The 72,089-nt window shown below is 54.5% G+C and overlaps 2 protein-coding genes across 5 annotated transcripts; both read right to left on the bottom strand.

Moving 5' to 3' along the window:
- Window positions 1-5,195: 5,195 nt before the first annotated feature.
- Window positions 5,196-33,664, bottom strand: nap1l4 (nucleosome assembly protein 1like 4). Of its 4 annotated transcripts, NM_001079439.1 has the most exon segments (16): window positions 5,196-5,762; window positions 5,844-6,744; window positions 10,797-10,839; window positions 11,878-11,934; window positions 12,044-12,073; window positions 12,439-12,558; window positions 14,394-14,416; window positions 14,528-14,673; window positions 15,838-15,977; window positions 17,250-17,321; window positions 17,767-17,892; window positions 20,849-20,935; window positions 21,334-21,475; window positions 25,050-25,149; window positions 26,672-26,733; window positions 33,560-33,583. In NM_001079439.1, coding segments are annotated over 13 exon segments (1,083 nt in total). In that variant the 5' UTR covers window positions 26,706-26,733; window positions 33,560-33,583; the 3' UTR covers window positions 5,196-5,762; window positions 5,844-6,744; window positions 10,797-10,833.
- Window positions 33,665-41,953: 8,289 nt separating this feature from the next.
- cars1 (cysteinyl-tRNA synthetase 1) lies at window positions 41,954-68,715 on the bottom strand (the record flags this gene model as incomplete). Its single annotated transcript, NM_001011365.1, is given in 22 exon segments — window positions 41,954-42,305; window positions 43,182-43,265; window positions 44,052-44,111; window positions 46,885-46,952; window positions 52,710-52,790; window positions 52,892-52,973; window positions 53,624-53,692; window positions 54,026-54,215; window positions 54,758-54,855; window positions 55,282-55,385; window positions 57,824-57,953; window positions 58,258-58,386; window positions 58,513-58,625; window positions 59,372-59,493; window positions 60,364-60,452; window positions 60,537-60,677; window positions 61,260-61,409; window positions 62,001-62,099; window positions 62,852-62,948; window positions 63,577-63,665; window positions 64,229-64,320; window positions 68,676-68,715. Coding segments are annotated over 22 exon segments (2,244 nt in total). The 3' UTR covers window positions 41,954-42,170.
- Window positions 68,716-72,089: the final 3,374 nt, after the last annotated feature.

Below are 72,089 nucleotides of genomic sequence, written 5' to 3' on the forward strand. Positions count from 1 at the left end.
ATGGCGCGGTAACTACTGGCGCTAACGTGAGGATGGTGTTCGCGCCCAAAATGGACTTTTTGCCCCAAATATTTTTGTTATGGTGGAGACATTTTTGCGTAAATCTCGTGGGTGTGTCCAATTCTCAGGAAGGTTCTACATGTGACACAAAATAGCCACGCCCAATTGTAAATTTCATTTTTTTGAAAAATGAAGGAAAACTGGTCTGTGAATAAATTGGTGCAAATACGTCATTTTGTGAATTCCCGTGTGTGTGTGACATCATCTGTGACTTGGGGGGAGGGGCTAAAGAGATAAGTGTGCGCGGCCGGGGGTAATGGCCACACCTCCCAGTGCAGCCTCCATGGCAACTGCAACTGGGCTTTATGTTCTTATTAGAGATCCCATATAACTGTGCCCTATTACCTACAGCACCCAGCACTGTCAGGGCACCCAGTACCCAGCACTGTCAGGGCACCCAGCACTGTCAGGGCACCCAGCACCCAGCACTGTCAGGGCACCCAGTACTATCAGGGCACCCAGCACTGTCAGGGCACCCAGCACTGTCAGGGCACCCAGCACTGTCAGGGCACCCAGCACTGTCAGGGCACCCAGCACTATCAGGGCACCCAGTACTATCAGGGCACCCAGTACCCAGCACTATCAGGGCACCCAGCACTGTCAGGGCACCCAGTACCCAGCACTATCAGGGCACCCAGCACTGTCAGGGCACCCAGTACCCAGCACTGTCAGGGCACCCAGTACCCAGCACTATCAGGGCACCCAGCACTGTCAGGGCACCCAGCACTGTCAGGGCACCCAGTACCCAGCACTGTCAGGGCACCCAGTACCCAGCACTGTCAGGGCACCCAGCACCCAGCACTGTCAGGGCACCCAGCACTGTCAGGGCACCCAGCACTATCAGGGCTGGCACCCAGCACTGTCAGGGCACCCAGCACTATCAGGGCACCCAGCACTATCAGGGCACCCAGCACTGTCAGGGAGCCCAGCACCCAGCACTGTCAGGGCACCCAGCACTATCAGGGCACCCGGCACTGTCAGGGCACCCGGCACTATCAGGGCATCCAGGACCCAGCGCTGTCAGGGAGCCCAGCACCATCAGGGAGCCCAGCACCCAGCACCGTCAGGGAGCCCAGCACCCAGCACTGTCAGGGAGCCCAGCACCATCAGGGAGCCCAGCACCCAGCACCGTCAGGGAGCCCAGCACCCAGCACTGTCAGGGAGCCCAGCACCATCAGGGAGCCCAGCACCCAGCACCATCAGGGAGCCCAGCACCCAGCACCCAGCACTGTCAGGGAGCCCGGCACCTCCCCCGGCCGGTTCTAGAGCAGGGAGACAGGAGAATGTTCTGGAAAGGAATGAGGAAGGGAAGGTTGGAATGTGTAACCCATTCACTCCCACAGCCATGGGTGAGGGCTGCGAGAGTGCTGGGTGAGGGCTGCGAGAGTGCTGGGTGAGGGCTGGGAGAGTGCTGGGTGAGGGCTGGGAGAGTGCTGTGAGAGTGCTGGGTGAGGGCTGCGAGAGTGCTGGGTGAGGGCTGGGAGAGTGCTGGGTGAGGGCTGGGAGAGTGCTGGGTGAGGGCTGTGAGAGTGCTGGGTGAAGGCTGGGAGAGTGCTGGGAGAGTGCTGGGTGAGGGCTGGGAGAGTGCTGGGTGAGGGCTGGGTGAGGGCTGGGAGAGTGTTGGGTGAGGGCTGGGAGAGTGCTGTGAGAGTGCCGGGTGAGGGCTGGGAGAGTGCTGTGAGAGTGCTGGGTGAGGGCTGGGAGAGTGCTGGGTGAGTGCTGTGAGAGTGCTGGGTGAGGGCTGGGAGAGTGCTGGGAGAGTGCTGGGAGAGTGCTGGGTGAGGGCTGGGAGAGTGCTGGGTGAGTGCTGTGAGAGTGCTGGGTGAGTGCTGGGAGAGGGCCGGGAGAGTGCCGGGTGAGGGCCGGGAGAGTGCCGGGTGAGGGCCGCGAGAGTGCCGGGTGAGGGCCGCGAGAGTGCCGGGTGAGGGCCGCGAGAGTGCCGGGAGAGTGCCGGGTGAGGGCTGCGAGAGTGCCGGGTGAGGGCTGGGAGAGTGCCGGGTGAGGGCTGCCGAGAGTGCCGGGTGAGGGCTGCGAGAGTGCCGGGTGAGGGCTGGGAGAGTGCCGGGTGAGGGCTGGGAGAGTGCCGGGTGAGGGCTGGGAGAGTGCCGGGTGAGGGCTGGGAGAGTGCCGGGTGAGGGCTGGGAGAGTTGCCGGGTGAGGGCTGGGAGAGTGCCGGGTGAGGGCTGCGAGAGTGCCGGGTGAGGGCTGGGAGAGTGCCGGGTGAGGGCTGGGAGAGTGCCGGGTGAGGGCTGGGAGAGTGCCGGGTGAGGGCTGCGAGAGTGCCACAATCAGTGTGCGCTCACTTTTCCCTTTAGACGGTTGTGCATTGGGGTACAGTCCCGCATTGCTTCATAGGGGAGCGAAGCCTATAAGGGCCGGTTTGCCTCTCAGTAGCTGTCAGTTACAGACTGGCCAATTCTGAGCAACATTTCACTTGGTCTTTATTATTTGTTCCCTACAGTTTGTGAGTAATTTACCTTCTTCTTCTTCTGACTCTTTTATATAACTTTCTAATGGGGGTCACTGACCCCGGCAGCCAAACCCTATTGCTCTGTGAGGCTCCAGTTTTATTGTTATTTTTATAACTTTTGTTTCTATTCAGGTCATACAGCTCATTAATACCAGTCCCTGGGAAACACTATGGCACCTCCTACCCATATGTATAAATACAAATATACAGAGAGGGAATGTTCTGGGCACACAATAAGCTGTACCCCCATACTGTACTGTCTAAGGGAAACACTATGGCACCCCCTACCCATATGTATAAATACAAATATACAGAGAGGGAATGTTCTGGGCACACAATAAGCTGTACCCCCATACTGTACTGTCTAAGGGAAACACTATGGCACCCCCTACCCATATGTATAAATACAAATATACAGAGAGGGAATGTTTCTGGGCACACAATAAGCTGTACCCCATACTGTACTGTCTAAGGGAAACACTATGGCACCCCCTACCCATATGTATAAATACAAATATACAGAGAAGGAATGTTCTGGGCACACAATAAGCTGTACCCCCATACTGTACTGTCTAAGGGAAACACTATGGCACCCCCTACCCATATGTATAAATACAAATATACAGAGAAGGAATGTTCTGGGCACACAATAAGCTGTACCCCCATACTGTACTGTCTAAGGGAAACACTATGGCACCCCCTACCCATATGTATAAATACAAATATACAGAGAGGGAATGTTCTGGGCACACAATAAGCTGTACCCCCATACTGTACTGTCTAAGGGAAACACTATGGCACCCCCTACCATATGTATAAATACAAATATTACAGAGAGGGAATGTTCTGGGCACACAATAAGCTGTACCCCCATACTGTACTGTCTAAGGGAAACACTATGGCACCCCCTACCCATATGTATAAATACAAATATACAGAGAGGGAATGTTCTGGGGCACACAATAAGCTGTACCCCCATACTGTACTGTCTAAGGGAAACACTATGGCACCCCCTACCCATATGTATAAATACAAATATACAGAGAAGGAATGTTCTGGGCACACAATAAGCTGTACCCCCATACTGTACTGTCTAAGGGAAACACTATGGCACCTCCTACCCATATGTATAAATACAAATATACAGAGGAGGGAATGTCTGGGCACACAATAAGCTGTACCCCCATACTGTACTGTCTAAGGGAAACACTATGGCACCCCCTACCCATATGTATAAATACAAATATACAGAGAGGGAATGTTCTGGGCACAACAATAAGCTGTACCCCCATACTGTACTGTCTAAGGGAAACACTATGGCCACCCCCTACCCATATGTATAAATACAAATATACAGAGAAGGAATGTTCTGGGCACACAATAAGCTGTACCCCCATACTGTACTGTCTAAGGGAAACACTATGGCACCCCCTACCCATATGTATAAATACAAATATACAGAGAGGGAATGTTCTGGGCACACAATAAGCTGTACCCCCATACTGTACTGTCTAAGGGAAACACTATGGCACCCCCTACCCATATGTATAAATACAAATATACAGAGAGGGAATGTTCTGGGCACACAATAAGCTGTACCCCCATACTCAGTGTAGGGGACATATGGCAGGCTCAGTATTGCCGGCACAGGGACAGCTTGGGGCGCTCACACAGAGGAATGAGGAGTTTCCAGTTCATTGAAGTCTTTGCATCATTTTCATTCCACATCAGAGATAAAAGGCAGAATTTTTCCTGCTATTTCCCACAAACAAAAGGACTTAAAAGGACCCCGCCCTGATATTTATGGGGCTGTTTATCTCTAAATGACACTGTTACACAGCAAATAATTCCCTCTGCCATTTAACCTTTTATTCTTCAACCAACAAATGTATTTGTAGCTGTAATATTGGTGTGTAGGCGCCATCTCAGTGCCTTGTGCCTGAGTCTGAGCTTTCAGCCAGCGCTACCCATTAGAACTGCTTTCAGCTAACCTATTGTTTCTCCTACTCCCATGTAACTGGAGGAGTCCCAAGCCGGACTTGGATTTCTTACTATTGAGTGCTATTCTGATACCTACTGGGAGCTGCTATCTTGCTCCCTTCCCATTGTTCTGCTGATCGGCTGCTGGGGGGAGGGGGGGGGGGGATATCACTCCAACTTGCAGCGCAGCAGTAAAGTGTGCCTGAGTCTGAGCTTTCAGCCAGCGATACCCATTAGAACTGCTTTCAGCGAACCTATTGTTTCTCCTACTCCCATGTAACTGGAGGAGTCCCAAGCCGGACTTGGATTTCTTACTATTGAGTGCTATTCTGATACCTACTGGGAGCTGCTATCTTGCTCCCTTCCCATTGTTCTGCTGATCGGCTGCTGGGGGGGAGGGGGGGCGGGGATATCACTCCAACTTGCAGCGCAGCAGTAAAGTGTGCCTGAGTCTGAGCTTTCAGCCAGCGCTACACATTAGAACTGCTTTCAGCTAACCTATTGTTTCTCCTACTCCCATGTAACTGGAGGAGTCCCAAGCCGGACTTGGATTTCTTACTATTGATGCTATTCTGATACCTACTGGGAGCTGCTATCTTGCTCCCTTCCCATTGTTCTGCTGATCGGCTGCTGGGGGGAGGGGGGGGTTTGTAACAAACATAATGGAAATGAAGTAGACAACAGAGCAGATGTACCATTTATTAATACCCTAAGTGCGAGGGGGGGTGGGGGACAATAAATAGCCCTGAATTTCAGCACTTGTACAAATAAATAAGAGTTATAAAGAACCAGTAGGGATATTACACACTCTAACGTAGGGATTCTGCCCACATACGGGTCAGATTCAGAAACATGTTCTGTTATTTTATTTGTGTCACACAACAAATATTGAGGATTTAGGGGTTCCATACCAGCGGCCCGGGGAGCCCTATCCGCACAGCCGGCCCGGGGAGCCCTATCCGCACAGCCGGCCCGGGGAGCCCTATCCGCACAGCCGGCCCGGGGAGCCCTATCCGCACAGCCGGCCCGGGGAGCCCTATCCGCACAGCCGGCCCGGGGAGCCCTATCCGCACAGCCGGCCCGGGGAGCCCTATCCGCACAGCCGGCCCGGGGAGCCCTATCCGCACAGCCGGCCCGGGGAGCCCTATCCGCACAGCCGGCCCGGGGAGCCCTATCCGCACAGCCGGCCCGGGGAGCCCTATCCGCACAGCCGGCCCGGGGAGCCCTATCCGCACAGCCGGCCCGGGGAGCCCTATCCGCACAGCCGGCCCGGGGAGCCCTATCCGCACAGCCGGCGCGGGGAGCCCTATCCGCACAGCCGGCCCGGGGAGCCCTATCTGCACCATGAGCACAATGAGTGGGGCCGGCCCTGCACTAACTGTTCCTTCTATTGTTCTGATTAGGAAATATCTATCTTTGTGTTACTTTGTGCAGTTTGTGTCACTACTGCTCATCCCCATATAACTCCTCTCCGTATTATGTGCGGCTCCTTAGCACAAAGCCTTACACAGAATGCAGGTTAGGTGGGGGTTGTTTATACAGAGCTCATTATCCTTCCTTCCAATTCAGAGTACAGGGAGAGAAGAGGCGGTAGTTCAGGGACAGTACAATAGATTGGTTTACATTAGAATCTAGGAAAATAAATATCCATTGTGCTAGAATACAGGCGCTTACTTGCCCTTTAATGGCCGCTGTTCCCACTCGTGTGTATCACCCCTCCTGGCATACTGAGAGGAAATTGTAGGGTAGAAAGAATGGCATATGTTAAATGAATGCAGGAGTGGGGCCCCCCTGTGCTTACATTTAACTTGCCCTTTAAACAGCTCTTCATTTACATTTTTTGAAATGAAGCTAAAAGTGAAGCAAAAACAAAACATGTTAAGCCTTACCCACCCAAAGCTGCCATAGCAACACCATGCAAGGGGGTCCTGCCTGCCCGGCTCCTGTATGGGGCACCAGGGAGAGGGGACCCTAGGCAGGCAAGATCATGCAAAACTACAACTCTCAGCAAATCCATTTGGCGGCAGTCAGAAATGGGCGCAGGAAGCCGAGACTGCCCAATCCTAATGCAGAGCTTGGCGTCCCGCTTGGCACTAAGGCGGAGTGTCGGGGTGGGAGGGCACAGTATGTACCACAGCAGCACTGTAGGCAAAGGAAAGATACCCCTTGTTTCCATGGCACCCACACATCCCGCGTCACTGCTGCTTGCACTCAGCCGGCTGGGGGGCTTCCTTCTGTGGGAGACAGAGCGCAGGGTCAGGAGTCGGCTCATTGGCACACACTGTGTGCATATATATATATATAGCAGATATACACGTACCTATAGCATACACACACACACACACATATATCTATATACCCCACACACACATATATATCTATATACCACAGATACACACACACACATATATATATATATCTATATACCACAGATACACACACACATATATCTATATACCACACGCACACATATATATCTATATACCACAGATACACACACACACATATATCTATATACCACAAGCACACATATATATCTATATACCACAGATACACACACACATATATATATATCTATATACCACAGACACACACACATACAGTGGTGTGAAAAACTATTTGCCCCCTTCCTGATTTCTTATTCTTTTGCATGTTTGTCACACAAAATGTTTCTGATCATCAAACACATTTAACTATTAGTCAAAGATAACACAAGTAAACACAAAATGCAGTTTTTAAATGAGGGTTTTTATTATTTAGGGAGAAAAAAAATCCAAACCTACATGGCCCTGTGTGAAAAAGTAATTGCCCCCTGAACCTAATAACTGGTTGGGCCACCCTTAGCAGCAATAACTGCAATCAAGCGTTTGCGATAACTTGCAACGAGTCTTTTACAGCGCTCTGGAGGAATTTTGGCCCACTCATCTTTGCAGAATTGTTGTAATTCAGCTTTATTTGAGGGTTTTCTAGCAGGAACCGCCTTTTTAAGGTCATGCCACAACATCTCAATAGGATTCAGGTCAGGACTTTGACTAGGCCACTCCAAAGTCTTCATTTTGTTTTTCTTCAGCCATTCAGAGGTGGATTTGCTGGTGGGTTTTGGGTCATTGTCCTGCTGCAGCACCCAAGATCGCTTCAGCTTGAGTTGACGAACAGATGGCCGGACATTCTCCTTCAGGATTTTTTGGTAGACAGTAGAATTCATGGTTCCATCTATCACAGCAAGCCTTCCAGGTCCTGAAGCAGCAAAACAACCCCAGACCATCACACTACCGCCACCATATTTTACTGTTGGTATGATGTTCTTTTTCTGAAATGCTGTGTTACTTTTACGCCAGATGTAACGGGACACGCACCTTCCAAAAAGTTCAACTTTTGTCTCGTCGGTCCACAAGGTATTTTCCCAAAAGTCTTGGCAATCATTGAGATGTTTTTTAGCAAAATTGAGACGAGCCTTAATGTTTTTTTTGCTTAAAGTGGTTTGCGCCTTGGAAATCTGCCATGCAGGCCGTTTTTGCCCAGTCTCTTTCTTATGGTGGAGTCGTGAACACTGACCTTAATTGAGGCAAGTGAGGCCTGCAGTTCTTTAGATGTTGTCCTGGGGTCTTTTGTGGCCTCTCGGATGAGTTGTCTCTGCGCTCTTGGGGTAATTTTGGTCGGCCGGCCACTCCTGGGAAGGTTCACCACTGTTCCATGTTTTTGCCATTTGTGGATAATGGCTCTCACTGTGGTTCGCTGGAGTCCCAAAGCTTTAGAAATGGCTTTATAACCTTTACCAGACTGATAGATCTCAATTACTTTTGTTCTCATTTGTTCCTGAATTTCTTTGGATCTTGGCATGATGTGTAGCTTTTGAGGTGCTTTTGGGCTACTTCTCTGTGTCAGGTAGCTCCTATTTAAGAGATTTCTTGATTGAAACAGGTGTGGCAGTAATCAGGCCTGGGGGTAACTACACAAATTGATATTGAAATCGAAAATTGAAATTGATAAACCACAGTAAAGTTATTTTTTAACAAGGGGGGCAATCACTTTTTCACACAGGGCCATGTAGATTTGGAGTTTTTTTTCTCCCTTAATAAGGTAAACCTTCATTTAAAAACTGCATTTTGTGTTCAATTATGTTATCTTTGACTAATAGTTAACGGTTTTTGATGAGCAGAAACATTTTGTGTGACAAACATGCAAAAGAATAAGAAATCAGGAAGGGGGCAAATAGTTTTTCACACCACTGTATATATATATCTATATACCACAGATACACACACATATCTATATACCACACGCACACATATATATCTGTATACCACAGATACACACACACATATATATCTATATACCACAGATACACACATATATATATATATATCTATATACCACACACATATATATCTATATACCACACACACACACACATATATATATATATATATATATATACCACAGACACACACACACATATATATATATATATCTATATACCACACACACACATATATATCTATATACCACAGACACACACACATATATATATCTATATACCACACACATATATATCTATATACCACAGACACACACACATATATATATCTATATACCACACACATATATATCTATATACCACAGACACACACACATATATATATATCTATATACCACACACACACACCCATATATATATATATATATATATCTATATACCACAGATACACACACACACATATATATATATCTATATACCACACACACACACACATATATATACCACAGACACACATATATATCTATATACCACACACATATCTATATACCACAGACACACACACATATATATCTATATACCACACACACATACATATATATCTATATACCACACACACACACATATATATCTATATACCACACACACACACACACACATATATATCTATATACCACACATACTGTGTATCTATCTAACACACACACATACATCAGTCTTAACAATTTAGGGAAAAACACAGGTTATGACTGTTTTTGCAAACTCCCCTCCACAAAGAATTAAAGGATAAGTGAAATATTAGAGAAATAAAATTGTTTAAGCCCCCCCCGACTTCAGTCACTGACCCTACATCCCCGGCAGCAGTGTTGTCCCTGGGCCCCCCAGCTCATCCTGACAGAGTTCTGCTGCCTTTGGGTCTGGCCCACTAGTATATAGAGAGGGTCTGCGCTGCCATCATAACCCTAACATAATGGCACCCCGCCTGACTTGCCCTTTAAAGTGTAACATGAGATTGTAATGTACCCGATGCATAATCACTATGGGCTGGGGGGAAATGATACGGATCTGCCCCCGGCACTGCAATGATGGAGGGGATCATGGGAGCAAATGGACTTATGGGTTTGTGTGATTGGAGGAAAAGTGGGGACACAAACTGAGGGAACATGTGGAACTGGGGTGCAGGTTGTCCCCCCATAACACAGGGTGGATTCCGCTACACAAAAGCCAATCCCTTAGGGGCAGATTGATCACAATGAGAGACTAATACATAAAAACGCACCCACGTCTTATTCATTCCTATAGGATTCTTACAGGTGTATTTATCAAATGCTGAACTATAACTTTCCCCCATAAATGCGCAATTGTGCTTAGTACGGGGGAAAGCATTATATAGGGGAGACTTGCCCACGGGGCCTGCTCATTAGGGGGAGGCAAGATGGGGCCGCATTGGGCTCAGTAAGCTTGTCTGCCGTATTCCTGTCTTTATAACAAGAGCTTTATACTTTCTGCTGCTCCAAGCTGACAGAAATCATAAAGGGAGGAAAGTCCTATGAGTGGGGGCCCCTATGGATAATAAATAATAGTAAGTGCCTGGGTCAGACTTGCAGGACAAGGTTACAATGAGGGCTCAATACAAAGGGTTTAGTTTGCAGTATTGCAGAGGGAGACAGTGCCCCCCAGTGGTAGTGTAGGGAAGTGACACATGGGCTTTGGGGGTGAGGGAATCCAACAGTTACTGGGTCAGCCATAAGCTGGCAAGGGGAACAGTCTTTCCATACAAATGCCCCCTTACTGGGTAACAGAAAAGGATTATACCCCTACTCCCAGATCCCAGCACTAAACACTCAGCTGCCAATAACGGACTGGACAAAAAGGGCAAAACCCAGCACTGACTGGCAAAACTGACACCCAGTAACAGAAATACCCTGAGGATGAGGGGCAGAAAGCAGCGTGGGTCTCTAGGTGCAGGAATGGGGGGAACCCAACAGGAACAGAAAGGCATGAAATGAGGAGTGGAATCCGCCTTACCTACACTGCTAGGCATGGCAAGCACTAGAATTATACATTACACCTAAATGGGAAGAAATGGAAAGGATCAATAGGGTGTGAATGGGGGGGCAACATGGGGAGAGGGGTCAGAACAAATGGTTTCAGCTCAGATTCTACTGACACAAACAGGGTTTATCCAGAGCCAAATCCATCAGCTCTTTACATACAGTCACAATCAAGCCAGTGTTGGTGGGAGGTTTTCATTCAGATAAGAATAGTATCGGGTCAGAGTAGAGGAACAGTATAACAGTATTGGGTCAGAGTAGAGGAACAGTGTAACAGTATCGGGTCAGAGTAGAGGAACAGTGTAACAGTATTGGGTCAGAGTAGAGGAACAGTATAACAGTATTGGGTCAGAGTAGAGGAACAGTGTAACAGTATCGGGTCAGAGTAGAGGAACAGTGTAACAGTATTGGGTCAGAGTAGAGGAACAGTATAACAGTATTGGGTCAGAGTAGAGGAACAGTATAATAATATTGGGTCAGAGTAGAGGAACAGTATAACAGTATTGGGTCAGAGTAGAGGAACAGTATAACAGTATTGGGTCAGAGTAGAGGAACAGTATAATAATATTGGGTCAGAGTAGAGGAACAGTATAACAGTATCAGGTCAGAGTAGAGGAACAGTATAACAGTATTGGGTCAGAGTAGAGGAACAGTATAACAGAATATATATATATGTGTTTATATGTTGGGGCTTGGATACAGCCAGAGAGATGGCTTCAGTAGCCCCCGGCCCTATGTACATGCTAGGTGCCCTGCGGAACATACAGCCTTTCCCCCTGTGTGTATGTAGCACTGTCAGGATCCCAGCCTCCGTCTTTGTTCTGCTAATTACTCCCAGTTATTTATTAGTATTAGTTATTTGCCGCTTTTCCTATTGCCCCTCACGTCCCATTTTCATTTGCTTCTCTTTATCTCTCGCCCCCGTTACACCCCCCACACACGTCACTTTCTGATTATTCCCCACTTGTACTTCTGGGGAAACCGATGGAACAGGGTTGCTACGCACAATGGATGGAGGCCCAGTACATGGAATGTGAGCAGGAAAGCAGAGTTACCTTATTACTGCCAGACTCCTCATCTTCCTCTTCTCCCTCTTCTTCACCTTCCATCTCCTACATTTTCCAACACACAGAAACAGAGTCAGTTCATGTTCCTGACAATGTCACTGTCAGAACTGCAGCACTGAGTGTGTTAATGTCAAACGGACCAATCACTTCTTACCTCTTCTTCTCCTTCCTCGCCCTCTTCAAACTACAGGAAACAAAAAGGTGCAGAGGATTCAGCCTGCGACTTGCCTGTAATGTGCATTCCGCCCCCTCAAGTTGAAATAATCCCTAAAGCAGGGGACAAAGTGGCCCTATGTGGCTCCTATGAGCTGGGGGCCTGCTGCTGGCACTGGGGGAAGGGTACTGGCACTTCCCTACATGCCAAGACAGCAGTTCCCACAATGCCTTTGGAGCTCTGAGACTAACAGACCTGTGTAGGAGGAGAAGGCCAGAAGTGGCCCTGATGGTACAGGGGAAGTTTCCCTGTGTGCATTGGGCCTTTATGAAGTAGGAGTTGTGCGGCCATGTGTATCTGAGGGTCAGTAAGGATCGACAGAGCCTTCTACGTACACTATCTTCATCTTCAATAGCTTCTCCTGTAAAGTACAGGACGGCTCGGGGGACCACCCTTTCCCGGAAGAAGTGTCCGAGTTCAAAATCGGCAGCTAGAGAGCTTTCTGTATCTTCATCCTGAGGGTGAGAAGACAAACAGGCTGGCCATATGTACGCAGAGATGGTGAGCATGCATCGTGCCTAGAGTTTTAAAGGGGACCTGTCACCCAGCTGTATAATTAAAGCCCTTTTTCAAATTAAAGGAGAAGGAAAGTCATTTTGGCATTTTACTGCCAATAGATTTGCCACATTAGTGCAAGCTGGAACACTATATTTATTCTGCAGAAAGCATTACCATACCCGAGTAAAGAGCCTTAGAAGCTCCCTCTGATAGCAGCTGCCATTTTAGCTTAGTCTTGGTAGCTTCAGATCACACATTCCTAAAGGTGGGGGAAGTGAGCTCTTATGCATTCTTATGGGAGGGGGGTGCAGGAGAAGGGAGGGGGAGAGAGAGAGAGGAGAGAACTGAGCAGACTCAAGCCCCAAACCTGAAGGAGCCCTAAAAGAGAGGAAGTCTGATACCGAAGAACATGTTCCCAAAAAAGGGGACAAGAAATCCTGTTTCTTTTGATAGAGGACTTAGTGCAGCGTTTCTGTGAGTGCTTATGGCTGTATTTACACAGACCTGTCTGATAAACATGAAACCCAGATTCCTTTTTTCCTAACATATCCAACCCCATTATAAAGGCATTTAAAAATCCCAGCTGTCAATCATAAATTGCCTGCCCCACCTCCATGCCTTAGGCATAGGGGCGGGGCAGACAATAACTTTAGCTTTCCATTCAGCACTTCCTGTTACTGCTCTCCTCACTTTCCCCTCTCTCCTCAGCATCAGTGTAGCCATGGGCCTGGGCATCTGCTCCTCCATTTTATCACAAAATGGTGGCATGGTGTAAAGCTTGACTTACTAACAGTATCCACAAAATGGTGCCTGCCTGCTTGCTGTGATTGTGTAATTCCCAGACTGTAGGAAACAAGATTTATTTTATTTATATAGTGTAAGTGAAGTTTATTTTGCTCAACTAACATAATGGAAATAAATGTAGAATTTTTTTTAAGGGTGACAGATCCCCTTTAAAGTTATTATTTTAACATTTCAATCAAAACAAACACAGACACATATGAATGTATCAGCTACTGGCAGTGCATATTTACATGCTAATACTTTTAAGGGGTTATGTAAAAAAAAAAAAAAGTCACTAAATTTGCCCAGGAGCAGTAACCCATAGCAACCAATCAGCAGGTAGCATGTATCTTATTATATCTAATACTAATATCTTATTGGTTGCTATGGGTTACTGCTCCTGGGCAAACTTAGTGCCTTTAATTACATATGGGGGATAGTTTGAATCCCCTCTGGTGGGATCAGTGCAAGTACTTGTGGGTTTTATCATCGTAGGGTGTGCACAAGGGATAAACCTGCTAGAAAATGGGCACTCCCAGTTAGGCCGTATGCTGAACCCCCCGAGCCAGCACAGGGATAGGGGTTCCTATAAGGCATATATGTCAAACACAAGGCCCGGGGGCCAAATCCGGCCCACCTGGCTGTTTTATGTGGCCCTTGGTGAGTGTGTCTGACCATCCAGCCTGATCAATTTCCATTTTCCTCACATAGTAACTAAGACTAATTACCAGTAATGTTGCCCAAGGCAACCAATCAGTAATCAGATTTCAACAGTAGCAAAGCATCTATTGGCTGCTATGAGCAACATCACCGGTAATGTCTTACTCCACTTTTTACACATTGTGATAAATATACCCCTTAGTATCTTACTAAGTATATTAATAAAAAATTTGGCCCAAGACTTAGCCTGTGTTTTAGATTTCGGCCCCCTGATGTGATTGAGTTTGACACCCGTGCTATAAGGCACCAATCAGCTGTAGGAGCCGTTACAGAATCCGGTGCCACTCACCAGTTCCTCGCTGTCCCCGGACACTGCAGGGAAGAGAGAGAACACAGTGTAAGCAGGAAACACAGAGAGCCTTACAGGCAGGTACATGCCAACGCAAGGAATAAGGCACAGACAGGAGCCATGTTGCCGCTTACTTTTAACTGGGCTGAAGAAGTTGAAGAAAGAATCGTTTGGCACGTGTTTGGTTATAGTCCGAACAGTCCCGCGGCCCTTGTGCTTCTGCTTCTTCTTGATGGTTTTTACTGTCACATTCTTTCCCTTCTTCCAGTCAATGGTGCAGCTGGTTATACACAGGGCACATTAATACATAGGCAATGGCAGGCAGGGGGGCACACAGGGCACATTAATACACAGGCAATGGCAGGCAGGGGGGCACACAGGGCACATTAATACACAGGCAATGGCAGGCAGGGGGGCACACATGGCACATTAATACACAGGCAATGGCAGGCAGGGGGGCACACAGGGCACATTAATACACAGGCAATGGCAGGCAGAGGGGCACACAGGGCACATTAATACACAGGCAATGGCAGGCAGGGGGCTCACAGGGCACATTAATACACAGGCAATGGCAGGCAGAGGGGCACACAGGGCACATTAATACACAGGCAATGGCAGGCAGGGGGGCACACAGGGCACATTAATACACAGGCAATGGCAGGCAGAGGGGCACACAGGGCACATTAATAGATTGGCAATGGCAGGCAGGGGGGCTCACAGGGCACATTAATACACAGGCAATGGCAGGCAGGGGGGCACACAGGGCACATTAATACACAGGCAATGGCAGGCAGAGGGGCACACAGGGCACATTAATACACAGGCAATGGCAGGCAGGAGGGCACACAGGGCACATTAATACACAGGCAATGGCAGGCAGAGGGGCACACAGGGCACATTAATACACAGGCAATGGCAGGCAGGAGGGCACACAGGGCACATTAATACACAGGCAATGGCAGGCAGAGGGGCACACAGGGCACATTAATACACAGGCAATGGCAGGCAGAGGGGCACACAGGGCACATTAATACACAGGCAATGGCAGGCAGAGGGGCACACAGGGCACATTAATACACAGGCAATGGCAGGCAGGGGGGCACACAGGGCACATTAATACACAGGCAATGGCAGGCAGAGGGGCACACAGGGCACATTAATACACAGGCAATGGCAGGCAGAGGGGCACACAGGGCACATTAATACACAGGCAATGGCAGGCAGAGGGGCACACAGGGCACATTAATACACAGGCAATGGCAGGCAGAGGGGCACACAGGGCACATTAATACACAGGCAATGGCAGGCAGAGGGGCACACAGGGCACATTAATACACAGGCAATGGCAGGCAGAGGGGCACACAGGGCACATTAATACACAGGCAATGGCAGGCAGAGGGGGCACAGTTATCTGCACCCCACAGGCACACACAGCTCTTACCCATCACAATCCACAATCTCAGGGCCCTCAAAGGAGAATGGGTCTGCCGAGTCCGGCTCTGACTTCATCTTGTAGGTCTTCGTCAGCACAGAGTTAGTAAAGTATTCATTGGGCCCAAAGTGAAACTCTAATGTAAACGACTGAAAGAAAAGATTTTGGACATAAAGCGGTAAACGGCCAAAGTTACTGACACAAACTCTATACAGCACACTAGGAAATACTGCATCCTCTTCTGTTCTAACTAAACCGGTAAAAAAATGTAAAAAAGTGGGTAAAAAAGCTGTGATTGCTGCACTAATTGGAATAAGATTACTGATTGTAAGTAGGGTGCAGTGCTACTTACTGAGATACCTGTATATATCACTGATAGGGAGTTATACAGTATCACTCATGTATTATAAGGGATAATGTACCCCCTACTGTAAATGATAAGGATATTAGCAGTCACTGAGGGGTTCTGTGCCCCCCATATAAAGGCACAAGGCTGCAGGCTGAGTTATACAGGGAACTCTGAGTATCACTCATGTATTATAAGGGATAATGTACCCCCTACTGTAAATGATAAGGATATTAGCAGTCACTGAGGGGTTCTGTGCCCCCCATATAAAGGCACAAGGCTGCAGGCTGAGTTATACAGGGAACTCTGAGTATCACTCATGTATTATAAGGGATAATGTACCCCCTACTGTAAATGATAAGGATATTAGCAGTCACTGGGGGGTTCTGTGCCCATATAAAGGCACAAGGCTGCAGGCTGAGTTATACAGGGAACTCTGAGTATCACTCATGTATTATAAGGGGTAATGTACCCCCTACTGTAAATGATAAGGATATTAGCAGTCACTGAGGGGTTCTGTGCCCCCCATATAAAGGCACAAGGCTGCAGGCTGAGTTATACAGGGAACTCTGAGTATCACTCATGTATTATAAGGGATAATGTACCCCCTACTGTAAATGATAAGGATATTAGCTGTCACTGAGGGGTTCTGTGCCCCCCATATAAAGGCACAAGGCTGCAGGCTGAGTTATACAGGGAACTCTGAGTATCACTCATGTATTATAAGGGATAATGTACCCCCTACTGTAAATGATAAGGATATTAGCTGTCACTGAGGGGTTCTGTGCCCCCCATATAAAGGCACAAGGCTGCAGGCTGAGTTATACAGGGAACTCTGAGTATCACTCATGTATTATAAGGGATAATGTACCCCCTACTGTAAATGATAAGGATATTAGCAGTCACTGAGGGGTTCTGTGCCCCCCATATAAAGGCACAAGGCTGCAGGCTGAGTTATACAGGGAACTCTGAGTATCACTCATGTATTATAAGAGGCAATGAAAGGCCAGCAATGCCCAGTGTATGTGTCTGACCACACAAAGCTTTTACCATAAAATTGCAAAAAAACACTTACCATGTGTTGACTGGGGCCAGAGAATTTTACTTTAACATCTTGCAAGTGCTTTAATATTGGTTCATCGTATTCCTTAAGGAAAATAAGAAGGTTGTTATGTATTACAAGTCTCGGCACATATATCGCACATTAGCTGGAACAAATCAGCAGGGAAATGCCACAGAATATCAGTAGATAGTGCAGCACTGAACACTGGGCAGCGGTTCCATGGGCCAATATTAGTTCTTATTTGTAACCATGTCTGGAGGGTATAGATTGAGTTTGCCTGAGCACTAAGGTAGGCTTAATCCTAAACCGAACGTTGGATCCAGTAGATCCTTATTTCCTTAGACAACAAACTGAGACAAGAGCTAATTCTCTGGGCCTCGTCAGGTCATGTGACCTGCCCCATCGCTGAGCTCTTCTGCCTCAGGTGCTTCAGGCCCAGGGAAAGTGATGCGCAGCAAGAAATACCACTCTTTCATATATCTAAATCTAGTTATAAGGTAACGGGCAGCCCTCATACACACGGACTCACCTGTAACAAAATACTTATCATATCTACATTCCTAAAGATGGTCAGCCAGAAGTCAGGGATGCCCTTGCATTTATCCACATCGGATGCTTCTTTTTCTGATAAGGTCACTTTTTTTTTCAAATCTGCCTGCAGAGTAAATGAGAATTAATGCAATATCAGGCAGCCCTAATACCAACTGGGTAACAACCAGAGCAGAGTGGAAAAAATGTGTAATAAACCATTTCTTCATATCTGATTCAGCTTAACCCCAGCATTAAACCATTAGCTCACGTCAGGAATTATCCCCTCATTACTACTGTGCTGTATGGCTACAGTCTGCTCAATAAGCACTGTCACTGGAAACTATGTTTTTTTTTTTTTTAAATGCATCAGAAGCGCTGCTTCTGCCGAATTCTGCTGCTGATCCCCCATCCTACACACTGTCCTGCTGCTCATGGTGCTGCTGATCCCCCATCCTACACACTGTCCTGCTGCTCATGGTACTGCTGATCCCCCATCCTACACACTGTCCTGCTGCTCATGGTACTGCTGATCCCCCATCCTACACACTGTCCTGCTGCTCATGGTACTGCTGATCCCCCATCCTACACACTGTCCTGCTGCTCATGGTACTGCTGATCCCCCATCCTACACACTGTCCTGCTGCTCTTAGTACTGCTGATCCCCCATCCTACACACTGTCCTAATGCTCTTAGTACTGCTGATCCCCCATCCTACACACTGTCCTGCTGCTCATGGTACTGCTGATCCCCCATCCTACACACTGTCCTGCTGCTCATGGTACTGCTGATCCCCCATCCTACACACTGTCCTGCTGCTCATGGTACTGCTGATCCCCCATCCTACACACTGTCCTGCTGCTCATGGTACTGCTGATCCCCCATCCTACACACTGTCCTGCTGCTCTTAGTACTGCTGATCCCCCATCCTACACACTGTCCTAATGCTCTTAGTACTGCTGATCCCCCATCCTACACACTGTCCTGCTGCTCATGGTACTGCTGATCCCCAATCCTACACACTGTCCTGCTGCTCATGGTACTGCTGATCCCCCATCCTACACACTGTCCTGCTGCTCATGGTACTGCTGATCCCCCATCCTACACACTGTCCTGCTGCTCATGGTACTGCTGATCCCCCATCCTACACAGTTCTGCTGCTCATGGTACTGCTGATCCCCCATCCTACACACTGTCCTGCTGCTCTTAGTACTGCTGATCTCCCATCCTACACACTGTCCTGCTGCTCTTAGTACTGCTGATCCCCCATCCTACACACGGTCCTGCTGCTCTTAGTACTGCTGATCCCCCATCCTACACACGGTCCTGCTGCTCATGGTACTATTGAACCCCCATCCTACACACTGTCCTGCTGCTCATGGTACTGTTGAACCCCCATCCTACACACTGTCCTGCTGCTCTTAGTACTGCTGATCCCCCATCCTACACACGGTCCTGCTGCTCATGGTACTATTGAACCCCCATCCTACACACGGTCCTGCTGCTCATGGTACTATTGAACCCCCATCCTACACACTGTCCTGCTGCTCATGGTACTATTGAACCCCCATCCTACACACTGTCCTGCTGCTCACGGTACTGCTGATCCCCCATCCTACACACGGTCCTGCTGCTCATGGTACTGTTGAACCCCCATCCTACACACTGTCCTGCTGCTCATGGTACTGCTGATCCCCCATCCTACACACTGTCCTGCTGCTCATGGTACTGTTGAACCCCCATCCTACACACTGTCCTGCTGCTCATGGTACTGCTGATCCCCCATCCTACACACGGTCCTGCTGCTCATGGTACTATTGAACCCCCATCCTACACACTGTCCTGCTGCTCATGGTACTGCTGATCCCCCATCCTACACACTGTCCTGCTGCTCATGGTACTGTTGAACCCCATCATTAACAGTGTTCTGGTGCTCTTCATACTGCTGATCCCCCATCCTACACACTGTCCTGCTGCTCATGGTACTGCTGATCCCCCATCCTACACACGGTCCTGCTGCTCATGGTACTGTTGAACCCCCATCCTACACACTGTCCTGCTGCTCATGGTACTGCTGATCCCCCATCCTACACACGGTCCTGCTGCTCATGGTACTGTTGAACCCCCATCCTACACACTGTCCTGCTGCTCATGGTACTGCTGATCCCCCATCCTACACACGGTCCTGCTGCTCATGGTACTGCTGATCCCCCATCCTACACACTGTCCTGCTGCTCATGGTACTGTTGAACCCCATCATTAACAGTGTTCTGGTGCTCTTCATACTGCTGATCCCCCATCCTACACACTGTCCTGCTGCTCATGGTACTGCTGATCCCCCATCCTACACACGGTCCTGCTGCTCATGGTACTGTTGAACCCCCATCCTACACACTGTCCTGCTGCTCATGGTACTGCTGATCCCCCATCCTACACACGGTCCTGCTGCTCATGGTACTGTTGAACCCCCATCCTACACACTGTCCTGCTGCTCATGGTACTGCTGATCCCCCATCCTACACACTGTCCTGCTGCTCTTAGTACTGCTGATCCCCCATCCTACACACTGTCCTGCTGCTCATGGTACTGTTGAACCACATCATTAACAGTGTTCTGGTGCTCTTCATACTGCTGATCCCCCATCCTACACTCTGTCCTGCTGCTCATGGTACTGCTGATCCCCCATCCTACACACGGTCCTGCTGCTCATGGTACTGTTGAACCCCCATCCTACACACTGTCCTGCTGCTCATGGTACTGCTGATCCCCCATCCTACACACGGTCCTGCTGCTCATGGTACTGCTGATCCCCCATCCTACACACTGTCCTGCTGCTCATGGTACTGCTGATCCCCCATCCTACACACGGTCCTGCTGCTCATGGTACTGCTGATCCCCCATCCTACACACGGTCCTGCTGCTCATGGTACTGTTGAACCCCATCATTAACAGTGTTCTGGTGCTCTTCATACTGCTGATCCCCCATTCATATAGTGAAAAAGAACAGCAGGTCTGAGCCCTGGGGGCGGGTTTAACATTGCTACAGAATTCCAAATCATGTCCTTTTTTGGGTAGTTTCTTACTGATAGTTTTTCTTCTTCTTCAGCATCACTGTGCCACTCACATTCTGTGTCTGAAGGCTCCACTTCCCCAGTAACAATGCGCGTTCTCTGCAGGATAAAGACATTTATGTATTTAATATAACACTGACCCAGCCCTGCCAGAAAAGCAAAGTGCATCATGTTTAAGGTTCAGTTGTTTGATTGGTTATTGCATGCAGCCAACCCACTGGCCATTGGTGACAGCTGGGGTGTAATATAAATAAAAGGGTGTAATACTTCCAGCAAAACAGAACATGGGAGAATCCTGGGAGAATCACTGTACCCCCCACCCCAATATGTGTGCGGTCGGTGATTGGCTGGAGAACTACGGAACCCTTGGTAACGGTACATATTAATGGAAACTATATCATGTATCCCTCAGTCAGCATTTGTACAATGAGCACCCCCCCGCAGCAAGCAGTAAGCCCCCCAATATATACCCCCCATCTGGTTCCCTATGCGCCTACCTTGTCAAACAGAGGCTGATACAGGGCGGCGTATTTCCTCTCCAGTTCATGCACCTCCTCGTAGAACTTGGCTTCTATATGAGCGCACTTTGCCTGCAGCTGCTTCAGGGCATTAATTCTCCTTTTCACTGCTTTGGGCAACCTACACATCCAAGTAATAGGGCTCAGTATGAATGGGGCAGAACATGGGGGGGGGGGGGCATTCAGCTGGTGTCTACCAACCTTATTGTTTATACTGATCAGGGGCAGACTGGCTGGGAGAGGGAACACCAGGAAGTACCCAGGGAATGGGCTGATCAGGGGACAGACTGGCAGGGAGAGGGAACACCAGGAAGTACCCAGGGAATGGGCTGATCAGGGACAGACTGGCTGGGAGAGGGAACACCAGGAAGTACCCAGGGAATGGGCTGATCAGGGGACAGACTGGCTGGGAGAGGGAACACCAGGAAGTACCCAGGGAATGGGCTGATCAGGGGACAGACTGGCTGGGAGAGGGAACACCAGGAAGTACCCAGGGAATGGGCTGATCAGGGGACAGACTGGCTGGGAGAGGAACACCAGGAAGTACCCAGGGAATGGGCTGATCAGGGACAGACTGGCTGGGAGAGGGAACACCAGGAAGTACCCAGGGAATGGGCTGATCAGGGACAGACTGGCTGGGAGAGGGAACACCAGGAAGTACCCAGGGAATGGGCTGATCAGGGGCAGACTGGCTGGGAGAGGGAACACCAGGAAGTACCCAGGGAATGGGCTGATCAGGGACAGACTGGCTGGGAGAGGGAACACAGGAAGTACCCAGGGAATGGGCTGATCAGGGGCAGACTGGCTGGGAGAGGGAACACCAGGAAGTACCCAGGGAATGGGCTGATCAGGGGCAGACTGGCTGGGAGAGGGAACACCAGGAAGTACCCAGGGAATGGGCTGATCAGGGGAAGACTGGCTGGGAGAGGGAACACCAGGAAGTACCCAGGGGAATGGGCTGATCAGGGGCAGACTGGCTGGGAGAGGGAACACCAGGAAGTACCCCAGGGAATGGGCTGATCAGGGGACAGACTGGCTGGGAGAGGGAATACCAGGAAGTACCCAGGGAATGGGCTGATCAGGGGCAGACTGGCTGGGAGAGGGAACACCAGGAAGTACCCAGGGAATGGGCTGATCAGGGGACAGACTGGCTGGGAGAGGGAACACCAGGAAGTACCCAGGGAATGGGCTGATCAGGGGACAGACTGGCTGGGAGAGGGAACACCAGGAAGTACCCAGGGAATGGGCTGATCAGGGGCAGACTGGCTGGGAGAGGGAACACCAGGAAGTACCCAGGGAATGGGCTGATCAGGGGACAGACTGGCTGGGAGAGGGAACACCAGGAAGTACCCAGGGAATGGGCTGATCAGGGGACAGACTGGCTGGGAGAGGGAACACCAGGAAGTACCCAGGGAATGGGCTGATCAGGGAGAGACTGGCTGGGAGAGGGAACACCAGGAAGTACCAGGGAATGGGCTGATCAGGGAGAGACTGGCTGGGAGAGGGAACACCAGGAAGTACCCAGGGAATGGGCTGATCAGGGGACAGACTGGCTGGGAGAGGGAACACCAGGAAGTACCCAGGGAATGGGCTGATCAGGGGACAGACTGGCTGGGAGAGGGAACACCAGGAAGTACCCAGGGAATGGGCTGATCAGGGGCAGACTGGCTGGGAGAGGGAACACCAGGAAGTACCCAGGGAATGGGCTGATCAGGGGACAGACTGGCTGGGAGAGGGAACACCAGGAAGTACCCAGGAAATGGCTGATCAGGGGACAGACTGGCTGGGAGAGGGAACACCAGGAAGTACCCAGGGAATGGGGCTGATCAGGGGCAGACTGGCTGGGAGAGGGAACACCAGGAAGTACCCAGGGAATGGGCTGATCAGGGCAGACTGGCTGGGAGAGGGAACACCAGGAAGTACCCAGGGAATGGGCTGATCAGGGACAGACTGGCTGGGAGAGGGAACACCAGGAAGTACCCAGGGAATGGGCTGATCAGGGGACAGACTGGCTGGGAGAGGGACACCAGGAAGTACCCAGGGAATGGGCTGATCAGGGAGAGACTGGCTGGGAGAGGGAACACCAGGAAGTACCCAGGGAATGGGCTGATCAGGGGACAGACTGGCTGGGAGAGGGAACACCAGGAAGTACCCAGGGAATGGGCTGATCAGGGGACAGACTGGCTGGGAGAGGGAACACCAGGAAGTACCCAGGGAATGGGCTGATCAGGGGCAGACTGCTGGGAGAGGGAACACCAGGAAGTACCCAGGGAATGGGCTGATCAGGGGACAGACTGGCTGGGAGAGGGAACACCAGGAAGTACCCAGGGAATGGGCTGATCAGGGGCAGACTGGCTGGGAGAGGGAACACCAGGAAGTACCCAGGGAATGGGCTGATCAGGGGCAGACTGGCTGGGAGAGGGAACACCAGGAAGAACCCAGGGAATGGGCTGATCAGGGGCAGACTGGCTGGGAGAGGGAACACCAGGAAGTACCCAGGGAATGGGCTGATCAGGGGCAGACTGGCTGGGAGAGGGAACACCAGGAAGTACCCAGGGAATGGGCTGATCAGGGGACAGACTGGCTGGGAGAGGGAACACCAGGAAGTACCCAGGGAATGGGCTGATCAGGGACAGACTGGCTGGGAGAGTGAACACCAGGAAGTACCCAGGGAATGGGCTGATCAGGGGACAGACTGGCTGGGAGAGGGAACACCAGGAAGTACCCAGGGAATGGGCTGATCAGGGACAGACTGGCTGGGAGAGTGAACACCAGGAAGTACCCAGGGAATGGGCTGATCAGGGGACAGACTGGCTGGGAGAGGGAACACCAGGAAGTACCCAGGGAATGGGCTGATCAGGGACAGACTGGCTGGGAGAGGGAACACCAGGAAGTACCCAGGGAATGGGCTGATCAGGGGACAGACTGGCTGGGAGAGGGAACACCAGGAAGTACCCAGGGAATGGGCTGATCAGGGGACAGACTGGCTGGGAGAGTGAACACCAGGAAGTACCCAGGGAATGGGTTGATCAGGGACAGACTGGCTGGGAGAGGGAACACCAGGAAGTACCCAGGGAATGGGCTGATCAGGGGACAGACTGGCTGGGAGAGGGAACACCAGGAAGTACCCAGGGAATGGGCTGATCAGGGACAGACTGGCTGGGAGAGGGAACACCAGGAAGTACCCAGGGAATGGGCTGATCAGGGGCAGACTGGCTGGGAGAGGGAACACCAGGAAGTACCCAGGGAATGGGCTGATCAGGGGACAGACTGGCTGGGAGAGGGAACACCAGGAAGTACCCAGGGAATGGGCTGATCAGGGGACAGACTGGCTGGGAGAGGGAACACCAGGAAGTACCCAGGGAATGGGCTGATCAGGGGCAGACTGGCTGGGAGAGGGAACACCAGGAAGTACCCAGGGAATGGGCTGATCAGGGGACAGACTGGCTGGGAGAGGGAACACCAGGAAGTACCCAGGGAATGGGCTGATCAGGGGACAGACTGGCTGGGAGAGGGAACACCAGGAAGTACCCAGGGAATGGGCTGATCAGGGGCAGACTGGCTGGGAGAGGGAACACCAGGAAGTACCCAGGGAATGGGCTGATCAGGGGCAGACTGGCTGGGAGAGGGAACACCAGGAAGTACCCAGGGAATGGGCTGATCTGGGAGAGAGGGGAGAGTTACCAGTTACTCACGTTTCTATGTAACTAGATGGAGTCTGAGAGACACTGTCGAGCCGTTCCTGCAGGGCAGCTAAGACCTGGGGGTTCTGCATGATCTGATCTGACAGTTTTTCTGTACAAACAAATATAAATGGCACCCAAGCAATAGAACAAGTCGTATATACTGTACATGGGGAAACATAACCTGTACATTCTGCTTTTGTTTCTTTAGTGTTTAAAGGGAAAGTTCATATCTTTAGCATAAAGGAGATAAAACAAAGTTAAACAACTAGATATATGGAGCTCTTTAATAACCCCAAACCTTCAACCTTTGTTGTGACCATTTTGTCTTATGTAGAACCTTAAATCCATTATATTGGGGGGGGGGGGCACAGAACAAGCTGCTGATCACTGTCTCTGAGAAACAATGTGCCCATAAAAGCAAAGAAAAAAGAACCCACCTGAGCACCTGTAACCCCCCCTGTGCACCTGTAACCCCCCCTGTGCACCTGTAACCCCCCCTGTGCACCTGTAACCCCCCCTGTGCCCAGTAACACCCCTGTAACCCCCGTGCACCTGTAACCCCCTTGTGCCCAGTAATGCCCCTGTAACCCCCCTTGTGCCCAGTAACACCCCTGTAACCCCCTTGTGCCCAGTAATGCCCCTGTAACCCCCCTTGTGCCCAGAAACGCCTCTGTAACCCCCCTGTGCACCTGTAACCCCCCTTGTGCCCAGTAACACCCCTGTAACCCCCTTGTGCCCAGTAATGCCCCTGTAACCCCCCTTGTGCCCAGTAACGCCCCTGTAACCCCCCTTGTGCCCAGTAACGCCCCTGTAAACCCCACTGTGCACCTGTAACCCCCCTTGTGCCCAGTAACGCCTCTGTAACCCCCCTGTGCACCTGTAACCCCCTTGTGCCCAGTAATGCCCCTGTAACCCCCTTGTGCCCAGTAATGCCCCTGTAACCCCCCTTGTGCCCAGTAACGCCCCTGTAAACCCCACTGTGCACCTGTAACCCCCCTTGTGCCCAGTAACGCCTCTGTAACCCCCCTGTGCACCTGTAACCCCCCTTGTGCCCAGTAACGCCCCTGTAACCCCCCTGTGCACCTGTAACCCCCCTTGTGCCCAGTAACGCCCCTGTAACCCCCCTGTGCACCTGTAACCCCCCTGTGCCCTATAACCCCCCTGTGCCCCTGTAACCCCCCTTGTCCCCAGTAACGCCTCTGTAACCCCACTGTGCACCTGTAACCCCCCTTGTGCCCAGTAACGCCCCTGTGCCCCTGTAACCCCCCTGTGCACCTGTAACCCCCCTTGTGCCCAGTAACGCCCCTGTAACCCCCCTGTGCACCTGTAACCCCCCTTGTCCCCAGTAACGCCTCTGTAACCCCACTGTGCACCTTTAACCCCCCTGTGCACCTGTAACCCCCCTGAGCACCTGTAACCCCCCTTGTGCCCAGTAACGCCCCTGTAACCCCCCTGTGCCTTGTAACCCCCCTGTGCACCTGTAACCCCCCTGAGCACCTGTAACCCCCCTGAGCACCTGTAACCCCCCTGAGCACCTGTAACCCCCCCTGTGCACCTGTAACCCCCCCTGTGCACCTGTAACCCCCCTGAGCACCTGTATAGGAATAAATCTCAGTTCGGGCCAAACTTACCTTTCTTATCACTCGCATTCTTGTTTCCTTCCATGGCTTCTCCCAGGGAGCCGCACTAGGGACTAAAGCACAATAGGGGGTCACTGTATTTCCCTCGGTGCAGAACAGAGGGGGGGCAGTTGGTGGGGGTGGGGGGCAAAGCAGAAAATGGAAGAATAAGCACCATCCAATGTCTGAGGAACAGAACGGGGGGGGAATGTGTAGAGCAACAGGCTAAAGGCACCAAACTCTCCCACCCCTGCCAACTCCCCCACTGGAGCTTAATTACCCCAAATGCCCAACGGACTGCCATTGGCTGAACCTGAATGCACCGCTGGCAGAACTGGCGCAGGGGAGAAGTACAGAATTATGGGGTGTTAGGGATAAACTGTGGCTCTGGCAGCACATAATAAATAAATAGTAAAGAAACTGACTGTACCCCACATATATCCCCAGGCAGGGGGCTGTACCCACATATATCCCCAGGCAGGGGGGCTGTACCCACATATATCCCCAGGCAGGGGGCTGTACCCACATATATTCCCAGGCAGGGGGGCTGTACCCCACATATATCCCCAGGCAGGGGGCTGTACCCACATATATCCCCAGGCAGGGGGCTGTACCCACATATATCCCCAGGCAGGGGGGCTGTACCCCACATATATCCCCAGGCAGGGGGGCTGTACCCACATATATCCCCAGGCAGGGGGCTGGGCTGTACCCACATATATCCCCCAGGCAGGGGGCTGTACCCCACATATATCCCAGGCAGGGGGGCTGTACCCACATATATCCCCAGGCAGGGGGGCTGTACCACATATATCCCCAGGCAGGGGGGCTGTACCCACATATATCCCAGGCAGGGGGGCTGTACCCCACATATATCCCCAGGCAGGGGGCTGTACCCACATATATCCCCCCAGGCAGGGGGGCTGTACCCACATATATCCCCAGGCAGGGGGCTGTACCCCACATACTCTCCCCAGGCAGGGGGGGCTGTACCCCACATATATCCCCAGGCAGGGGGGCTGTACCCACATATATCCCAGGCAGGGGGGCTGTACCCACAATATCCCCAGGCAGGGGCTGTACCACATATATCCCCCAGGCAGGGGGGCTGTACCCCCACATATATCCCAGGCAGGGGGCTGTAACCCACATATATCCCCAGGCAGGGGCTTATATCCCCAGGCAGGGGGGCTGTACCCACATATATCCCCAGGCAGGGGGGCTGTACCCACATATATCCCCAGGCAGGGGGCTGTTACCCACATATATCCCCAGGCAGGGGGGCTGTACCCACATATATCCCCAGGCAGGCGGGGCTGTACCCACATATATCCCAGGCAGGGGGCTGTACCCACATATATCCCCAGGCAGGGGGGCTGTACCCACATATATCCCAGGCAGGGAGGCTGTACCCCACATATATCCCCAGGCAGGGGACTGTACCCACATATATCCCCAGGCAGGGGCCTGTCTGTATCCCCAGGGGGCCCATATATCCCCAGGCAGGGGCTGTACCCACATATATCCCCAGGCAGGGGGCCTGTACCCCACATATATCCCAGGCAGAGGGCTGTACCCACATTCCCAGGCAGGGGGCTGTACCACATATATCCCCAGGCAGGGGGCTGTACCCCACTGTACCCACAATATATCCCCAGGCAGGGGGCTGTACCCCACATATATCCCCAGGCAGGGGGGCTGTACCCACATATATCCCCAGCAGGGGGCTGTACCCAATATCCCCGGCAGGGGGGCTGTACCCACATATATCCCCAGGCAGGGGGCTGTACCCCACATATATCCCCAGGCAGGGGGGGCTGTACCCCACATATATCCCCAGGCAGGGGGGGCTGTACCCCACATATATCCCCAGGCAGGGGGGCTGTACCCCACATATATCCCCAGGCAGGGGGCTGTACCCACATATATCCCCAGGCAGGGGGGCTGTACCCACATATATCCCCCAGGCAGGGGGGCTGTACCCACATATATCCCCAGGCAGGGGGGCTGTACCCACATATATCCCCAGGCAGGGGACTGTACCCACATATATCCCCAGGCAGGGGGCTGTACCCACATATATCCCCAGGCAGGGGGCTGTACCCACATATATCCGCCAGGCAGGGGGCTGTACCCACATATATCCCCAGGCAGGGGGCTGTACCCCACATATATCCCCAGGCAGGGGGGCTGTACCCCACATATATCCCCAGGCAGGGGGGCTGTACCCACATATATCCCCAGGCAGGGGGGCTGTACCCACATATATCCCCAGGCAGGGGGGCTGTACCCACATATATCCCCAGGCAGGGGGGCTGTACCCACATATATCCCCAGGCCAGGGGGGCTGTACCCACATATATCCCCAGGCAGGGGGGCTGTACCCACATATATCCCCAGGCAGGGGGCTGTACCCACATATATCCCCAGGCAGGGGGCTGTACCCCACATATATCCCCAGGCAGGGGGCTGTACCCCACATATATCCCCAGGCAGGGGGCTGTACCCCACATATATCCCCAGGCAGGGGGCTGTACCCACATATATCCCCAGGCAGGGGGCTGTACCCACATATATCCCCAGGCAGGGGGCTGTACCCACATATCCCCAGGCAGGGGGGCTGTACCCACATATATCCCCAGGCAGGGGGGCTGTACCCCACATATATCCCCAGGCAGGGGGGGCTGTACCCACATATATCCCCAGGCAGGGGGGCTGTACCCACATATATCCCCAGGCAGGGGGGCTGTACCCACATATATCCCCAGGCAGGGGGGCTGTTACCCACATATATCCCCAGGCAGGGGCTGTACCCCACATATATCCCCAGGCAGGGGGCTGTACCCACATATATCCCCAGGCAGGGGGCTGTACCCCACATATATCCCCAGGCAGGGGGCTGTACCCCACATATATCCCCAGGCAGGGGGGCTGTACCCCACATATATCCCCAGGCAGGGGGGCTGTACCCCACATATATCCCCAGGCAGGGGGCTGTACCCCCACATATATCCCCAGGCAGGGGGGCTGTACCCCACATATATCCCCAGGCAGGGGGCTGTACCCCACATATATCCCCAGGCAGGGGGCTGTACCCACATATATCCCCAGGCAGGGGGCTGTACCCACATATATCCCCAGGCAGGGGGCTGTACCCACATATCCCCAGGCAGGGGGGCTGTACCCACATATATCCCCAGGCAGGGGGGCTGTACCCACATATATCCCCAGGCAGGGGGGCTGTACCCACATATATCCCCAGGCAGGGGGGCTGTACCCACATATATCCCCAGGCAGGGGGGCTGTACCCACATATATCCCCAGGCAGGGGGGCTGTACCCACATATATCCCCAGGCAGGGGGCTGTACCCCACATATATCCCCAGGCAGGGGGCTGTACCCCACATATATCCCCAGGCAGGGGGCTGTACCCCACATATATCCCCAGGCAGGGGGCTGTACCCACATATATCCCCAGGCAGGGGGGCTGTACCCCACATATATCCCCAGGCAGGGGACTGTACCCACATATATCCCCAGGCAGGGGGGCTGTACCCACATATATCCCAGGCAGGGGGCTGTACCCACATATATCCCCAGGCAGGGGACTGTACCCACATATATCCCCAGGCAGGGGGGCTGTACCCACATATATCCCCAGGCAGGGGGCTGTACCCCACATATATCCCCAGGCAGGGGGGCTGTACCCACATATATCCCAGGCAGGGGGGCTGTACCCCACATATATCCCCAGGCAGGGGGGCTGTACCCCACATATATCCCCAGGCAGGGGGGCTGTACCCACATATATCCCCAGGCAGGGGGGCTGTACCCACATATATCCCCAGGCAGGGGCTGTACCCACATATATCCCCAGGCAGGGGGGCTGTACCCCACATATATCCCCAGGCAGGGGGGCTGTACCCACATATATCCCCAGGCAGGGGGCTGTACCCACATATATCCCCAGGCAGGGGCTGTACCCACATATATCCCCAGGCAGGGGGCTGTACCCCACATATATCCCCAGGCAGGGGGCTGTACCCCACATATATCCCAGGCAGGGGGGCTGTACCCACATATATCCCCAGGCAGGGGGCTGTACCCCACATATATCCCCAGGCAGGGGGCTGTACCCCACATATATCCCCAGGCAGGGGGCTGTACCCACATATATCCCCAGGCAGGGGGGCTGTACCCACATATATCCCCAGGCAGGGGGCTGTACCCACATATATCCCCAGGCAGGGGGCTGTACCCCACATATATCCCCAGGCAGGGGGGCTGTACCCACATATATCCCCAGGCAGGGGGGCTGTACCCACATATATCCCCGGCAGGGGGCCATATATCCCAGGCAGGGGGCTGTACCCACATATATCCCCAGGCAGGGGGCTGTACCCCACATATATCCCAGGCAGGGGGCTGTACCCACATATATCCCCAGGCAGGGGGCTGTACCCACATATATCCCCAGGCAGGGGGCTGTACCCACATATATCCCCAGGCAGGGGGCTGTACCCACATATATCCCCAGGCAGGGGGCTGTACCCCACATATATCCCCAGGCAGGGGGCTGTACCCCACATATATCCCCAGGCAGGGGGGCTGTACCCACATATATCCCCAGGCAGGGGGCTGTACCCACATATATCCCCAGGCAGGGGGCTGTACCCACATATATCCCCAGGCAGGGGGGCTGTACCCACATATATCCCCAGGCAGGGGGCGTACCCACATATATTCCCCAGGCAGGGGCTGTACCCACATATATCCCCAGGCAGGGGGGCTGTACCCACATATATCCCCAGGCAGGGGGCTGTACCCACATATATCCCAGGCAGGGGGGGCTGTACCCACATATATCCCCAGGCAGGGGGGCTGTACCCACATATATCCCCAGGCAGGGGGGCTGTACCCCACATATATCCCCAGGCAGGGGGGCTGTACCCACATATATCCCCAGGCAGGGGGGCTGTACCCACATATATCCCAGGCAGGGGGGCTGTACCCACATATATCCCCAGGCAGGGGGCTGTACCCACATATATCCCCAGGCAGGGGGGCTGTACCCACATATATCCCCAGGCAGGGGGGCTGTACCCCACATATATCCCCAGGCAGGGGGCTGTACCCACATATATCCCCAGGCAGGGGGGCTGTACCCACATATATCCCCAGGCAGGGGGGCTGTACCCACATATATCCCCAGGCAGGGGGGCTGTACCCACATATATCCCCAGGCAGGGGGGCTGTACCCACATATATCCCCAGGCAGGGGGGCTGTACCCACATATATCCCCAGGCAGGGGGGCTGTACCCACATATATCCCCAGGCAGGGGGCTGTACCCACATATATCCCCAGGCAGGGGGCTGTACCCACATATATCCCCAGGCAGGGGGGCTGTACCCACATAATATTCCCCAGGCAGGGGGCTGTAACCCACATATATCCCCAGGCAGGGGGGCTGTACCCCACATATATCCCCAGGCAGGGGGCTGTACCCCACATATATCCCCAGGCAGGGGGCTGTACCCACATATATCCCCAGGCAGGGGGGCTGTACCCACATATATCCCCAGGCAGGGGGGCTGTACCCACATATATCCCAGGCAGGGGGCTGTACCCACATATATCCCCAGGCAGGGGGCTGTACCCACATATATCCCCAGGCAGGGGGGCTGTACCCACATATATCCCAGGCAGGGGGGCTGTACCCACATATATCCCCAGGCAGGGGGGCTGTACCCACATATATCCCCAGGCAGGGGGGCTGTACCCACATATATCCCCAGGCAGGGGGGCTGTACCCACATATATCCCCAGGCAGGGGGGCTGTACCCACATATCCCAGGGGCTTACCCATTATCCCAGGCAGGGGGCTGTACCCACATATATCCCCAGGCAGGGGGGCTGTACCCACATATATCCCCAGGCAGGGGGGCTGTACCCACATATATCCCCAGGCAGGGGGGCTGTACCCACATATATCCCAGGCAGGGGGGCTGTACCCACATATATCCCCAGGCAGGGGGCTGTACCCACATATATCCCCAGGCAGGGGGCGTACCCCACATATCCCCGGCAGGGGCTGTACCCCACATATATCCCCAGGCAGGGGGGCTGTACCCACATATATCCCCCAGGCAGGGGGGCTGTACCCACATATATCCCCAGGCAGGGGGGCTGTACCCCACATATATCCCCAGGCAGGGGGCTGTACCCCACATATATCCCCAGGCAGGGGGCTGTACCCACATATATCCCCAGGCAGGGGGGCTGTACCCCACATATATCCCCAGGGCAGGGGGGCTGTACCCACATATATCCCCAGGCAGGGGGGCTGTACCCACATATATCCCAGGCAGGGGGCTGTACCCACATATATCCCCAGGCAGGGGGGCTGTACCCACATATATCCCCAGGCAGGGGGCTGTACCCCACATATATCCCCAGGCAGGGGGGCTGTACCCACATATATCCCCAGGCAGGGGGCTGTACCCACATATATCCCCAGGCAGGGGGCTGTACCCACATATATCCCCAGGCAGGGGGCTGTACCCACATATATCCCCAGGCAGGGGGGCTGTACCCACATATATCCCCAGGCAGGGGGCTGTACCCACATATATCCCCAGGCAGGGGGCTGTACCCACATATATCCCCAGGCAGGGGGGCTGTACCCACATATATCCCCAGGCAGGGGGGCTGTACCCACATATATCCCCAGGCAGGGGGCTGTACCCACATATGTAGGGGACAGGGCAGGACACATGTTGGGGAGTTACAGTTACAGGACACAGTAATGTCGGTACCAGGGGGGAAAGAGACGCCCAACAAGCCCCGCTGTTACAGGCCACTCCCCCCGCTCCTCACACGGTCCCGGGCAGATACTCACACGTCCCGCACAATAAGTACAAACTCCTCCCCTCTGTCTGACAGAAACAACTCCCGTTACCTATATAATCTCGCGAGACTATGGCGTCACGGCTCACGTATGCGTCCTGACGCACGGGCAGGCACATTCCGTCCCAACGTAAGCGTAATGACGCACCACATAGGAGCATTGCGGTTCCACGTAAGCGTAATGACGCATCACATAAGCGCATTGCGGTGCGTCATAACGTAAGCGTAAAGACGCACCGGAATGCTCCACGTAAGCGCAATGACGCAACACGTCGCCGCATTACTGGCGTGACGACGAGCAGAGATGACGTAGTGGCGTCGGTCAGTGTTATCCAATAGGAGTGAGCGGTTTCCCTATCGCTAGGGGACAAGCAGCCATTAGTTCCCCTCAGTATTTCCCCATTGTGTGTGCAGTACTGTGCGTTATGGGGGGCTGTTCCCCAGTGTGAGGCAGAGAGTAACATTCTGTGCAGTTGGTCTTCCTTTATTATTTGTGTTTTTATATTTATATCAGTTTCCGTTCTTTTATTATTTGCTGGCCTATCCCAGTCTCACACCCTCAGTCCCCATACTGATATAAGCCTGGCAGGAAACGCTTGGGGGCCACAGTGCGTCTGGCAGGAAACGCTTGGGGGCCACAGTGCGTCTGGCAGGAAACGCTTGGGAGCCACGGTGCGTCTGGCAGGAAACGCTTGGGGGCCACAGTGCGTCTGGCAGGAACGCTTGGGAGCCACAGTGCGCCTGGCAGGAAACGCTTGGGAGCCACGGTGCGCCTGGCAGGAAACGCTTGGGGGCCACGGTGCGTCTGGCAGGAAACGCTTGGGGGCCACAGTGCGTCTGGCAGGAAACGCTTGGGGGCCACAGTGCGTCTGGCAGGAAACGCTTGGGGGCCACAGTGCGTCTGGCAGGAAACGCTTGGGGGCCACAGTGCGTCTGGCAGGAAACGCTTGGGGGCCACGGTGCGTCTGGCAGGAAACGCTTGGGAGCCACAGTGCGTCTGGCAGGAAACGCTTGGGAGCCACGGTGCGTCTGGCAGGAAACGCTTGGGGCCACAGTGCGTCTGGCAGGAAACGCTTGGGAGCCACAGTGCGTCTGGCAGGAAACGCTTGGGAGCCACAGTGCGTCTGGCAGGAACGCTTGGGGGCCACAGTGCGTCTGGCAGGAAACGCTTGGGGGCCACGGTGCGTCTGGCAGGAAACGCTTGGGGGCCACGGTGCGTCTGGCAGGAAACGCTTGGGAGCCACAGTGCGTCTGGCAGGAAACGCTTGGGGGCCACAGTGCGTCTGGCAGGAAACGCTTGGGGGCCACAGTGCGTCTGGCAGGAAACGCTTGGGGGCCACGGTGCGTCTGGCAGGAAACGCTTGGGAGCCGCGGTGCGTCTGGCAGGAAACGCTTGGGGGCCACAGTGCGCCTGGCAGGAAACGCTTGGGGGCCACGGTGCGTCTGGCAGGAACGCTTGGGAGCCACGGTGCGTCTGGCAGGAAACGCTTGGGAGCCACAGTGCGTCTGGCAGGAAACGCTTGGGAGCCACGGTGCGTCTGGCAGGAACGCTTGGGAGCCACGGTGCGTCTGGCAGGAAACGCTTGGGAGCCACAGTGCGTCTGGCAGGAAACGCTTGGGGGCCACGGTGCGCCTGGCAGGAAACGCTTGGGGGCCACGGTGCGCCTGGCAGGAAACGCTTGGGGGCCACGGTGCGCCTGGCAGGAAACGCTTGGGGGCCACGGTGCGTCTGGCAGGAAACGCTTGGGAGCCACGGTGCGTCTGGCAGGAAACGCTTGGGGGCCACGGTGCGTCTGGCAGGAAACGCTTGGGGGCCACGGTGCGTCTGGCAGGAAACGCTTGGGAGCCACGGTGCGCCTGGCAGGAAACGCTTGGGGGCCACGGTGCGTCTGGCAGGAAACGCTTGGGAGCCACGGTGCGTCTGGCAGGAAACGCTTGGGGGCCACGGTGCGTCTGGCAGGAAACGCTTGGGAGCCACGGTGCGCCTGGCAGGAAACGCTTGGGGGCCACGGGTGCGTCTGGCAGGAAACGCTTGGGGGCCACGGTGCGTCTGGCAGGAAACGCTTGGGGGCCACGGTGCGTCTGGCAGGAAACGCTTGGGGGCCACGGTGCGTCTGGCAGGAAACGCTTGGGAGCCACGGTGCGTCCTGGCAGGAAACGCTTGGGGGCCACGGTGCGTCTGGCAGGAAACGCTTGGGAGCCACGGTGCGTCTGGCAGGAAACGCTTGGGAGCCACGGTGCGCCTGGCAGGAAACGCTTGGGGGCCACGGTGCGTCTGGCAGGAAACGCTTGGGGGCCACGGTGCGTCTGGCAGGAAACGCTTGGGGGCCACGGTGCGTCTGGCAGGAAACGCTTGGGGGCCACGGTGCGTCTGGCAGGAAACGCTTGGGAGCCGCGGTGCGTCTGGCAGGAAACGCTTGGGAGCCACAGTGCGCCTGGCAGGAAACGCTTGGGGGCCACGGTGCGTCTGGCAGGAAACGCTTGGGAGCCACGGTGTGTCTGGCAGGAAACGCTTGGGGGCCACGGCGTGCCTGGCAGGAAACGCTTGGGAGCCACGGTGCGTCTGGCAGGAAACGCTTGGGAGCCACGGTGCGTCTGGCAGGAAACGCTTGGGAGCCACGGTGCGTCTGGCAGGAAACGCTTGGGGGCCACGGTGCGTCTGGCAGGAAACGCTTGGGAGCCACGGTGCGTCTGGCAGGAAACGCTTGGGAGCCACGGTGCGCTTGGGGGCCACAGTGTGTCTGGCAGGAAACGCTTGGGAGCCACGGTGCGTCTGGCAGGAAACGCTTGGGGGCCACGGTGCGTCTGGCAGGAAACGCTTGGGGGCCACAGTGTGTCTGGCAGGAAACGCTTGGGAGCCACGGTGCGCTTGGGGGCCACAGTGTGTCTGGCAGGAAACGCTTGGGAGCCACGGTGCGCCTGGCAGGAAACGCTTGGGAGCCACGGTGCGTCTGGCAGGAACGCTTGGGGGCCACGGTGCGTCTGGCAGGAAACGCTTGGGAGCCACGGTGCGTCTGGCAGGAAACGCTTGGGAGCCACAGTGCGTCTGGCAGGAAACGCTTGGGGGCCACAGTGCGTCTGGCAGGAAACGCTTGGGGGCCACGGTGCGTCTGGCAGGAAACGCTTGGGGGCCACAGTGTGTCTGGCAGGAAACGCTTGGGAGCCACGGTGCGCTTGGGGGCCACAGTGTGTCTGGCAGGAAACGCTTGGGAGCCACGGTGCGCCTGGCAGGAAACGCTTGGGAGCCACGGTGCGTCTGGCAGGAACGCTTGGGGGCCACGGTGGCGTCTGGCAGGAAACGCTTGGGAGCCACGGTGCGTCTGGCAGGAACGCTTGGGGGCCACGGTGCGTCTGGCAGGAAACGCTTGGGGGCCACGGTGCGTCTGGCAGGAAACGCTTGGGGGCCACGGTGCGTCTGGCAGGAAACGCTTGGGGGCCACGGTGCGTCTGGCAGGAACGCTTGGGGGCCACGGTGCGTCTGGCAGGAAACGCTTGGGGGCCACAGTGCGTCTGGCAGGAAACGCTTGGGGGCCACAGTGCGTCTGGCAGGAAACGCTTGGGGGCCACAGTGCGTCTGGCAGGAAACGCTTGGGAGCCACAGTGCGTCTGGCAGGAAACGCTTGGGGGCCACGGTGCGTCTGGCAGGAAACGCTTGGGGGCCACAGTGCGTCTGGCAGGAAACGCTTGGGAGCCACGGTGCGTCTGGCAGAAACGCTTGGGGGCCACAGTGCGTCTGGCAGGAAACGCTTGGGAGCCACAGTGCGTCTGGCAGGAAACGCTTGGGAGCCACGGTGCGTCTGGCAGGAAACGCTTGGGGGCCACAGTGCGTCTGGCAGGAACGCTTGGGAGCCACAGTGCGCCTGGCAGGAAATGCTTGGGGGCCACAGTGCGTCTGGCAGGAACGCTTGGGAGCCACGGTGCGTCTGGCTGGAAACGCTTGGGGGCCACGGTGCGTCTGGCAGGAACGCTTGGGAGCCACGGTGCGTCTGGCAGGAAACGCTTGGGGGCCACGGTGCGTCTGGCAGGAAACGCTTGGGGGCCACAGTGTGTCTGGCAGGAAACGCTTGGGAGCCACGGTGCGCTTGGGGGCCACAGTGTGTCTGGCAGGAAACGCTTGGGAGCCACGGTGCGCCTGGCAGGAAACGCTTGGGAGCCACGGTGCGTCTGGCAGGAACGCTTGGGGGCCACGGTGCGTCTGGCAGGAACGCTTGGGAGCCACGGTGCGTCTGGCAGGAACGCTTGGGGGCCACGGTGCGTCTGGCAGGAAACGCTTGGGAGCCACGGTGCGTCTGGCAGGAAACGCTTGGGAGCCACGGTGCGCCTGGCAGGAAACGCTTGGGAGCCACGGTGCGTCTGGCAGGAAACGCTTGGGAGCCACGGTGCGTCTGGCAGGAACGCTTGGGGGCCACGGTGCGTCTGGCAGGAAACGCTTGGAGCCACGGTGCGTCTGGCAGGAAACGCTTGGGAGCCACGGTGCGTCTGGCAGGAAACGCTTGGGAGCCACGGTGCGTCTGGCAGGAAACGCTTGGGAGCCACGGTGCGTCTGGCAGGAACGCTTGGGGCCACGGTGCGTCTGGCAGGAACGCTTGGGAGCCACGGTGCGTCTGGCAGGAACGCTTGGGGGCCACGGTGCGTCTGGCAGGAAAGGCTTGGGAGCCACGGTGCGTCTGGCAGGAACGCTTGGGGGCCACGGTGCGTCTGGCAGGAAACGCTTGGGGGCCACGGTGCGTCTGGCAGGAAACGCTTGGGGGCCACGGTGCGTCTGGCAGGAAACGCTTGGGGGCCACGGTGCGTCTGGCAGGAAACGCTTGGGAGCCACGGTGCGTCTGGCAGGAAACGCTTGGGAGCCACGGTGCGCTTGGGGGCCACAGTGAGTCTGGCAGGAAACGCTTGGGAGCCACGGTGCGCCTGGCAGGGAACGCTTGGGAGCCACGGTGCGTCTGGCAGGAACGCTTGGGAGCCACGGTGCGTCTGGCAGGAACGCTTGGGGGCCACGGTGCGTCTGGCAGGAACGCTAGGGAGCCACGGTGCGCCTGGCAGGAACGCTAGGGAGCCACGGTGCGTCTGGCAGGAACGCTCGGGGGCCACGGTGCGTCTGGCAGGAACGCTCGGGAGCCACGGTGCGTCTGGCAGGAACGCTCGGGAGCCACGGTGCGTCTGGCAGGAACGCTTGGGGGCCACGGTGCGTCTGGCAGTAAACGCTTGGGGGCACGGTGGCGTCCTGGCAGGAACGCTTGGGAGCCACGGTGCGTCTGGCAGGAACGCTTGGGAGCCACGGTGCGTCTGGCAGGAACGCTTGGGGGCCACGGTGCGTCTGTCAGGAACGCTTGGGGGCCACGGTGCGTCTGGCAGGAACGCTTGGGAGCCACGGTGCGTCTGGCAGGAAACGCTTGGGGGCCACGGTGCGTCTGGCAGGAAACGCTTGGGGGCCACAGTGTGTCTGGCAGGAAACGCTTGGGAGCCACGGTGCGCTTGGGGCCACAGTGTGTCTGGCAGGAAACGCTTGGGAGCCACGGTGCGTCTGGCAGGAACGCTTGGGGGCCACGGTGCGTCTGGCAGGAACGCTTGGGAGCCACGGTGCGTCTGGCAGGAACGCTTGGGGGCCACGGTGCGTCTGGCAGGAAACGCTTGGGAGCCACGGTGCGTCTGGCAGGAAACGCTTGGGAGCCACGGGTGGCGGAACGCTGGGCACGGGCCTGCAGGAAACGCTTGGGAGCCACGGTGCGTCTGGCAGGAAACGCTTGGGAGCCACGGTGCGTCTGGCAGGAAACGCTTGGGAGCCACGGTGCGTCTGGCAGGAAACGCTTGGAGCCACGGTGCGTCTGGCAGGAACGCTTGGGGGCCACGGTGCGTCTGGCAGGAAACGCTTGGGAGCCACGGTGCGTCTGGCAGGAACGCTTGGGAGCCACAGTGCGTCTGGCAGGAAACGCTTGGGAGCCACGGTGCGTCTGGCAGGAAACGCTTGGGGGCCACAGTGCGTCTGGCAGGAACGCTTGGGAGCCACAGTGCGCCTGGCAGGAAACGCTTGGGGGCCACAGTGCGTCTGGCAGGAACGCTTGGGAGCCACAGTGCGCCTGGCAGGAAACGCTTGGGAGCCACAGTGCGTCTGGGCAGGAAACGCTTGGGGCCACGGTGCGTCTGGCAGGAACGCTTGGGAGCCACGGTGCGTCTGGCAGGAAACGCTTGGGGGCCACGGTGCGTCTGGCAGGAAACGCTTGGGGGCCACAGTGTGTCTGGCAGGAAACGCTTGGGAGCCACGGTGCGTCTGGCAGGAACGCTTGGGGGCCACAGTGCGTCTGGCAGGAAACGCTTGGGGGCCACAGTGCGCCTGGCAGGAACGCTTGGGAGCCACAGTGCGTCTGGCAGGAAACGCTTGGGAGCCACGGTGCGTCTGGCAGGAAACGCTTGGGGGCCACAGTGCGTCTGGCAGGAACGCTTGGGAGCCACAGTGCGCCTGGCAGGAAACGCTTGGGGGCCACAGTGCGTCTGGCAGGAACGCTTGGGAGCCACAGTGCGCCTGGCAGGAAACGCTTGGGAGCCACAGTGCGTCTGGCAGGAAACGCTTGGGGGCCACGGTGCGTCTGGCAGGAACGCTTGGGAGCCACGGTGCGTCTGGCAGGAAACGCTTGGGGGCCACGGTGCGTCTGGCAGGAAACGCTTGGGGGCCACAGTGTGTCTGGCAGGAAACGCTTGGGAGCCACGGTGCGTCTGGCAGGAACGCTTGGGGGCCACAGTGCGTCTGGCAGGAAACGCTTGGGGGCCACAGTGCGCCTGGCAGGAACGCTTGGGAGCCACAGTGCGTCTGGCAGGAACGCTTGGGAGCCACGGTGCGTCTGGCAGGAAACGCTTGGGGGCCACAGTGCGTCTGGCAGGAACGCTTGGGAGCCACAGTGCGCCTGGCAGGAAACGCTTGGGGGCCACAAGTGCGTCTGGCAGGAACGCTTGGGAGCCACAGTGCGCCCTGGCAGGAAACGCTTGGGAAGCCACAGTGGCGTCTGGCAGGAAACGCTTGGGGGCCACGGTGCGTCTGGCAGGAACGCTTGGAGCCACGGTGCGTCTGGCAGGAAACGCTTGGGGGCCACGGTGGCGTCTGGCAGGAAACGCTTGGGGGCCACAGTGTGTCTGGCAGGAAAACGCTTGGGAGGCCACGGTGCGCTTGGGGGCCACAGTGTGTCTGGCAGGAAACGCTTGGGAGCCACGGTGCGTCTGGCAGGAACGCTTGGGGGCCACGGTGCGTCTGGCAGGAACGCTTGGGAGCCACGGTGCGTCTGGCAGGAACGCTTGGGGGCCACGGTGCGTCTGGCAGGAAACGCTTGGGAGCCACGGTGCGTCTGGCAGGAACGCTTGGGGGCCACGGTGCGCCTGGCAGGGAACGCTTGGGAGCCATGGTGCGTCTGGCAGGAACGCTTGGGAGCCACGGTGCGTCTGGCAGGAAACGCTTGGGGGCCACAGTGTGCACCAGTTAGTACAACAGGCTGTGGTATTTTCGGGGGTTCCACTAACCTTTTCACCCCCCATAGTAGTTGTGTCTCTCTTACAGTTTGTCCTTTGTTGGGCGGTATGAAATACTGAGGGGATGGGGGTACCTGGGAGACACTTAGGGAACTGGGGTACCGGGGAGACACTTAGGGAACTGGGGTACAAGAGCAATATGGGGGGGGGACCCATCAAGGGGCTACAGCCGCACTCGCCTTCCCACATCAATCTTATTCAGTTTTCTGCCCTGACATCCGTAATTGTTCTGAGCCTTATAATTGACCACAGCTTTCCTGTAGGGTGGAGTTTAAATATAGCAGGTCAGGCCTAGGTGTATGGTATCCACGGGGGACGGCGGGTCCCGGCTCCGCGCTATCCAAAAGGGCCGGCGGGTCCCGGCTCCGCGCTATCCAAAAGGGCCGGCGGCTCCCGGCTCCGCGCTATCCCAAAGGGCCGGCGGCTCCCGGCTCCGCGCTATCCCAAAGGGCCGGCGGCTCCCGGCTCCGCGCTATCCCAAAGGGCCGGCGGCTCCCGGCTCCGCGCTATCCCAAAGGGCCGGCGGCTCCCGGCTCCGCGCTATCCCAAAGGGCCGGCGGCTCCCGGCTCCGCGCTATCCCAAAGGGCCGGCGGCTCCCGGCTCCGCGCTATCCCAAAGGGCCGGCGGCTCCCGGCTCCGCGCTATCCCAAAGGGCCGGCGGCTCCCGGCTCCGCGCTATCCACAGCGACAGTCTCTCCATGGTATTTTCCTTGGGACCTTATGCCCCCCCGCTGCATCTCACGTAGGTACAATATCGGTTCCTCCCCCCGTATGTTCTAGAGCAGTGCTCACTCGCCAGGCTTCCCTTGGAGCTCAATACACATTTATTTCCAAACACCCCGCTTCGCTTGCAGAGCAATAATATCTCAGAGACACGTTATTAGGAATTTATTATTTGTGATTGACAGTTGGGAAGAAGAAGTTGATATTTGGGGTTCCCTATTAGGCACCGGCAGAGCCAGGAAATCCCCCAATTTAAAGGTTCATGGTGGCACTGAAATCAGAGGTATTTAATGATGGCCATTTATTTACAGCGTAATAAATATGTGCAGGGGGGGAATATGGAAACGCACACTTCCTGCACAAACTGTCAGCCTGTCGTCCCATTCTGGGCCATTTGCAAATATTCTTTATGTAACTTCTCTTGTGCTTCGTACAGTTTGCGGAGTTTCTTGCTTTGCCCTTTGCTCAGTTCCTTGCCCTCCGTATCATGTGTGGGGAAACCCTGGAAAAGAAAAGGGTCATGTAACATACAGTCTGCGCCCGACGGAGCGGGGAGGGCGAGGGCGCCCGGCGGGGCGGGGAGGGCGAGGGCGCCCGACGGAGCGGGGAGGGCGAGGGCGCCCGACGGAGCGGGGGGAGCGAGGGCGCCCGACGGAGCGGGGGGAGCGAGGGCGCCCGACGGAGCGGGGGGAGCGAGGGCGCCCGACGGAGCGGGGGGAGCGAGGGCGCCCGACGGAGCGGGGGGAGCGAGGGCGCCCGGCGATGGAGCGGGGAGGGCGAGGGCGCCCGGCGATGGAGCGGGGAGGGCGAGGGCGCCCGGCGATGGAGCGGGGAGGGCGAGGGCGCCCGGCGATGGAGCGGGGAGGGCGAGGGCGCCCGGCGATGGAGCGGGGAGGGCGAGGGCGCCCGGCGATGGAGCGGGGGGAGCGAGGGCGCCGGGCGAACGAGCGGCGAGAGCGAGGGCGCCCAACGGAGCGGGGAGAATAATGGAACCAAATGTGCCAGACACACACAAACATTAGATACAGCGGTTTGGCCACCATACAGCTCTGTTAGTCCCTGGGCTGCAGACTAGTGGGCTGCACTAATACTGAGAAGCAAGGAGACAGGCTGGGGGTACAGTTACTCCCCCCCCCCCCCCGTGTGGCAGCTACAACTGCTTCCCTGGGACTCGGGGGGGGGGGGTACAATAAGGTTAGTGGCCAAACCAGGGGCCCTCACTTCTGTGTTACAATCCGGTCCCTCAACATGGGGGTTGGAACATGGATGTGGGGATTAGGGTACATAGTGCTGCAGTTTGGGGGGGGGGGGGCACCCAATAATAATAATAATAAGCTAAAGCCACGCGGCTCAGGCACCAGTGGGGATTGGTACTTACGCTTTCATCAAACTGGGAGTATTTGTCTGTTTCCAGTTGAAACATTTGGCTGGGAGAGACCTTCATCTTCTCTAGCTTGGCTGCCTGTACAGACACAGAGACACGGGTCAGGGGGATCAGCAGTCACCCCCCAAACTGGCAACTCCCTGCTCTTAAAGGGGCAGCAGTCACCCCCCAAACTGGCAACTCCCTGCTCTTAAAGGGGCAGCAGTCACCCCCCAAACTGGCAACTCCCTGCTCTTAAAGGGGATCTAAAGTAAAAAAAAATGAGCCAATTACAGGCCCCCCCCCCCCCCCCCCCCCCCCTTTTGAAAAAACAAGAAACCATCTCTCTAATAAACTTGCATTAAAAATTCTCTCCCAGGGATCCCCATTCTCTCTCCCAGGGATCCCCAATTCTCTCTCCCAGGGCTCCCCAATTCTCTCTCCCAGGGATCCCCATTCTCTCTCCCAGGGATCCCCAATTCTCTCTCCCAGGGATCCCCATTCTCTCTCCCAGGGATCCCCATTCTCTCTCCCAGGGATCCCCTATTCTCTCTCCCAGGGATCCCCTATTCTCTCTCCCAGGGCTCCCCAATTCTCTCTCCCAGGGATCCCCATTCTCTCTCCCAGGGATCCCCATTCTCTCTCCCAGGGATCCCCTATTCTCTCTCCCAGGGATCCCCTATTCTCTCTCCCAGGGATCCCCTATTCTCTCTCCCAGGGATCCCAGACAGTGACAGTCAGTGGGCGAGTGCAAACTCAGGGAAGGGACACACTCAGCGCAGGAACAGCTGCCACATTGGTTCAAATAAATCACTTGTTGTATTTGTTGGTGTAACTTCTCCTTTAATACCCCCCCCCCCCCCCCCCCCTGTGGGTGCCGCTCACCTCCTGCTGCTGCTTTTTCCTGGCTGCTTCTTCCTTCTTCCTCTGCTTCTCTTCCTCAGCCTGAAAGGTGCAGGGCCGGTCAGTGCAAGTCTTTATAAAGGCCAAGTAAAGAGATTCCTCACACTAAATGGCAGCTCTCTGTGCTTTCATATAAAGGGTAAGTCTACACCCCAATAGGCCCGTTGCCATAACATAAGGAGAGACCCACCACAATAGCCTTAAAGGCACACTGCCACTTTTGGGCCAGGAGAATCTACGGAGGGATCTGCCCCCAGGGCACCTTGGGGGGGCAATAAGAACACCTGGGGGGGGGGGGGGGTTTCTACGGCCCAGCTAGCAGCACACTGCAGAACTAAATACCCAGAGGGCAGAACAGTTCAGTCTCACAGCTCAGTAACCCAGGGGCAGATAGTGAAACCCCAGAGGGTGGAACAGTTCAGTCTCACAGCTCAGTAACCCAGGGGCAGATAGTGAAACCCCAGAGGGTGGAACAGTTCAGTCTCACAGCTCAGTAACCCAGGGGCAGATTGTGAAACCCCAGAGGGTGGAACAGTTCAGTCTCACAGCTCAGTAACCCAGGGGCAGATAGTGAAACCCCAGAGGGTGGAACAGTTCAGTCTCACAGCTCAGTAACCCAGGGGCAGATAGTGAAACCCCAGAGGGTGGAACAGTTCAGTCTCACAGCTCAGTAACCCAGGGGCAGATAGTGAAACCCCAGAGGGTGGAACAGTTCAGTCTCACAGCTCAGTAACCCAGGGGCAGATAGTGAAACCCCAGAGGGCGGAACAGTTCAGTCTCACAGCTCAGTAACCCAGGGGCAGATAGTGAAACCCCAGAGGGTGGAACAGTTCAGTCTCACAGCTCAGTAACCCAGGGGCAGATAGTGAAACCCCAGAGGGCGGAACAGTTCAGTCTCACAGCTCAGTAACCCAGGGGCAGATTGTGAAACCCCAGAGGGTGGAACAGTTCAGTCTCACAGCTCAGTAACCCAGGGGCAGATAGTGAAACCCCAGAGGGTGGAACAGTTCAGTCTCACAGCTCAGTAACCCAGGGGCAGATAGTGAAACCCCAGAGGGTGGAACAGTTCAGTCTCACAGCTCAGTAACCCAGGGGCAGATAGTGAAACCCCAGAGGGTGGAACAGTTCAGTCTCACAGCTCAGTAACCCAGGGGCAGATAGTGAAACCCCAGAGGGCGGAACAGTTCAGTCTCACAGCTCAGTAACCCAGGGGCAGATAGTGAAACCCCAGAGGGCGGAACAGTTCAGTCTCACAGCTCAGTAACCCAGGGGCAGATAGTGAAACCCCAGAGGGCGGAACAGTTCAGTCTCACAGCTCAGTAACCCAGGGGCAGATAGTGAAACCCCAGAGGGCGGAACAGTTCAGTCTCACAGCTCAGTAACCCAGGGGCAGATTGTGAAACCCCAGAGGCGGAACAGTTCAGTCTCACAGCTCAGTAACCCAGGGGCAGATTGTGAAACCCCAGAGGGCGGAACAGTTCAGTCTCACAGCTCAGTAACCCAGGGGCAGATAGTGAAACCCCAGAGGGCGGAACAGTTCAGTCTCACAGCTCAGTAACCCAGGGGCAGATAGTGAAACCCCAGAGGGTGGAACAGTTCAGTCTCACAGCTCAGTAACCCAGGGGCAGATAGTGAAACCCCAGAGGGCGGAACAGTTCAGTCTCACAGCTCAGTAACCCAGGGGCAGATAGTGAAACCCCAGAGGGCGGAACAGTTCAGTCTCACAGCTCAGTAACCCAGGGGCAGATAGTGAAACCCCAGAGGGCGGAACAGTTCAGTCTCACAGCTCAGTAACCCAGGGGCAGATAGTGAAACCCCAGAGGGCGGAACAGTTCAGTCTCACAGCTCAGTAACCCAGGGCAGATAGTGAAACCCCAGAGGGCGGAACAGTTCAGTCTCACAGCTCAGTAACCCAGGGGCAGATAGTGAAACCCCAGAGGGCGGAACAGTTCAGTCTCACAGCTCAGTAACCCAGGGGCAGATAGTGAAACCCCAGAGGGCGGAACAGTTCAGTCTCACAGCTCAGTAACCCAGGGCAGATTGTGAAACCCCAGAGGGCGGAACAGTTCAGTCTCACAGCTCAGTAACCCAGGGGCAGATAGTGAAACCCCAGAGGGCGGAACAGTTCAGTCTCACAGCTCAGTAACCCAGGGGCAGATAGTGAAACCCCAGAGGGCGGAACAGTTCAGTCTCACAGCTCAGTAACCCAGGGGCAGATAGTGAAACCCCAGAGGGCGGAACAGTTCAGTCTCACAGCTCAGTAACCCAGGGGCAGATAGTGAAACCCCAGAGGGCGGAACAGTTCAGTCTCACAGCTCAGTAACCCAGGGGCAGATTGTGAAACCCCAGAGGGCGGAACAGTTCAGTCTCACAGCTCAGTAACCCAGGGGCAGATAGTGAAACCCCAGAGGGTGGAACAGTTCAGTCTCACAGCTCAGTAACCCAGGGGCAGATAGTGAAACCCCAGAGGGTGGAACAGTTCAGTCTCACAGCTCAGTAACCCAGGGGCAGATAGTGAAACCCCAGAGGGCGGAACAGTTCAGTCTCACAGCTCAGTAACCCAGGGGCAGATAGTGAAACCCCAGAGGGTGGAACAGTTCAGTCTCACAGCTCAGTAACCCAGGGGCAGATAGTGAAACCCCAGAGGGCGGAACAGTTCAGTCTCACAGCTCAGTAACCCAGGGGCAGATAGTGAAACCCCAGGGGGCGGAACAGTTCAGTCTCCCCCAAATCATATCTACTTGTGCTTAAGGTTCCGCTATGTCTGTTCTGGGGAGAATTCAGGCCTGGAAATTGCCTTTATTCCCATATTTACCTTCCTCTTCTCTTCTTTCTCCTTCAGTAAAGTCTCTCGGTCGACCAGTTTGACAACAGTGGGAAGTCCTGGAACAAAACGTTATTCTCCAACACGAGAAAGGCCAAGTGTAGTAACATGTTATATAAACACCAAGTGGCCCCCCAGTCTGGCTTCCCAGTTACACACACCACTCCCTATCCTGGTCTGAGTAAGGGCAGACTCCAACCCAAAGGCTTCCCAGTTACACACACCACTCCCTATCCTGGTCTGAGTAAGTACAGACTCCAACCCAAAGGCTTCCCAGTTACACACACCACTCCCTACCCTGGTCTGAGTAAGTACAGACTCCAACCCAAAGGCTTCCCAGTTACACACACACCACTCCCTATCCTGGTCTGAGTAAGTACAGACTCCAACCCAAAGGCTTCCCAGTTACACACACCACTCCCTACCCTGGTCTGAGTAAGTACAGACTCCAACCCAAAGGCTTCCCAGTTAAACACACCACTCCCTATCCTGGTCTGAGTAAGTACAGACTCCAACCCAAAGGCTTCCCAGTTACACACACCACTCCCTATCCTGGTCTGAGTAAGTACAGACTCCAACCCAAAGGCTTCCCAGTTACACACACCACTCCCTATCCTGGTCTGAGTAAGGGCAGACTCCAACCCAAAGGCTTCCCAGTTACACACACCACTCCCTATCCTGGTCTGAGTAAGTACAGACTCCAACCCAAAGGCTTCCCAGTTACACACACCACTCCCTATCCTGGTCTGAGTAAGTACAGACTCCAACCCAAAGGCTTCCCAGTTACACACACACCACTCCCTACCCTGGTCTGAGTAAGTACAGACTCCAACCCAAAGGCTTCCCAGTTACACACACCACTCCCTATCCTGGTCTGAGTAAGGGCAGACTCCAACCCAAAGGCTTCCCAGTTACACACACCACTCCCTACCCTGGTCTGAGTAAGTACAGACTCCAACCCAAAGGCTTCCCAGTTACACACACCACTCCCTATCCTGGTCTGAGTAAGGGCAGACTCCAACCCAAAGGCTTCCCAGTTACACACACCACTCCCTATCCTGGTCTGAGTAAGGGCAGACTCCAACCCAAAGGCTTCCCAGTTACACACACCACTCCCTATCCTGGTCTGAGTAAGTACAGACTCCAACCCAAAGGCTTCCCAGTTACACACACCACTCCCTATCCTGGTCTGAGTAAGTACAGACTCCAACCCAAAGGCTTCCCAGTTACACACACCACTCCCTATCCTGGTCTGAGTAAGGGCAGACTCCAACCCAAAGGCTTCCCAGTTACACACACCACTCCCTATCCTGGTCTGAGTAAGGGCAGACTCCAACCCAAAGGCTTCCCAGTTACACACACCACTCCCTATCCTGGTCTGAGTAAGGGCAGACTCCAACCCAAAGGCTTCCCAGTTACACACACACACCACTCCCTACCCTGGTCTGAGTAAGGGCAGACTCCAACCCAAAGGCTTCCCAGTTAAACACACCACTCCCTATCCTGGTCTGAGTAAGTATAGACTCCAACACAAAGGCTTCCCAGTTACACACACACCACTCCCTATCCTGGTCTGAGTAAGTATAGACTCCAACCCAAAGGCTTCCCAGTTAAACACACCACTCCCTATCCTGGTCTGAGTAAGTATAGACTCCAACCCAAAGGCTTCCCAGTTAAACACACCACTCCCTATCCTGGTCTGAGTAAGTACAGACTCCAACCCAAAGGCTTCCCAGTTACACACACCACTCCCTACCCTGGTCTGAGTAAGGGCAGACTCCAACCCAAAGGCTTCCCAGTTACACACACCACTCCCTACCCTGGTCTGAGTAAGTACAGACTCCAACCCAAAGGCTTCCCAGTTAAACACACCACTCCCTATCCTGGTCTGAGTAAGTATAGACTCCAACCCAAAGGCTTCCCAGTTACACACACACCACTCCCTATCCTGGTCTGAGTAAGTACAGACTCCAACCCAAAGGCTTCCCAGTTACACACACACCACTCCCTATCCTGGTCTGAGTAAGTACAGACTCCAACCCAAAGGCTTCCCAGTTACACACACACCACTCCCTATCCTGGTCTGAGTAAGTACAGACTCCAACCCAAAGGCTTCCCAGTTACACACACCACTCCCTATCCTGGTCTGAGTAAGTACAGACTCCAACCCAAAGGCTTCCCAGTTACACACACACCACTCCCTATCCTGGTCTGAGTAAGGGCAGACTCCAACCCAAAGGCTTCCCAGTTACACACACCACTCCCTATCCTGGTCTGAGTAAGTATAGACTCCAACCCAAAGGCTTCCCAGTTACACACACACCACTCCCTATCCTGGTCTGAGTAAGTACAGACTCCAACCCAAAGGCTTCCCAGTTACACACACCACTCCCTACCCTGGTCTGAGTAAGTACAGACTCCAACCCAAAGGCTTCCCAGTTACACACACACCACTCCCTACCCTGGTCTGAGTAAGTACAGACTCCAACCCAAAGGCTTCCCAGTTACACACACCACTCCCTATCCTGGTCTGAGTAAGGGCAGACTCCAACCCAAAGGCTTCCCAGTTACACACACCACTCCCTATCCTGGTCTGAGTAAGTACAGACTCCAACCCAAAGGCTTCCCAGTTACACACACACCACTCCCTATCCTGGTCTGAATAAGGGCAGACTCCAACCCAAAGGCTTCCCAGTTACACACACCACTCCCTATCCTGGTCTGAGTAAGTACAGACTCCAACCCAAAGGCTTCCCAGTTACACACACCACTCCCTACCCTGGTCTGAGTAAGGGCAGACTCCAACCCAAAGGCTTCCCAGTTACACACACCACTCCCTATCCTGGTCTGAGTAAGGGCAGACTCCAACCCAAAGGCTTCCCAGTTACACACACCACTCCTACCCTGGTCTGAGTAAGGGCAGACTCCAACCCAAAGGCTTCCCCAGTTACACACACCACTCCCTATCCTGGTCTGAGTAAGTACAGACTCCAACCCAAAGGCTTCCCAGTTTACACACACCACTCCCTATCCTGGTCTGAGTAAGGGCAGACTCCAACCCCAAAGCTTCCCAGTTACACACACCCACTCCCTATCCTGGTCTGAGTAAGGGCAAGACTCCAACCCAAAGGCTTCCCCAGTTACACACACCACTCCCTATCCTGGTCTGAGTAAGTACAGACTCCAACCCAAAGGCTTCCCAGTTACCACACACACCACTCCCTATCCTGGTCTGAATAAGGCAGACTCCAACCCAAAGGCTTCCCAGTACACACACCACTCCCTACCCTGGTCTGAGTAAGTACAGACTCCAACCCAAGGCTTCCCAGTTACACACACCACTCCCTATCCTGGTCTGAGTAAGGGCAGACTCCAACCCAAAGGCTTCCCAGTTACACACACCACTCCCTATCCTGGTCTGAGTAAGGGCAGACTCCAACCCAAAGGCTCCCAGTTACACACACCACTCCCTATCTGGTCTGAGTAAGTACAGACTCCAACCCAAAGGCTTCCCAGTTACACACACACCACTCCCTATCCTGGTCTGAGTAAGTACAGACTCCAACCCAAAGGCTTCCCAGTTACACACACACACCACTCCCTATCCTGGTCTGAAGTAAGGCAGACTCCAACCCAAAGGCTTCCCAGTTACACACACCACTCCCTATCCTGGTCTGAGTAAGGGCAGACTCCAACCCAAAGGCTTCCCAGTTACACACCACACTCCCTATCCTGGTCTGGAAGTACAGACTCCAACCCAAGGCTTCCCAGTACACACAACCACTCCTATCCTGGTCTGAGTAAGGGCAGACTCCAACCCAAAGGCTTCCCAGTTACACACACCACTCCCTATCCTGGTCTGAGTAAGTACAGACTCCAACCCAAAGGCTTCCCAGTTACACACACCACTCCCTACCCTGGTCTGAGTAAGTACAGACTCCAACCCAAAGGCTTCCCAGTTACACACACACCACTCCCTACCCTGGTCTGAGTAAGTACAGACTCCAACCCAAAGGCTTCCCAGTTACACACACCACTCCCTACCCTGGTCTGAGTAAGTACAGACTCCAACCCAAAGGCTTCCCAGTTACACACACCACTCCCTATCCTGGTCTGAGTAAGTACAGACTCCAACCCAAAGGCTTCCCAGTTACACACACCACTCCCTATCCTGGTCTGAGTAAGGGCAGACTCCAACCCAAAGGCTTCCCAGTTACACACACCACTCCCTATCCTGGTCTGAGTAAGTACAGACTCCAACCCAAAGGCTTCCCAGTTACACACACCACTCCCTACCCTGGTCTGAGTAAGTACAGACTCCAACCCAAAGGCTTCCCAGTTACACACACACCACTCCCTACCCTGGTCTGAGTAAGTACAGACTCCAACCCAAAGGCTTCCCAGTTACACACACCACTCCCTACCCTGGTCTGAGTAAGTACAGACTCCAACCCAAAGGCTTCCCAGTTACACACACCACTCCCTATCCTGGTCTGAGTAAGTACAGACTCCAACCCAAAGGCTTCCCAGTTACACACACCACTCCCTATCCTGGTCTGAGTAAGGGCAGACTCCAACCCAAAGGCTTCCCAGTTACACACACCACTCCCTATCCTGGTCTGAGTAAGTACAGACTCCAACCCAAAGGCTTCCCAGTTACACACACACCACTCCCTATCCTGGTCTGAGTAAGTACAGACTCCAACCCAAAGGCTTCCCAGTTACACACACCACTCCCTATCCTGGTCTGAGTAAGGGCAGACTCCAACCCAAGGGCTTCCCAGTTACACACACACCACTCCCTACCCTGGTCTGAGTAAGTACAGACTCCAACCCAAAGGCTTCCCAGTTACACACACCACTCCCTACCCTGGTCTGAGTAAGTACAGACTCCAACCCAAAGGCTTCCCAGTTACACACACACCACTCCCTATCCTGGTCTGAGTAAGTACAGACTCCAACCCAAAGGCTTCCCAGTTACACACACCACTCCCTACCCTGGTCTGAGTAAGGGCAGACTCCAACCCAAAGGCTTCCCAGTTACACACACACCACTCCCTACCCTGGTCTGAGTAAGTACAGACTCCAACCCAAAGGCTTCCCAGTTACACACACACCACTCCCTACCCTGGTCTGAGTAAGGGCAGACTCCAACCCAAAGGCTTCCCACACCTCACAATCAATGGACAGTTGGGGTGCCACCACTGACAGGCTGGGATCTACTCTGCTTGCTCCCCCCCCCCCAAGGAGTGGGGCGGGATAATAATGAAGGGGGGCGGGCTAATAGGGAGAGGGGCAGGGTAATAAGGTACTGGGCAGTAGATGAAGGGTTCAATAGCTGGAAAGGCCCAGTCCCAGTGGGTAGCACAAACACCAAAGCACACTGGGCAGTGTCTCCGTATCAGTCTGACCCTTTCCTGGTTGGGTTTGTGCAGTTCATTGTTATCAACCTGACTCTACTCTGCAGCTTACGGCACCAAATAGAAAGCTGAACATACGTAACATGTCAAATGCAATGTACTCCCCCAAATAATCATTTGGTGAGCCCCCCCAATAACAGGGCCGTGCCCCCCCAATAACAGGGCCGTGCCCCCCCAATAACAGGGCCGTGCCCCCCCTCTAACAGGGCCGTGCCCCCCCTCTAACAGGGCCGTGCCCCCCCTCTAACAGGGCCGTGCCCCCCCTCTAACAGGGCCGTGCCCCCCCTCTAACAGGGCCGTGCCCCCCCTCTAACAGGGCCGTGCCCCCCTCTAACAGGGCCGTGCCCCCCCTCTAACAGGGCCGTGCCCCCCCTCTAACAGGGCCGTGCCCCGCACCTTCATGGTCCTCCAGCCGGACGCCGAGTTCTGGAAGGACGTCGTCCCTCAGCAGGTCACTGAGCTGTAAGACTTCAGTCACTATTAGGAGTAAATAGAAGGGAGCCAATCAGCAAGCACCCCGAGCAGCACCCCGTGGGCCCCCCCACACACAGTAACAATTGGGGCACCCAGACTGTTACCTTTGTGCTGCCGGGCAATCTGTCGCACCCCTTCTCTGAACTGGGACAGAACCTGCAGATACGGCATCACGGTGCTTTCCAGCTGAACGAGGGGAGAGAGAGAAAATCTAAATAAACTCACTTCTGTGCTGGGAATAATCACTCACTCCATACAAACAAGGGACACTCAGTGAGTGTACAGCCCACTCATAAACCACACTTTGCCAAACTCACTAACTTACTAATCCTCAACAACACCGTGGGACCACCCACTAGCCGAGGACCCCGTGGAACCACCCACTAGCCGAGGACCCCGTGGAACCACCCACTAGCCGAGGACCCCGTGGAACCACCCACTAGCCGAGGACCCCGTGGAACCACCCACTAGCCGAGGACCCCGTGGAACCACCCACTAGCCGAGGACCCCGTGGAACCACCCACTAGCCGAGGACCCCGTGGAACCACCCACTAGCCGAGGACCCCGTCGAACCACCCACTAGCCGAGGACCCCGTGGAACCACCCACTAGCCGAGGACCCCGTCGAACCACCCACTAGCCGAGGACCCCGTCGAACCACCCACTAGCCGAGGACACAGAGGAACCACCCACTCACAAGGACACAGAGGAACCACCCACTCACAAGGACACAGAGGAATAGCATTATCTCTAAGAACAGATCCACTCAATACCCAAAAGAACCTGCCACTCCCCAGCTACACACAGGAACCACCCACTCGCCGACAGGAAACTTACATTCATGCTGTTGTCACTTCCACCAATGGGAAAACCAATAACTTCTTCACCTTCGATTGCCCCAAACACCTAGAAAATCAATTCTGTAGTCAAAATCCAGTGAAACAAGTATATTGGGGTAACAATACAGTATTGGGGTAACAATACAGTAGCATATATATATATATATATATACACACACAAGTTATTTTACATATGCCTTATATCCTCATACGGTTTCTGAGAGACTGGTCAGGGGGCCGGGGCTACTTCAGATGTTGAAACCATAAGCCTTGGCTGCATGTGAACTGGGTTTGGGCCCTTTGAATTTGGGGCCTCTTGGGCCGGAGGCAATGAGAATGCTGTGGGCAGCAGTAACTATACCCACATAATGTACTTTGGGGAGTATAACGGGACAATTACCTTGAGCATGGCAGTAAGATAGGAGCTGACGCTTCTCAGTAGCAATCTGTTGGGGGGCTGCTTGGCTGCCTTCCTGCTGGCAATGTAGGAGTTGCACTGACTGACCAGCGACCGCATCTCCTCCATGACGGTGCGGGTATCGATGTTATCGCACAGCGCTTCGTGAACGGCTGCCTTTTTGCTATAAAAACTAGTCAGGGAGAAGGTAATGTTAGAATGTGTATTTGTGCCACACTGTGAGTATGCCAGGGGGCAAGTGGGTGCCCTTATAGCTGCTTATCTGTTATATACTGCTGTGTCCTATAAACCCATGTGTGTTTCTCATTCTGCCCACTTCCCTGAAAGCTGTGGGACAAACCAAACCTTCCCCTGTGGCAGCAGCAGCAGAACTCCCAGCATGCCTTGAGCTTGCCCCTGTACCGGGGGGAACCGCACAGTCCATACACTGAATTCCCAGCATGCCTTGAGCTTGCCCCTGTACCGGGGGGAACCGCACAGTCCGTTACACTGAACTCCCAGCATGCCTTGAGCTTGCCCCTGTACCGGGAGGAACCGCACAGTCTGTTACACTGAACTCCCAGCATGCCTTGAGCTTGCCCCTGTACCGGGGGGAACCGCACAGTCCGTTACACTGAATTCCCAGCATGCCTTGAGCTTGCCCCTGTCCCGGGAGGAACCCGCACAGTTGCACAGTACGTAACAGTTTTACGTTCCCTGCCAGGCAGAACTTACCAGCTGTTCAGTTCTAGTTCCGGAACTTCCCACTTCACAAACTGCCCTGTAACGTCAGTAGGAGCTCTGAGAAGATCCTTCACGTTTAAGAAGAATTCCTGAAATAAAGATGGAAACAGTCTACTTTCTGCTCTTGCCAGGGATCCGCTAATGTTCTGCTATTGGGAAGAGCTGACAGTGATCCGCTATGTTCTGCTATTGGGAATAGCTGCCAGGGATCTGCCAATGTTCTGCTATTGGGAAGAGCTGACAGTGATCCGCTATGTTCTGCTATTGGGAAGAGCTGCCAGGGATCTGCAAATGTTCTGCTATAGGGAAGAGCTGCCAGGGATCCGCTAATGTTCTGCTATTAGGAAGAGCTGCCAGGGATCCGCTAATGTTCTACTATTGGGAAGAGCTACCAGGGATCTGCCAATGTTCTGCTATTGGGAAGAGTTCCCATAATGACATAATGTGCATAATCTAGAAAACTGCCCCAGGGTAACACTTTTGGGAAAGATAAATGGATTTCCATAAAGACTCACATTCATAAACTTCTCGTACTGAACAGCCGACTCCATTGTGTTGCTGGAATAATCTAGGGTGTCCTTCCAGGCGTGCATCAGGAACGCCAGGCGCAGCTGACGGGCTGGTAACAAACACAAAGAGCAGAGAATGTATCCACTATATTATATCCGGATATTATAGGGGCCCTCGTTATACTGAGCCCTGATGGGTATAATCACTGTGCCGGATATTATAGGGGCCCTCGTTATACTGAGCCCTGATGGGTATAATCACTGTGCCGGATATTATAGGGGCCCTCGTTATACTGAGCCCTGATGGGTATTAATCACTGTGCCGGATATTATAGGGGCCCTCGTTATACTGAGCCCTGATGGGTATAATCACTGTGCCGGATATTATATAGGGGCCCTCGTTATACTGAGCCCTGATGGGTATAATCACTGTGCCAGATATTATATAGGGGCCCTCGTTATACTGAGCCCTGATGGGTATAATCACTGTGCCGGATATTATAGGGGCCCTCGTTATACTGAGCCCTGATGGGTATAATCACTGTGCCGGATATTATATAGGGGCCCTCGTTATACTGAGCCCTGATGGGTATAATCACTGTGCCAGATATTATATAGGGGCCCTCGTTATACTGAGCCCTGATGGGTATTAATCACTGTGCCGGATATTATAGGGGCCCTCGTTATACTGAGCCGTGATGGGTATAATCACTGTGCCGGATATTATATAGGGGCCCTCGTTATACTGAGCCCTGATGGGTATAATCACTGTGCCAGATATTATAGGGGCCCTCGTTATACTGAGCCCTGATGGGTATAATCACTGTGCCAGATATTATATAGGGGCCCTCGTTATACTGAGCCCTGATGGGTATAATCACTGTGCCAGATATTATATAGGGGCCCTCGTTATACTGAGCCCTGATGGGTATTAATCACTGTGCCGGATATTATAGGGGCCCTCGTTATACTGAGCCGTGATGGGTATAATCACTGTGCCGGATATTATATAGGGGCCCTCGTTATACTGAGCCCTGATGGGTATAATCACTGTGCCAGATATTATATAGGGGCCCTCGTTATACTGAGCCCTGATGGGTATAATCACTGTGCCGGATATTATAGGGGCCCTCGTTATACTGAGCCCTGATGGGTATAATCACTGTGCCGGATATTATAGGGGCCCTCGTTATACTGAGCCCTGATGGGTATTAATCACTGTGCCGGATATTATAGGGGCCCTCGTTATACTGAGCCCTGATGGGTATAATCACTGTGCCGGATATTATAGGGGCCCTCGTTATACTGAGCCGTGATGGGTATAATCACTGTGCCGGATTTAGGGCCCCGTTTGAGCCTGAGGTATAATCACTGTGCCGGATATTATAGGGGCCCTCGTTATACTGAGCCCTGATGGGTATAATCACTGTGCCGGATATTATAGGGGCCCTCGTTATACTGAGCCCTGATGGGTATAATCACTGTGCCGGATATTATAGGGGCCCTTGTTTATACTGAGCCCTGATGGGTATAATCACTGTGCCGGATATTATAGGGGCCCTCGTTATACTGAGCCGTGATGGGTATAATCACTGTGCCGGATATTATAGGGGCCCTCGTTATACTGAGCCCTGATGGGTATAATCACTGGTGCCGGATATTATATAGGGGCCCTCGTTATACTGAGCCCTGATGGGTATAATCACTGTGCCGGATATTATAGGGGCCCTCGTTATACTGAGCCCTGATGGGTATAATCACTGTGCCGGATATTATATAGGGGCCCTCGTTATACTGAGCCCTGATGGGTATAATCACTGTGCCGGATATTATAGGGGCCCTCGTTATACTGAGCCTGATGGGTATAATCCTGCCGGATATTATAGGGGCCCTCGTTATACTGAGCCCTGATGGTATAATCACTGTGCCGGATATTATAGGGGCCCTCGTTATACTGAGCCCTGATGGGTATAATCACTGTGCCGGATATTATAGGGGCCCTCGTTATACTGAGCCCTGATGGGTATAATCACTGTGCCGGATATTATATAGGGGCCCTCGTTTATACTGAGCCCTGATGGGTATATCACTGTGCCGGATATTATAGGGGCCCTCGTTATACTGAGCCCTGATGGGTATAATCACTGTGCCGGATATTATATAGGGGCCCTCGTTATACTGAGCCCTGATGGGTATAATCACTGTGCCGGATATTATAGGGGCCCTCGTTATACTGAGCCCTGATGGGTATAATCACTGTGCCGGATATTATATAGGGGCCCTCGTTATACTGAGCCCTGATGGGTATAATCACTGTGCCGGATATTATAGGGGCCCTCGTTATACTGAGCCCTGATGGGTATAATCACTGTGCCGGATATTATAGGGGCCCTCGTTATACTGAGCCCTGATGGGTATAATCACTGTGCCGGATATTATAGGGGCCCTCGTTATACTGAGCCCTGATGGGTATAATCACTGTGCCGGATATTATAGGGGCCCTCGTTATACTGAGCCCTGATGGACACATTAGGATGTGAGCTCTCACCTGTATTTTTCTGAAGTGCATCTTTGATGGTGATGAAGTTCTTCAAGGATTTGGACATTTTACAGCCCGCAATAGTCAGGTGACCAGTATGGAGGAAATAGCGCACCCAGTGGTCATTATCAAAGTAAGCCTATGGCCAGAGAGAGAATAAAAGCAGTTGAAACTGAGAGGAGAAAATAACAGCAGTCAGAACTATCACATACCCACCTGGCAACATAGGAATTAATCTCCCAGGGTTGCACCTGTCTGACACCTCAGCCATGAGCAACTTGGAAGTCCCACCCTCCTAGCCAACCCCCTGAGGCTAGTGTAGGCCTGTGTGCCCCAAGCTGAATATAATACTGTTGGGCAGGTCTGGGCTCTGCAAGTAAAAGCTTCAATATACATATGTGAGTTCTGGAAATATTCAGGCAAAAACCAGAAATATTTTGTACCTCGGACTGAGCCAATTCATTGTCATGATGGGGAAATCGGAGATCAAATCCACCCCCATGGATATCCATTGATTCGCCCAGAATAGATCCGGCCATTGCGGAACACTCGATGTGCCAACCAGGCCGCCCCTGCGGGAGGTAAAGGGTCGATAAGAATAAAGGGTAGACAATCCTTACTAAGGATAAGTAGGTGCTGTGGTGCAGGGAAACCTATGGATCAGAAGGAAGAAAACCCAAGAGGTGTTTGCTTGTTACCTTTCCCCATGGCGATTCCCAGGAAGGTTCCCCAGGTTTTGAAGCTTTCCACAAAGCAAAGTCATTGGGAGACTGCTTCTCACTTAGCCGATCTGCCGAGATACTCAGGTCCCCTTCACACAGTAACAAGAAACAGCCATCAGGCAATGCTAAAGGACTGACGTGTAGCACAGGAATAAGCTAACGAGCACACCCTGTATACTGGGGCACCCCCTAAATCAGGGGTGGGAAAAATTTAAGGCTCAGGGGCCACGGGCTGGGCCAGTGCCGTCTCCGCTCGTCCCCTAGGTTTTCTGAAACACAGAAGATTGCGGACTGCGGTCTCTGTTAGGAAAAGCGAGATACACCAATCCTCGGCAGGCCGGATTAAAAAGACCAATGGGCCGGACGTGGCCCGCGGGCCGTAGTTTGCCAACCCGTGCCCTAAATGCACCTCTCTGAAGCTAACTGTATGGGGCACAAGGGCTATTATTTTCTGGTATGTTTCAGCCAGCGACGCTTGTCATTTGCATTAACACTGAAATGTGCATGTTCAGGTAATTGGCCGATTCCATAAATGCAAACGACCATCTGCATGGCTGCATTTAAGCACTTTGTCACCAGCTGCAAAAATGCTGGCAGAGATTTTTCCCAAGTGCCTGGCACTTACACACAGGCTTCTTGCTATACACCTCATAGAGCGTGTCCATGCCCCCACCCCCTCCATAAACAGGCTGCCCCAACCCCCCCCACCCACCCCATAAACAGGCTGCCCCCCCACCCACCCCATAAACAGGCTGCCCCCCCCCACCCACCCCATAAACAGGCTGCTCCCCTATCCAATATATCCATATGTGGATTCGGTGTGTCTGTTACTTACCTTCACCTTCCTGAAGGGCCTTCTGATCTCCAACAGCTTCGGGAACCAGTTTGGCATAATAATGTTTCTCGCTGGCATGGAACTTGGCAGTACTGAAGTACACGGACCCATTAGACACGTACCTGCGGGAAGGCATCAAGGTGAGAGCAGCAAGTAATGCCATTTGTTATGGAACTGCCTATTCATAACATCGACTGCAACTGCCGACATGCTGCTGAAAGAGAATCTCATTGAGAATGTGCAGGAATGGTGTTACGTGTGGAACTATAGGGGCCACTGTACTGATAAACCCTTCTTTAGAGCTGAAAAGGTATAAAACAAATATATAATTCTGTATAATGTAATTCTCAGCAACTTTATAAAAAAAAACACTATATTTTAACATGTTCAGTGAGTTGCAAGTTATTTGTAAATGTAATTGCTACTGACAACTGTATCTGTGTGCCCCTTGCTATTCCTTCCACTGCTCGTCCAGACTAACCCTAACCCTAACCATGAATCTGAAGAAGTCCAGCTCTGCCACGGAGTGAGAAAACGTCTGGTAATAAAGCCTTGGTAATAAAAGCTGAAATCCTACCAAACATGATCAGTAGGTGTATGAGCCAAAGGCCAGGCGGCCCAGAATATAAATGTCCCCCAGTTACAGACTCAGAAGGCTTTTGGCTCTGTTGGGCAGCAACGCCATCTCCCCGAGGGACAGGGAAAAGTGCTAGAGACCCAGGACTGTAGGGCAGAGGGGCACCATCGGTTCTTTGCCATTTATTGTATTAGAAACCCCGGGAATGAAAGACACAGGCTACAATACAACCGTATAAGGCTAAGATCTGTTGTGCCAAACTCAAGCAGGAATGGCTTCCTTTCCATCAAACCTTAGGGTGAATCCTCCATTATAGGGACATAATGGTATTCTGAAACTGAGCAGTGTAGGCACATCTGACTCTTGTTTGTCTTTACATTCTGTTATTATGAAGGAAATAGAGTAGAAAACATACCCATAACCATTATCCACAATTCTCTGCACAAATGCTACAATTTCCGGCACATATTCACTGACCCGGGTCAGTACATCGGGCGGCAGGACCTAGGAGAGAACAGATCACTTAACCTCTCCATGACTAACAGCTCAGTTTGTTTCCCGTGACTCAGAACCATAGAAACCACTTACATTCAGGGCCTCCATGTCTCTATGGTATTCGCTTTCCCAGTGTTTGGGGAGTTGAGAGAAAATGGAATTGTCTGTGATTTGGGCCCCGTGTTTCTCATCCAACCAGTCCGACAGCAAGTCCACTGCTGCTTCCATCAGCTCCTGAGGGATCACAAGGTCTCCATGAAGTCACTGGATCCAACATTCACTCTTATCACACAAATGATCCCTGTCACCTAAGCAGTGTAGGACCGGCCAGACCGGGGGTGAGTGAGTCTAGGACCGGCCAGACCGGGGGTGAGTGAGTCTAGGACCGGCCAGACCGGGGGTGAGTGAGTCTAGGACCGGCCAGACCGGGGGTGAGTGAGTCTAGGACCGGCCAGACCGGGGGTGAGTGAGTCTAGGACCGGCCAGACCGGGGGTGAGTGAGTCTAGGACCGGCCAGACCGGGGGTGAGTGAGTCTAGGACCGGCCAGACCGGGGGTGAGTGAGTCTAGGACCGGCCAGACCGGGGGTGAGTGAGTCTAGGACCGGCCAGACCGGGGGTGAGTGTGACATAGTTGGCGAGCTTGAATATACTGCAATATATAGACAAACAGTCCTGGTTTTTTGTTTTTTTTTTTTTTTAAAGGGGAGGGCACAACTTTGCCCCCACATCTAACTGCCCCTCCAGAATAACCCAGTAGCCAAAAGTACCCTTCCCCGCACCCCACATGTACTCAAGTCCCAGGGCTGTGCCTGTACCTGGCTGAGTCTCTCCAGCTCCTCGGCCCGGGCGTTGCTGCTCACTGCATCCTGCAGAGGAAGGAGCGCAGCACTAACAGAACCGTGGATCCTCTCCAGCATCTGCCTTTTATCTGGGTCGTTGGCCTCGCTGATCCTTTGTAGGAATGGCTGCGGGGAAGGGGCTCGGTGTTACACATATAAATACACGGCCCCTCTGGCCACAACTGCTGCCGACTGTCGCACTGTACATTCTAGACTTCTGAGGCCCGTTTGGTTTATGTTTGATCGAGTCCCACCCAACTGATGCCAAGATTAAAGGGGTTGGCCACCTTTATTATTAAATATTAATATGCCCTAAACATTGATATTCTGAGACAACTTGCAAATGGTTTTCATTTTTTATTTGTTCAACAGCTATCCAGCTTGGGATCTAAGCAGCTATCTGGTTTCTAGGGCCTTGTTTACCTTAACAACCAGGCAGCGGTTTGAATGAGAGACTGGAATAAAGAGTGACAATAATATTAATAAAATTGTAAGCTCACAGAGCAATGGTTGCCTACCGGGGAATAGGAAATATAACATACTAAAGGTTACTGTAAAGAGATTAGGCCAGATGCTGCCAAGGGTTAATAAATAAATCCATTGCTGTGTGTGCCCCCACAATCCCTCTGTAAGGAGCATGAAAGCGCCACATATACACGGAATGTTCTAGATAAAAGCAGATTTGTGGGACCTGTAAGGGCTGGGGGTTCCACTCACCGTTAGTGCAGCGCTGACGTCCTGGAGCAGATCGCTGGGCCGCGGGTTCCTCTCTCTGTATTGCTGGAATAAATGTCTCTGTCTGGCTCGCTTTATTATCTGCACATAAAACAGCAATTATTCCTCTATATTTTCTGTTTATTTCATAAGGGGCTCTATATTGTACATCTGCTGTCCCAGACTTGTGCCACGGCCATGTAAGCAGTTTTATATCAACTTATTATAAACCATCATGTCATATAAAGGGACTCGGGCATAAAACATCTCTGAGATTCACATCTGCCCAGCAACCCTGCTATAAACTTTTGCTTAGTACGGGCTATAGGCAAACTTAGGGGGCTGTTCCTGCTGAATTGTGCTTAATACAGGGGAATCCCTATGTGCCATAGTTTTATGGTATCTCTCTGTACAGGCTATAGGCAAACATAGGGTGCTGTTCCTGCTGAATTGTGCTTAGTACAGGGGAATCCCTATGTGCCATAGTTTTATGGTATCTCTCTGTACAGGCTATGGGAAAACTTAGGGGGCTGTTCCTGCTGAATTGTGCTTAGTACAGGGGAATCCCTATGTGCCATAGTTTTATGGTATCTCTCTGTACAGGCTATAGGCAAACTTAGGGGGCTGTTCCTGCTGAATTGTGCTTAGTACAGGGGAATCCCTATGTGCCATAGTTTTATGGTATCTCTCTGTACAGGCTATAGGCAAACATAGGGTGCTGTTCCTGCTGAATTGTGCTTAGTACAGGGGGATCCCTATGTGCCATAGTTTTATGGTATCTCTCTGTACAGGCTATGAGCAAACTTAGGGGGCTGTTCCTGCTGAATTGTGCTTAGTGCTTAGACAATACTTACCTTGTCATCAATATCAGTGATGTTCATGCAGTAAAAGACATCATATTTGAAGTAGTCCCTCAGGACTCGCCTAAGGATATCAAAGGATATGTAGGACCTAAAAGACAAACCCAATGATGAGTATCAGTGAGACCTCGCCGGGGGCCCCAGGACTAACAAGGTACAGTGCCTGCCGGCTGCTCCATACAGTGGCCTTATTACTAACACTATACCGACTCCTGAGGAAAGTCAGGGAAAGGCTAATTCATGGGGTTAGGATAGTCTAATATGATACCCCCAGAGAATTCATTTACCCCAGGCCAGAGCCCTGCCCCATGTTACTGCCCCATGGAATCCTCACATCAACTTTACCCCAGACTGGTGCATCCTGGGGTGAATAAGTGCCCTTTGGCCTTTAATGGAGTATTACAGACTATCATGGGAAAGCCCCATCTATGGGCCAAGGGGACATCAGTCAGTCGTCCTGGCTCCCAGGGGCAACCAGTCTCCCCAAATGCCTTCCCTCTGGCAATAAAGAGAATGGCAGGGAGGCTGTCGCTTTGCTTTCTGGCGTTGAGCAACATTTCCTGCAGGAGAATTCTTTGCGGGACTTCCAAAAACGAAGCAACACGTAGTGGTCCATCTCCATGGTAACCGAGCTTTAACCTTGGCTGCTAACCTCCCTGTGGGCCTATAAGGAGCCTCTATTAACCAGCGAGATGCCAACGTTCCCAGCATGCACTTACCTGGCATGTCCCATGTGGGAGGCATCGTAAACAGTGGGGCCACAGCAATACCATGTGACCTTGTTACCATCTTGGGGGACAAACAGCTCCTGCAAAAAATCAAGTTGCAATTGTTGTTACACACTGCATTAGTAATACAGCGAGATACACACACCGACAGTGCAGCAAAGAGAAGCAAGAGGGTAAATGGGGCAAAACATGGGAGGGGTTTGTCTGTACAATAATGATCAGCACAAGGGTATGTGCACCTTAGATTGTAAGCTCACTGGGGCAGGGGCTGATGGGAATGTGATAGGGACCTTAGATTGTAAGCTCACTGGGGCAGGGGCTGATGGGAATGTGATAGGGACCTTAGATTGTAAGCTCACTGGGGCAGGGGCTGATGGGAATGGGATAGGGACCTTAGATTGTAAGCTCCACTGGGGCAGTGACTGATGGGAATGGGATAGGGACCTTAGATTGTAAGCTCACTGGGGCAGGGACTGATGATATATAAGCACTGTGCAATATAAAGGGTAGATCTCATTCATGGCCTTGCTGTTTGGGGCCACTAGGGGGAGCAGTTTGTTAGAATAAGAGAAGATACAGAGGGAGAGGAAGCCCCAGTGCAATTGGCTGAGTTACACTGAGGAGGAGGAGGGGGGGGGGGTACCTTGCTGCGAGTCAGGCTGTTGTACAGGCGCAGTCCTGGTTGTGCCTGAGTGTTGGGTGCAGACCAGGGGGGCTGGGTGCGCCTGCCTTTACCTGGGGGAGACAAGAGGGGGCACATGTTACATTCATCTGAACCACTGAAGAGCCCACCTTGCTCAGCAGCGCCTGTGCTCCGGCCAATCAGTGCCCTTTATTGTGGCCCCTGTGCATATTATACTGGGCCTTATCCCAGGGGGGAGTGTGACTATGCCTAACCCATGTACTGCTGGTACTGCTGTATGCACCATATACACAATATACAGAATCAATATATAATGTATAGAATATGCTGGGAGGAAGGTCATGGTTTGATTGTCATGTTTGTTTACACAGGGCTCTGTCACGGCCCAATCCCTGCCCAGCTCTGGCTCTGTACACGTGTACACACTTTCCTGTCAACATCCGACATGCACACGTGTGCGCACCGACACGGATATGAGCACAACAATATAAGGGCGCCATAAGGGAGAATACGGAGGAGTTTAGCGGGGAGTAAGGGAGGAGCTGCCCATAGCAGGACACCAATGACAATGTGCAGAATTGTAGCCCAAATAGGTCCCATCAGATCCCTGAACGCTTGACAGGATGGTCCCCTGCAGAGCTGCATTTGGCTTCATTGCTCCATTTAGTACAATGATGCCCTGCAGAGCTGCATTTGGCTTCATTGCTCCACTCAGTACTATGATCCTATGCAGAGCTGCATTTGGCTTCATTGCTCCATTTAGTACAATGATGCCCTGCAGAGCTGCATTTGGCTTCATTGCTCCACTCAGTACTATGATCCTATGCAGAGCTTCATTTGGCTTCATTGCTCCACTCAGTACAATGATGCCCTGCAGAGCTGCATTTGGCTGTAGGACAGACAGTACTGGGAGGCAGACACATGACTTACTTACATGACTGCCCAATTCTGAAGTCACTGCGCTTTGCACCCTCAGTGGAAACTGCCGCTATGTGCTTGTACCACCGCACCACATGGAACAAGTGGCCAGGGGGCGGTCCCTCCAGCTGCAGGAAGGCCTGGGCGTCGGCCTGAGAATATGTGTAGCCCTGGATGTAACTACGGCTGCTGAGGAACTCATTCAGGGCCTCCATCCTGTCCTTGTCCTCTCTAATGCTCACAACTGAAGGAGAGAGGCACAGGAGAGTCAGGGTATGTGCCCCACCCCCACTGCCCATTGGTGTATTATAAACCCCACCCACAAACACTAGGACACTGTCACAGGGGGTGTGGCCACAAAGGCAGTGCAACTCCTGTATCCCCACCCCCACTGCCCATTTGTATATTATAAGCCCCCACCCACAAACACTAGGACACTGTCACAGGGGGTGTGGCTACATGGCTAGTGCAACCCCTCTAGCCCCACCCCACCTGCCCATTTGTATATTATAAGCCCCACCCACAAACACCTCCATCAAGATGAACCCTTTGCTCATATAGTTCCCCCCCCCCCCCCCCCCCGTGTTGTAAAGCACTGGGTGCAATTGCGCTGCTATATAAACACACGTATTGCCCCCCGGCTGTACATAATAATAATCCCATCATGCAACTGGAAGGAACCCTATGAGATCCCTAGGGACACAGGGCAGTGGCTGTGACACTGCGACCGTTCTGTGCAAATGTCAGACCCACCGGCCAGGATTCCCCTGCGGAACCGACACTACATGTAGAACTGACCCAGCCCAGACTGTATGGGGGGATTATATCTGCCCCTGGCTAATGCAACCGGAGGGGGGGGGGGGGGACCGATAAAAGCAAATGTCAGACCCACCGGCCAGGATTCCCCTGCGGAACCGACACTACATGTAGAACTGACCCAGCCCAGACTGTATGGGGGGATTATATCTACCCGGGGAGGGGTATAATATTTATGTGAGAGACTCTGTGCTGTTTGGCACAATACGTAGCCCTGTTCCTTATTGCCCAGAACAAAGGCTGCTTTTCTATAACTCTGGAAATAACTGCACAGGGGGCATCAGGGGGCATCAGGGGGCAGGTCAGGGCCGGGGTATCAGGGGGCACAGGGGTATCAGGGGGCACAGGGGTATCAGGGGGCACAGGGGTATCAGGGGGCACAGGGGTATCAGGGGGCACAGGGGTATCAGGGGGCACAGGGGTATCAGGGGGCACAGGGGTATCAGGGGGCACAGGGGTATCAGGGGGCACAGGGGTATCAGGGGGCACAGGGGTATCAGGGGGCACAGGGGTATCAGGGGGCACAGGGGTATCAGGGGGCACAGGGGGCATCAGGGGGCACAGGGGGCATCAGGGGAAAAAATCACTTCTGTACCATTTGCATTAGGGAGACAGGGAGTGTCGGGCTCAGTGAGTATCAGTGGGCAATTGGGTTATGTGCCCCCCAGTAACTGTACTGAACCCCCCAGTAGGGGATAAGACCGAGACCCCCAAACCCCAGAGGGGGCAGCCCCGGGGATCTCCCTATAGGGAATATAGGATGATAAGGAGCCGAGTGTGGGTTACTGTTCCCGAACTGGTCTGTGGCTGAGGGGCCAGGGAATGGCATCCATGCGCTTGGTCAGAGCAGGGAAAGCGGCAGTTTCTGTCTTTACAAATGAGGGGGCAGTTGGCCCCCGAGTGAGTGGTACAGACGGGCCCCTGTGGCCCCCGAGTGAGTTATACAGACGGGCCCCCGAGTGAGTGAGTGGTACAGACGGGCCCCCGAGTGAGTGAGTGGTACAGACGGGCCCCCGAGTGAGTGAGTGGTACAGACGGGCCCCCGAGTGAGTGAGTGGTACAGACGGGCCCCCGAGTGAGTGAGTGGTACAGACGGGCCCCCGAGTGAGTGAGTGGTACAGACGGGCCCCCGAGTGAGTGAGTGGTACAGACGGGCCCCCGAGTGAGTGAGTGGTACAGACGGGCCCCCCGAGTGAGTGAGTGGTACAGACGGGCCCCCGAGTGAGTGAGTGGTACAGACGGGCCCGCGCGAGTGAGTGACCCGTGAGTACAGACGGGCCCCCGAGTGAGTGAGTGGTACAGACGGGCCCCCGATGAGTGAGTGGTACAGACGGCCCCGAGTGAGTGAGTGGTACAGACGGGCCCCCGAGTGAGTGAGTGGTACAGACGGGCCCCCGAGTGAGTGAGTGGTACAGACGGGCCCCCGAGTGAGTGAGTGGTACAGACGGGCCCCCGCGGAGTGAGTGGTACAGACGGGCCCCCGAGTGAGTGGTACAGACGGGCCCCGAGTGAGTGGTACAGACGGGCCCCCGAGTGAGTGAGTGGTACAGACGGGCCCCCGAGTGAGTGAGTGGTACAGACGGGCCCCGAGTGAGTGAGTGGTACAGACGGGCCCCCCGAGTGAGTGAGTGGTACAGACGGGCCCCCGAGTGAGTGAGTGGTACAGACGGGCCCCGAGTGAGTGAGTGGTACAGACGGCCCCCGAGTGAGTGAGTGGTACAGACGGGCCCCCGAGTGAGTGAGTGGTACAGACGGGCCCCCGAGTGAGTGGTACAGACGGGCCCCCGAGTGAGTGAGTGGTACAGACGGGCCCCTGAGTGAGTGAGTTATACAGACGGGCCCCTGTGGCCCCTGAGTGAGTGAGTTATACAGACGGGCCCGTGTGGCCCCTGTGGCCCCTGAGTGAGTGAGTGGTACAGACGGGCCCCTGAGTGAGTGAGTTATACAGACGGGCCCCTGTGGCCCCTGAGTGAGTGAGTTATACAGACGGGCCCCTGTGGCCCCTGAGTGAGTGAGTTATACAGACGGGCCCCTGTGGCCCCTGAGTGAGTGAGTTATACAGACGGGCCCCTGTGGCCCCTGAGTGAGTGAGTTATACAGACGGGCCCCTGAGTGAGTGAGTTATACAGACGGGCCCCTGAGTGAGTGAGTTATACAGACGGGCCCGTGTGGCCCCTGAGTGAGTGAGTTATACAGACGGGCCCGTGTGGCCCCTGAGTGAGTGAGTTATACAGACGGGCCCCAGTGGCCCCTGAGTGAGTGAGTTATACAGACGGGCCCCTGTGGCCCCTGAGTGAGTGAGTTATACAGACGGGCCCCTGAGTGAGTGAGTTATACAGACGGGCCCCTGAGTGAGTGAGTTATACAGACGGGCCCGTGTGGCCCCTGAGTGAGTGAGTTATACAGACGGGCCCGTGTGGCCCCTGAGTGAGTGAGTTATACAGACGGGCCCGTGTGGCCCCTGAGTGAGTGAGTTATACAGACGGGCCCCAGTGGCCCCTGAGTGAGTGAGTTATACAGACGGGCCCCAGTGGCCCCTGAGTGAGTGAGTTATACAGACGGGCCCCAGTGGCCCCTGAGTGAGTGAGTTATACAGACGGGCCCGTGTGGCCCCTGAGTGAGTGAGTTATACAGACGGGCCCGTGTGGCCCCTGAGTGAGTGAGTTATACAGACGGGCCCGTGTGGCCCCTGTGGCCCCTGAGTGCTACTCACCTCGCTCCCAGGAGTCCGTCATTCCGTCCCCGCTCCGCGGCTGATGCAACTCTCACACTATTGTGCCGGATGCGCCAGAGACTTCCACATCCGCTTGGCGGGTAACTAAGCAACGCGGCGCACCGGAAACGCGTCATTGGAGTCGGCAGCTATGCGGGAGAATTTCCGGGAGGAGTAACGGGTTCAGGGAATGTTTGTCCGGTATGAAGTGTAGTTATTGTGCCTCGGTGCGGGATGTACCCGGGCGCTATGGCGGGATCTGTAACTGTGAGGGAAACGCTAGTCTCTCTATAAGCCCCGCCTCTCAGGGTCACATGAGCGTTTAGTTACAGTCAGGCGGGCTTCCCGCCAAATTGGGCTACTAATCTAAAGCCCCGGTGTTTCCACAAAGTACAAACCCGCCATTTTGGGCTATTTTTTTGGAGCCTTGGCGGGTTTGTACTTTGGAAACTAGCCAAAAATGTTCCCTTAGTGTGCCTGTCCCACTGCATGCTGGGTAATGTAGTTTGTATCTAACAATAAGCCTACAGTTAGGATTAATATAAAACTACAATACCCAGCATGCAATGGGACAGTATAGACAGAGGCTCCGTTTTCTATTCCTTTTTACTCTTTCAGGCTCCCCCCCCCCCCCCCAAAATAAATTCTGAATCCATTTCTGTAGGGACTTGTGCCAGGGAGATCTCAGGGGGGCACCCGGGAGTCATTACTGAGCCTGTGCCAGGGAGATCTCAGGGGGGGCACCCGGGAGTCATTACTGAGCCTGTGCCAGGGAGATCTCAGGGGGGGCACCCGGGAGTCATTATGAGCTGGTGCCAGGAATTCAGGGGCACCGGGAGTCATTACTGAGCCTGTGCCAGGGAGATCTCAGGGGGCACCCGGGAGTTATTACTGAGCCTGTGCCAGGGAGATCTCAGGGGGGCACCCGGGAGTTATTACTGAGCCTGTGCCAGGAGATCTCAGGGGGGCACCCGGGAGTCATTACTGAGCCTGTGCCAGGGAGATCTCAGGGGGGGCACCCGGGGAGTCATTACTGAGCGCTGTGCCAGGGAGATCTCAGGGGGGCACCCGGGAGTCCATTACTGAGCCTGTGCCAGGGAGATCTCAGGGGGCACCCGGGAGTCATTACTGAGCCTGTGCCAGGGAGATCTCAGGGGGGGCACCCGGGAGTCATTACTGAGCCTGTGCCAGGGAGATCTCAGGGGGGGGCACCCGGGAGTCATTACTGAGCCTGTGCCAGGGAGACTCAGGGGGGGCACCCGGGAGTCATTAACTGAGCCTGTGCCAGGGAGATCTCAGGGGGGGCACCCGGGAGTCATTACTGAGCCTGTGCCAGGGAGATCTCAGGGGGGGCACCCGGGAGTCATTACTGAGCTGTGCCAGGGAGATCTCAGGGGGGCACCCGGGAGTCATTACTGAGGCCTGTGCCAGGGAGATCTCAGGGGGGCACCCGGGAGTCATTAACTGAGCCTGTGCCAGGGAGATCTCAGGGGGGGCACCCGGGGGAGTCATTACTGAGCCTGTGCCATGGGGGGGGGGCGGGAGTTGGGGGGGGGGAATCTCAGGGGGGCACCCGGGAGTCATACTGAGCCTGTGCCAGGGAGATCTCAGGGGGGGCAACCCGGGAGTCATTACTGAGCCTGTGCAGGGAGATCTCAGGGGGGCACCCGGGAGTCATTACTGAGCCTGTGCCAGGGAGATCTCAGGGGGGGCACCCGGGAGTCATTACTGAGCCTGTGCCAGGGAGATCTCCAGGGGGGGCACCCGGGAGTCATTACTGAGCCTGTGCCAGGGAGATCTCAGGGGGGGCACCCGGGAGTCATTACTGAGCCTGTGCCAGGGAGATCTCAGGGGGGCACCCGGAAGTCATTACTGAGCCTGTGCCAGGGAGATCTCAGGGGGGGCACCCGGGAGTCATTACTGAGCCTGTGCCAGGGAGATCTCAGGGGGGGCACCCGGGAGTCATTACTGAGCCTGTGCCAGGGAGATCTCAGGGGGGGCACCCGGGAGTCATTACTGAGCCTGTGCCAGGGAGATCTCAGGGGGGGCACCCGGGAGTCATTACTGAGCCTGTGCCAGGGAGATCTCAGGGGGGGCACCCGGGAGTCATTACTGAGCCTGTGCCAGGGAGATCTCAGGGGGGCACCCGGGAGTCATTACTGAGCCTGTGCCAGGGAGATCTCAGGGGGGGCACCCGGGAGTCATTACTGAGCCTGTGCCAGGGAGATCTCAGGGGGGCACCCGGGAGTCATTACTGAGCCTGTGCCAGGGAGATCTCAGGGGGGCACCCGGGAGTCATTACTGAGCCTGTGCCAGGGAGATCTCAGGGGGGGCACCCGGGAGTCATTACTGAGCCTGTGCCAGGGAGATCTCAGGGGGGCACCCGGGAGTCATTACTGAGCCTGTGCCAGGGAGATCTCAGGGGGGCACCCGGGAGTCATTACTGAGCCTGTGCCAGGGAGATCTCAGGGGGGGCACCCGGGAGTCATTACTGAGCCTGTGCCAGGGAGATCTCAGGGGGGGCACCCGGGAGTCATTAGTGAGCCTGTGCCAGGGAGATCTCAGGGGGGGCACCCGGGAGTCATTACTGAGCCTGTGCCAGGGAGATCCAGGGGGGGCACCCGGGAGTCATTACTGAGCCTGTGCCAGGGAGATCTCAGGGGGGGCACCCGGGAGTCATTACTGAGCCTGTGCCAGGGAGATCTCAGGGGGGGCACCCGGGAGTCATTACTGAGCCTGTGCCAGGGAGATCTCAGGGGGGGCACCCGGGAGTCATTACTGAGCCTGTGCCAGGGAGATCTCAGGGGGGGCACCCAGGAGTCATTAGTGAGCCTGTGCCAGGGAGATCTCAGGGGGGGCACCCGGGAGTCATTACTGAGCCTGTGCCAGGGAGATCTCAGGGGGGCACCCGGGAGTCATTACTGAGCCTGTGCCAGGGAGATCTCAGGGGGGGCACCCGGGAGTCATTACTGAGCCTGTGCCAGGGAGATCTCAGGGGGGGCACCCGGGAGTCATTACTGAGCCTGTGCCAGGGAGATCTCAGGGGGGGCACCCGGGAGTCATTACTGAGCCTGTGCCAGGGAGATCTCAGGGGGGCACCCGGGAGTCTTTACTGAGCCTGTGCCAGGGAGATCTCAGGGGGGCACCCGGGAGTCTTTACTGAGCCTGTGCCAGGGAGATCTCAGGGGGGGCACCCGGGAGTCATTACTGAGGCCTGTGCCAGGGAGATCTCAGGGGGGCACCCGGGAGTCATTACTGAGCCTGTGCCAGGGAGATCTCAGGGGGGGCACCCGGGAGTCATTACTGAGCCTGTGCCAGGAGATCTCAGGGGGGGCACCCGGGAAGTCATTACTGAGCCTGTGCCAGGGAGATCTCAGGGGGGGCACCCGGGAGTCATTACTGAGCCTGTGCCAG

Source organism: Xenopus tropicalis, chromosome 4 (genome assembly GCF_000004195.4).
Source record: "Xenopus tropicalis strain Nigerian chromosome 4, UCB_Xtro_10.0, whole genome shotgun sequence".
NCBI classification, from domain to species: Eukaryota; Metazoa; Chordata; class Amphibia; order Anura; family Pipidae; genus Xenopus; species Xenopus tropicalis.

Excerpts from the sequence above, each read along its gene's own strand:
- nap1l4 (XM_031900297.1), bottom strand. The coding sequence starts at position 26,705 with ATGGAAGGAAACAAGAATGCGAGTGATAAGAAAG. Across the intron at positions 20,936-21,333 it reads ATCAGCCTCTGTTTGACAAG|AGAACGCGCATTGTTACTGG; the intron begins GTAGGCGCATAG and ends TTTATCCTGCAG. Across the intron at positions 14,674-15,837 it reads GAGATTGTGGATTGTGATGG|CTGCACCATTGACTGGAAGA; the intron begins GTAAGAGCTGTG and ends GTGTATAACCAG.